General features: G+C 37.4%; 1 long non-coding RNA gene across 1 annotated transcript; it reads right to left on the bottom strand.

Annotated features, from left to right (window-relative positions):
• Positions 1-48,864: 48,864 nt before the first annotated feature.
• Positions 48,865-53,922, bottom strand: LOC119865317. Its single transcript, XR_005376747.1, has 2 exons — positions 53,106-53,922; positions 48,865-51,439 (listed from the first exon to the last, which is right to left on the bottom strand). It is a non-coding gene; the product is annotated as an uncharacterized LOC119865317 (long non-coding RNA).
• Positions 53,923-72,089: the final 18,167 nt, after the last annotated feature.

The following is a 72,089-nucleotide window of genomic DNA, read 5'->3' as shown; positions in this document are numbered from 1 at the left end:
ACTAGTTTGTACTGGGTCTAGAAGCTTCTGGTAAACTAAAGATCTAGTGAAACCCAATATTTATTCAATACCTGAATGTACCTGTTTGGGTGGAGTTTAAGGAGTAGGAAAAGAAAGTTAGGAAGAAATACAGTTGTAAAGTAGTGATTCAAATAATATTGACCTCAATGGCATGAAGTAATTCAAGAAATTTGTCTTCAAAAAAGCGCAAGCAAGCAACACACTTGATCATTCTGGGGACTGAGATCATCAGCCTTTTTGTACAGTTTCCTGCTAAGAATTAAAAAGTAGACCTATGTTTTGAATGCTGAGAAGCCTAACAGGCTTAGCACTCAATTCTAAGGGCAGAATTTTTCAATTAGATAAAGGCAGAAATTTAAGAAAGTTGTACCAACCTTCAAAGAGTAGCAAAGAAGTAAACTTAACTGAAGAAAATGATGATAAATCTGAATAAAATGTATGCATTTCTTGGTGGACTTGGGACTTGGTGGACTAGGCATTCAACAAATATTTGTTATTGAAGGATTTAAGTTTTATAGTATCAAAATCCTCAAGGTTATTGAAATTCTTGGGTATTTTTAAATATGTTAAGTAATTTTCTAATATATGCTTAATATTTTGACTTGTGTCATGAGAATATGAGTCCTATTAAAATCTTGCGAAGAATATTTGTTTGGTCTTAGCAAGCAATTAACCCATTTAGATTCAAACTGAATCTCAACCTGCCTTCTGTGGGCTGTGGTTCCAAAATCACTTTAGTTTTCAAAGTCTGCAGTGCTTCTGGGTTGGTTTCTCATGTGTATCACCCAGAGGCCAGTCTGGGTAATCTGGTTAGTGGTTTGTACTGTAAATTAGTTCACTTCAAAGCATTTGCTATACTCATTATAGTCAATTCCGTATATATGCAGCTTAGCAGTGAGCTCAGCAATTCATATCAGATTTAAAGAATTCCTTTCCACAGCTCTCTCTTATCTGTGAATTCTCTCGTTGTCTCTGGATCCCAGAATCCCTTTTCTTTTTGATGCTGTAGCCTTCCTAGACTGTCATAACTCAACTAAAAATCAGAAAAGTAAAAATGGCCTTCATGAACTGTCATAGGCAGGACTGGATAGATAATGTGCAAGACACAGTGAAAAATGAAAATGTGGAGTCCCTAGTTTAAAAAAATAATCAGGATTTAAAGATAGTGACAGCGAAGCATTAAGCCAGGGGTGGGGCCCTTCTTAGCTTCATTGATGTGTAGCTTCATTGATGCACACATGAAAATCAGAGTCTAGCTAGGGAAATGGCATAAAGATGCATATCATCATGGAGGTTTAGACATTCAGTATAAACACTCATTGTTTTGTTTTTAAAGGTATATTTATTTATTTGAGAGACAAAGACAGAGACAGAATGACAGTACATGGGGAGGAGCGGAGGGAGAGGGAGAGAAGCAAACTCCACTAAGCATGGAGCCCGATGTAAGGCTTGATCTCACAACCCTGAGATCATGACCTGAGCTGAAATCAAGTCAGGGGTTTAACCAACTGGGCCACCCAGGCGCCCCCAACACTTTTGTTTAACAACAATGTTCATGCACATCAGTAGCAGAAGGGAAACTTTCTTGTCTTACAATATGTATCCATGTTTTTATAAATAACATTATTTGTGGATTCCACCTTTAGTGAATATTCTGACTAAACTTTGTAACCACAAAATTAGTGTGCATGGATGGTGTTTTGCAGTCTTTGACAATATGTGCTGAATGGCAAAAAACTTGAATGGCCCAATGCATGTGTTTGCAGCAGAGTTCAAAAGGCTACTCTCTAACTTATTTCAGTTCTCATCCCATAAACACATGCCCCTTTTGTAATCTATTTAGTGTTACTTTTTTGCCCTTTTTACCTTTTTGTTAGTAATTTCATTGTTTAAAATGGCCCTCAAGCATACTGACGTGCTGTCTAAAGTTCCTAAGCACACAAAGACTGTAACATGCCTTACAGAGAAAATACGTATGTTATATAAGCTTTATTCAGACATAAGTTAGAGTGCTGTGGTTGTGAGTTCAATGTTAATGAACAGATAATATATATTAAGGTGTCTTGAAACAAAAATATATATGAAATAAGGTTATATTTGATCAATTGTTTAAAAACATTGTGACTAGAGGGGAGCCTGGGTAGCTCAGTGGTTGAGCATCTGGCTTTGGCTCAGGCCATGAACCCAGGGTCCTGGGATCGAGTCCCATGTCGGGCTCCCTGCATGGAGCCTGCTTCTCCCTCTGCCTCTGTCTCTGCCTCTCTCTGTGTGTCTCTCATGAATAAATAAATAAAATCTTTAAAAAAATATATTGTGACTAGAGATTTTCAGGGATCTAACCCTGCATTTATTTCCCCTAAGAACAATGGTTAGTTATTTGGATGTTTGCAAAGACTGTATAAGTCATAACTAGAGTGAATAACAAAAATCAACTATACATGAATAATTAGTTATAGCATCTTAAAAAGTATGTGCATGTGGTAATAAAGTATGTGCATGTGGTCTTTTTTTTCCTATACCAGAAGGTAAAGAATTAACAGTACTCATCATTTATTCTCTGCCAGATAATTTATGCGCATTACATGCCTTTACCTTATATTACATTTATTATGTCATAAATCTTTATAAATTCAGTAACATATAAGAATTATGATTCACATTTTACAACTGAAGAAAAGGAGCCATGGTATCACTTGTTTAAGATCATGTGGCTAGTCACTAGCTGGGGCCAAGATTTAATTCTTGTCTCTATGAATCTTGTGTCTCTGATGTATGTAGGGCACATTGGCCATTCCACTCATTCTCTTAGACATGTCCTTGACATCCCCATAGATATAAAAACTATGATAATTATCTATAGTAGGTTAATAGGAAAAAATGGTAATGAACAAAGAATCAGCGTGACCAGGATGACCAGACAATCCAAGCTAGGGATCTACCCCATCCCATGTGGAAGGGAAGCTGTGAAGTCACATTTATGACTGGTTGAAAATCACTTATACATTCAAGTGAGGCTTTCCTACCATGGGGTCTAAGTGGTTGGGAGAGGTATGGTAGGTCAGTAGTCATTTCTCAAGAAAGGCCTAAATTATGGCTTTAGGGAGCCCGGTCTGAACATGATGCTATCCAGTGAGTGACCAGAAGTTTGAGGATAGAGTTTCTCTTTGCATCCCACAATAAAGTACATGACAAAGGGGACCATAGCCCCCAGTGGAAATTTTGTTGGTATTTAGCACATATGGCAATCCAGAAATCCTAATAAAAATCTGGTCATAAAGTAAGGTTTTAGAGGGAGACAGATAGCTAGTGAATATATGCAACAGGCATTTACTTCAGGCGCTCTGGAAGCCAAGCCATGTTCAGTACAAACCTACTGATCAGAATAAATATCCGCCCACACTTACAGGCTTGATCAGGAATTGTATACAAAATGCACAGCAAGACTGAGCCTATGTGTTCAAAGTCTTTGAGACCCATAGATGGAAAGGGCATAAATGAAAATGGTGAAATACTGCTTAAATTGGATATGTATCAGCTCTGCCTCCCAAGCTAAAAAAATAGAATCATATATTTGTTTTCACAACATCTGATAATCCTTGTTCTCTTAGCGAACATATTCTAAAAAATCATTTGATCTTGTGCCAAATTATAAAACTATGCTGAGCCCCCTTGAACCACAAACTATCCTGAAATTCAAGACCCTCATTTTATGAGGTAAGTTAAAAACAGCATTACTAATTATCCATATCAAGTAAATTGGTGAGAAAAAACAAATCACATTGTGAATGACTGACCAAATAGCATATCTCATGCTAATTCTCTCCATTGTTTTACCATCCATGTGACTCATGTAACATTTATAAAGCAGACCTAGCTTTTTCTCAAAGTTTTGAAAAAATTAAAGAGTGCTTCATAAATGAAAAAAAAAAAGAAATCTAATGAAAAGAATCATTATTTTCTGCTCCACTGGGTGAAGAATGGAGCTGAGTAGATATGGTGTGCTGCTGCTGCTTTTCTCTATACTAAAGGTTGTTGGGGTCACGCTGGACCATATCCCATATTATAGACTTGCGTGCTTGTTCCTACGCATGGTCAGTTTCCCGTCACTGCAGAATGGCTTGTAACAGGGCATCGTTTCCCACGCAAAAGTAAAATTAATAGACCTGTGTTATTCTTTATTCGGGGGTGGAGGGTTAAAAACAAACACCAGAGAGAGATTACACTATGCAAATTCTCAGCTGCCAACACAGCACAGATGGGCTTAGGAACAGAGAATGATGCAGATCGGCAGGACCAGAGCAATCTGTGGGAAGTTTGGGCAGAAGATCTGATGCATGAGACAGTAAAGGACTATTGAATGCTCCATGATAGATGTGCTTGTTCCTTTGCCTGCATGCCCTTGAATGAAGACATTTTGATCTCCAAGGCTAACCTGAAAAACATAATTTAATCTGGTTTTGAAAGAAGGGCCCTCCTATACAAACAGGGGCTCCCAGTTTTAAAACATTTCAGCTAAAATTATCAAAGGGCTTTCATTTTTCACTAAATTGTTTGTCCTACGTATTTGGCATTTCCATTAATGGAATATTTTATTCCTTTGAAGCGTAGGGGTCCGCTGGGTTGTCTATTGTCGCATATGGGAATACCACCTTTGAGAAAAGAGACACACACAAAAAAAACCTGTTAACTGGTTTGGTTTTGGTTTTATCTTGCCCCACGTCTGCATTTAATCCCCGAATTGCAGTTCACACTTTCTTCTTTCCATTTATTTATCTTCTTTCTGCGGCCTTTCACTCTTATTATTGCTCATTTTCCTGTGCTCAGTTGACTTTTCTTTGTGTCTTAGGTCTTTGCTTTTTTTGAGCTAGGGAAATCACTAACTAGCCTCTGGTTCTGTGAACCTGAACATACAGCCTGACAACAGCCAGACCATCTATAAAAATAGAATTCTGACCTCTCGGTCTGCAGCCACCAGTCCAGGAAGCCAAACTACAATTCCTATAGCGTTTGAGTACGAATGATCAGGACTTGATAAATAACTGACGGCCTCCATAATGTTTATCCCTGCTTCCAATTTAGGACCAACTGGAGAAAGCCAAATATGTTCTCCTAATCAACTTCACAGGGTGCCCTCCTTGTAGTTAGCTGGCCTCCGGCTATGCCAGCAGCCTCCAATCAGGGCGTACCCAAAGCCTTCCCTTTTTCCCACTAAAAAGCTTTCCTACTTCTCTGCCTGCCTCTGCGTCTCTGCCAAAATGCAAGTGAGAGTGGCCGACTCCTTGGAGTTGCAGGACTGAAGAAATAGGCTTTGCTTTCTCATCTGGGTGGATTTATTTCTAGTTGTTTTATTCTGTGAACTCAACTACAGAATTTGGTTTAATAAATACCATGGCACTGACTTTTCTGGATGCATCAGCTCTCCATCTCCTGCCTTCAATTTCCCCTGGACCCAGAAGCAAACTATCCTTTAGGAAGCTTTACAGAGGACCTTCCCATATATATACATATAGTTTTTATTTGACTAAAAGATGATGAAATATTATTTAAGTTGGAGGTACATCAATTGTGGCTCCCAAGTGAAAAAATAGAATCATAAATTGGTTTCTATAGTATCCTAGGACATCTAATAATCTAAGTTCTACATATTGATGAATATATCCTGGAAGGTCATTTGGACTTGTGCCAAATAGAAACTATAAAAATATAATGGGTTTTTTGTCTAAAACTACTGTGTAAGGCCTTGGGGGTTTCCAGTAGTTCAGTGCTTTCCATTCTATTCACGTTTTTGTTGAAATAAAATGTAAAAAATAAATAAATAAAAGAACCTTGTATATGCATATTAGGACTTCTAACAGGTAAGGGTTTCCATGGATACTTTTATGCAGCCAGAGAGTTTGTGTGTGGAGAAAGGCATTCATTTCGAGTTCTAAGAGAATCTGTTCTGATAAAGAACTCCTGCCAATCATTTCATATGTCTTGACTTTCTAAAAGAATAAAAATAATATATATCGTGTGGTATGTTGTAAGTTATAAGATAGTTTTATCTCAATAACCTTTTCAGTCATCTGGCCTGTTCTAGAATGTCTTAGAATTTTGTGGAAGCTTGAAAGATCTGTGAAGGTTTTGGAAGCAAATTTTAAATAGAGTATTGCTCTCTAGGCATGTATAAAGCCTTTTCCTTCTTTTTTTTTTTTTTTTTTCATTTAAGCAGTTTATATTACCTAATTATCAATGCTAGAACGAAGGTTTCTCTTTCACTTAAAATAGGTTTTGGAGCAGTTTATTTTCCTGAGTCTTTGACTGAATTTTTTTGAGAAACATATCAAGAAAAAGATGCAGGATTTCAGAAAATGGGATTGCTAGTTTAAATTTTAAGTCATATAATTTTATGAGAAGCTTGATGAGGTTCTGTGACATTTTAATGAGTGAAGCTATTCTAAACAACAGGTTTTAAATATAGTGTCCTATTACATGACGTGTGCCTAAGCAATGGTAAATTGTGGCCATGGCACCTACCATTGTTTTTAAATAATCTAAAAATAATTTGATTTTTTTCTGACTTAAGAGGTGACTCTCAGGTATCTTTTTCACTAGTTAATGTGAGTGCTGGATTGCACCAAAGTATAAATCATGGCCATAATGGTAAAACAAAGAGGCAACCAAAATATCACTCAACCACCAAATTGACCAAATAATACATTTTTACAACAAAATTTTCATGATTTATGTTTTGAAGTCCACAATTGCAGAGGCTTTTCCATTGAAATCAATATTGCCATGGCACATTACACTATTATAACTTGAGATAAATGTCAAAAAAATAGAAGTTAAATAATAATGAGAGGAAATAGAAGTGCAAACTACATTTAGCACTAATGTTGGGCTTGGCCTTGGCTTAATCAAGATGACAGCTTAATGATTACCAGGGATATTTTTTTTAGTAGATGATTCCTTATAATATAATTCATCATACTGTTGTGCACTGTTAGAAAGGGACCCCCCTTCAAAACCTATTTTAAATAATTGGTGTTTCATAATGTGTCCAGTATGTGATTAAGACTACACACAGATTATTGCAGTATTTATGTTGAACATTGAATTATGTAAATTTCTGGCTTGAGGTATCATAAATTTGCTTTTTTGATCATTTTTATTAATAATATAGACTATCCTAGTTCTGCATCTTCTTTCTCTGTTGCATCATTGGAAATTGGCATTTTCTAAAGGTAATTATGATTTATCTTCTTGAATTTATGCTCTATCCTAAGAACTTATCCAGTCTAATAGCTTTAACTGCAAAATGTTCATGTCAAAAATCTACAACCCCCCTCCCAAAAACCAGACTTCAAAATCACCACTTTCTACACAGGCTTTTTTCCCTGAGTTTCTGATGAAAGAATTAACTGCTTACTTGAGAGTTCTGTCTGTATATGCATCTTGAGCCAAATAGGTTTCACATCGAATGCAGACACTTCCCTCAAAATCCATTTCTCCTCCCACAGATGGACCTGAGCACAAGGCTGGCTGATGGCTTCTGCTTCGTTGCTTACTTCTTATAGTGCTGAAGTCCTATGAGTTCTGTGGTCCAAGGTCCTCTCAAACCTGTCCTTTGCTTCCAGGCCTGTTATCACTGCTTTAATTCAAACACTCATCGTCTTTTTTCCTGAATTGTTTGGATAGCTCCTGATGGACTCCTAGACTTCAGTCCTGCCTTCCAGAATTCATTCATGGCAGCCAAAATAATCCTTTTATAGCACAAGCCTAATCAAGCCAGGTTTCCCCCCACCCCTTAAAATTGTTAACCTTTGAGAAGGATCAAATTCCCTAAAATGTTATATGGAGTTTTCATTATGATCTGACCTTAGTGATACTATCCTTTGATAGTTAATCTCCAAAAAGTTCCTTCTGCATAAGAAATGCTTCTCTGGCCTGTTATGCTCCATTATATTTCTTTCAAGCTTCAAAACCTTAGCTCTTTCTATTCCTTTTGCCTAGAATGTCCTTTCAACCTATCTTATCCTCACTGCCAATATTCATCCATTAAACTCCTCCTAATCATTAAGAGGCAATGTTAGCAACACCTCTTCTGTGAAGAACACAGAATCTACTGCCTTAAAGCCCAACAGAGACCCTATACTCTGCATCTCAGTATCTGCTATGCATTCCTCCAGTACAGCCGGTGTTCTCTTGGGTTATAGGCATTTGGAGTTATGTCTGTTTCTCCACACCAAACTCAGATAATTTTAATGAGATAACACTGGAGTCAAGGTCATGGGACTTGAGCACAAGGACACATTTTGTCAATCCTTTGGTGTATAAATTATAAGCTGCCAGTTTTAAGCTATCAAATGAGAGACTGGATCAGATGACACCTAAATCCCTCCATACCTTAATAGTCTACAATTCTGGGGTTTCCAAGAGCATCCAGGATATGTATACATAATAGCATATTTTTAACAGATATTTATACAACCCCTACTATATACCTGTAACTGTGCCAGACTTTAAAAGACAATCTACATTTGCCTTTATGGATTATAAGAAGCAGGCCTATTTAGAGATAACTTCTTAGATTTAAATTACAGAACAGTGAAATGCAGGAGAAAAATAATAAACTATAAGAAATACATGTTTTAGTAACTGAAAATGTAACAAGCTGTTTCATATGCTGTAAGTGAAAAAGTTTCAAGATATTTGCTCAGATGCTTTCATCAACTAGGAAAGTGTTTGCAGAAATCCAAGAGTTTTAATAAAGCAGGTTTGTTATTTATTTGTCATGACAAAATGCCTAAAGAAATCTAAATAACTTAAGCACTATGGAAAAACCTGTCTTTTTAGATTTTTGTGAAGGTGTGTGTGGTATAGTTAAGTCTAGCATTTCAATTGTATGTCATTCACTCATTTGATTTGTTTTGGTCAATAATACATTTCTTTAACAAGCACATTTTACCTCTACTTTTTGCACAGTATTATGTGGGCACTATGGCTAGATAGGGTCACATGAGGCTCTCAAATCCAAACGTAGCAAAAAAAGCAAGTGCAGGTCCATAAAGGATCTCTCCCATGTTTTTCTAAGAACCTGTTCCTAGTTTTTTCAAAGAAACAGGGAAACACCAACAGCAATAATAACACATTGCATTTGCAGTGTGGCAAGTACTTTAATCTAATGTCAACTCAATAATCAACTGAGGATCAATTTTATCACAGTGACTTCTTTAGGACTTCTTAGCTCCAATAGAGTTAGTGATCTTTCATCTTGCACATCCGTAGTTTGTTGAGCATATCTCTAGTAGAACACCTGTCCAATGGGTAGGTATCATTATTTTCCTTGTTTTATAGAAGAGAAAACCAGTGAGAGAAATAGTAAATAAGTTGAATAAGCTAACACAGCTGGGTGGTATCACCGGAATTTAGGCCCAGGGAATTGAACTCTGAAGTCAGTGCTTCTAAATACCATATTGTAGTTTTATCCTGGGGGAATTAGGCCAAAGAAATATAAAAGGACACATTCAGCTTTGAGAGTTAGAATCTATAAAGAGATGAAAGCTTTGTCTTGAGGATGTTGATTTATGGGCCAATTAGATGCATGCAAATGAGCTTCACGTATTTTCCCTACCAACCCATGAACCTGTTACTCTTTTCTGAGCTAATGTGCCTGGTATCCAGAGTTCCAGGCATCTGAGGTCCTGAAAATGGATCAAGTCCCTCTGCTGGGATTCATTTCAGCACAGGAATAGACCCTCTTCTTAAGGTGAACGTGAAGAACTCTTAACAAACACTGGTCAATTGCCCTGAGGTGGACACTGTCTAGTAGAGAAAACCAAGAGAACGTGAATGAAAGTTGAACCATAATGTAGATTTAAATACTAATGCAGTTAAGGACCAGTGAGTGCCGCTGTAGACAACAGGCAATCATTGTCTCCCATTTAGAGAGAGAGAAATCTCTTTGTAGTTTTGCAGTCTTGAAGGAAGTAGAGCCATGGGCTCAAACCTGAAAGTTTGTTGAATTTCACTAATTTCAGAGTAGACAGGGAACATTTTTAGTGAGAGTAACAATGAGAGTAGAGGTTGGCATGAGAAGTGTGCTTTCATTCTCACAGGAGGACCCTGAAATACCACTTTTGGAAAAGCAGGTTGGACTACAGTGGTGACAGTACAGTTGGGGAAGGTTTGAGGCTAGGTACAAGTTTTGAAATGAAAAGATAGAGCTCTCAGTGATTTCTAGCTCGTGGAGCTAATTAAAACAAGTTCTCAATTTCCAGGCTTTCAAAGAGAAGCCTATTATGGATGCAGCGTTCAACCAGGGGACACATGGTGGCCAAGTCCTCCTCCTACCATGGATCTCAGAATTAAGAGATTCCTGCTTATTTGTCCTCCTGGTGTCCAAACTATTGGATGGTGATAACTGAGTCACTTTTAGAAAGATTTCAGCCACTTTCAGCTACCTAGAGATTAATTTAGGCTTCCATATTCTGGAGAGGGCATGGTAATGAGGTGACAAATTTTTTATATGCTTTAATTGAAAAAGAAAAGAAAATCTAACATCTTTAAATATTTACTTCCATTTAAGAACCGCTACACATTTTTATTTTTCCAATTTTAAAAATACTTTTATTTCTTTTTAATTCCAGGATAATGTACAGTCTTATATTAGCTTCAAGTATATAATATGGTGATTCAACAATTCTATACATTCCTGAGTGCTCATCACAATAAGTGCACTCTTACTTCCCATCATTTCACTCACCCCCTGCCCTATACCTCTCCTCTGGTAACCACCAGTTTTTTTCTAATTTTAAGAGTCTGTTTTTTGTCTTTCTTTCCCTTTATTCATGTGTTTTCTTTCTTGCAATACACATGTGAGTGAAATGGTATTTCTTTCTCTGACGGACTTACTTCACTTAGCCTTATACCATCAAACCCATTCATGTTGTTACAAGTGTCATTCTTTTTTATGGCTGAATAATATTCCTGTTGGGTGTGTGTGTGTGTGTGTGTGTGTGTGTGTGTACCAAATCTTTATGCATTCATCTATCAATGGATGCCCAGGCTGCTTCCATAATTTGGTTATTGTAAATAATGCTGCAATAAACATAGGGGTGCATGTATCCCTTTAAATTACTGTTTTTATATTCTTTGGGTAAATACCCAGCTGCAGAATTATTGGATCATATAGCAATTCTATTTTTAATTTTTTGAGGAACCTCCATACTATTTCCACAGTAGCTGTACCAGCATGCGTTCCCACTAACCGTACATGAAAGTTCCTTTTTTTCTACATCTTTGCACAATACTTGTTTGCGTTTTTTTTTTTTTTAAGATTTTATTTATTTATTCATGAGAGACACAGGGAGAATGGCAGAGACGCAGGCAGAGGGAGTAGCAGGTTCCTCGAAAGGAACTTGATGTGGGACTCAATCCAAGAACCCTGGGATCACGACCTGAGCTGAAGGCAGATGCTCCACCACTAAGCCACCCAGATGTCCCTTGTTTGTGTTTCTTTATTTTAGCCATTCTAGGGGATATCGCATTGTAGCTTTGATTTGCATTTCCCTGAGGATTCGTGATGTTGAGTATCTTTTCATGTGTCTGTTGGCCATCTGTAGGTCTTCTGTGAAGAAATGTCTCTTCATGTTTTCTGTCCATTTTTTAATTGGACTATTTGTGAGTTTAAGGGGAGTAAATTGTACAAGTTTTTATATATTTTAGTTACTAACCCCTTATCTGATACGTAATTTGCAAATGTCTTCTCCCATTAGTAGATTGCTTTTGAGTTTTGTTGATTATTTCCTTTGCAGAAACTTTTTATTTTGATGTAGTCGCAAGTTTATTTTTGTTTTTGTTTCCCTTGCCACAGGAGACTTATCTAGAAAAATGTTGCTACAGAGGATGTCAGAGAAATTACTACGTGTGCTCTCTTCTAGGATTTTTTATGATTTCAGGTCTCACATTTAGTTCTTTAATACATTTTGAGTTTATTTTTGTGTATGGTTTAAGAAAGCGGTTAAATAAAATATTGAACTTAAATAAAATATTTTTTAAAAAGAAAATGATCCAGTTTTATTCTTCTGCATGTGACTGTCCACTTTTCCTAACACCATTTGTTGAAGGGACTATCTTTTTCCCATTGCATATTCTTGCCTCCTTTCTTGAAAATTTATTGACCATGTAATTGTGAATTTCTGGGGCTCTGTATTCTTTTCCATTGACCTAGATGTCTCTTTTTGTGCCAATCCATACTGTTTTTAGTACCATAGCTTTATAGCGTATCTTGAAATATGTGATTATGATCCCTCCAATTTTCTTCTTTTTCAAGATTGCTTTGACTATATGGGGTCTTTTGTGGTTCTATACAAATTTTAGGATTATTTATTCTCATTCTATGAAGAACACTGATGGTATTTTGATAGAGATTGTAGTAAATCTATAGATTGCTTCCAGCAGTATAGACATTTTAACAATATTTGTTCTCCTAATCCATGAGCATGGAATATCTTTCCATTTGTTTATGTCATCTTCAATTTCAGTGTTCAATCAGTATAGTTATCAATGTACAGGTCTTTCACCTACTTTGTTAAGTTTACTGCTAGGTATTTTATTATTTTCAGTACATTTGTAAATAATTGTTTTCTTAATATCTCTTTCTGCTATCTAATTGTTAATGTTTAAAAATGAAACAGATTTCTGTATATTGATATTGCATCCAGCAACTTCAGTGAATTCATTTATCATTTCTAGTAGTTTTTTGGTGGAGTCTTAAGGGTTTTCTATATATAGTATCATGTCATCTTCAAATAGTAAAAGTTTTACTTCTTCCTTACCAGTTTGGATGCCTTTTTTTTCTTTTTCTTGTCTTGATAGCTGTGGCTAGGACTTCCAGTACTATGTTGAAGAAAGGTGGTGAGAGTGGACATCTTCATCTTGTTCCAAATTTTAGTGGAAAAGCTTTCAGTCTTTCTCCATTGAGTAGGATGTTAGTTGTGGGTTCTTCACATATGACCTTTTCTACGTTGAGCTATGTTCCCTCTAAACTCATTTTGTTGAGTGTTTTTATCATGAATGGATTTTATACTTTGTCAAATGCTTTTTTTCTACATCTCTTGAAATGATCAAATGTTTTTTATCTTTTCCCTTGTTGATGTGATATATCATGTTGATTGATTTGTGAATATTGAACCACCCTTGCATCTCAGGAATAAATCCCACTTGATCATGGTGAATGATTTTTTTTTTTTTTTTTTTACTGTATTGTTGAATTTGGCCTGCTAATATTTTTTTGAGGATTTTTCATCCATGTTTATCAGAGATAATGGTGTGTAGTGGTTTTTGTTTGTTTGTTTTTTTGTAGTCTTTACCTGGTTTTGGTGTCAGTAATGCTGGCCTCTAGAATGAATTTGGAAGCTTTCCTTCATATTCTATTTTTTTGGAATAGTTTGAGAAGAATAGATATTAGATCTCCTTTAAAGGCTTGGCGGAATTTACCTCTGAAGCTCCCTGGTCCCGGACTTTTGTTTGCTGGGAGCTTTTTGATTACTAACTTAATTTCTTTTTTTTTTTTTTTTTTTTTTTTTTTTTTTTTTTTTTTTTTTTTTACTAACTTAATTTCATTGCTGATAATAGGTCTGTTCAAATTTTCTATTTCTTCTTGATTCGATTTTGGAAGGTTATGTGTTTCTAGGAATTTATCCATTTCTTCTAGGTTGTCCAGTTTGTTGGCATATAATTTTTCATAATGTTCTCTTATAATCCTTTGCATTTCTGCAGTATTAATTGTTATTTCTCCTCTTTCATTTCTGATTATGTTTATGTGAGTCTTTTCTCTTTTTTGATGAGTCTGGCTAAAGGCTTATCAATTTTGCTGATCTTTTTATTTTTATTTTTTATTTTATTTTTTTAATACAACCACTTTGGATGACAGTTTGGCAGTTTTTTTTTTTTAATTTTATTTATTTATGATAGTCACACAGAGAGAGAGAGAGAGAGAGGCAGAGACACAGGCAGAGGGAGAAGCAGGCTCCATGCACCGGGAGCCCGACGTGGGACTCGATCCCAGGTCTCCAGGATCACACCCTGGGCCAAAGGCAGGCGCTAAACCGCTGCGCCATCCAGGGATCCCTCTTTTGTTGGTCTTTTAGCTTCTATTTCATTTATTTCTCCTCTAATCGTCATTATCCAAACTGGCAGAGAAGAAGTCAAACTCTCACTCGTCACAGACAATATGATACTCTATCTAGAAAACCCCAAAGACTCCACCCAAAAATTGCTAGAACTGATACAGGAATTCAGCAAAGTCACAGAATATAAAACCAATGCACAGAAGTAGTTGGATTTCTATACACTAACAATGAGGCAGAAGAAAGAGAAATTAAGAAAGAAAAGTCATTCCCCATTTAGAATTGTACCAAAAACCATAAGATACCTAGGAAAAAACCAACCTAAGAGGTAAAGGATCTGTGCTCTGAAAACTATAGAACACTTATGAAAGAAATTGAGGAGGACACAAAGAGATGGAAAAACCTTCTGTGCTCATGGACTGGAAGAATAAATATTGTTTAAATGTCCTTGACTAATTTTTATAGATACATTTTTTTTTTTTTTTTTACTGCTTTTGTGCTTCTAACTTTTCTTACTCCTGCTTATGGCCTTTCCTTTCTACTCAGAGCTCCTTTAACATTTCTTTTGGGGCTGGTTTAGTGATGATGAATTCCTTTAAGTTCTGTTGGTCTGGGAAAGTCTTCCGATTTACTATTCTGAATGATAGCTTTGCTGGATAGAATATTCTTGACTGTGTGTTTTTCCTTTCAGCACTTTGAATCTATCATGCCACTATCTTCTGGCCTGCAAAGTTTCTGCTAAAAAATTAGGTGATAGCCTTATGGGGTTTCCTTCGTATGTAACTTTTCTTTTCACTTGCTGCTTTTCAAATTCTCTCTCTATCGCTAATTTTTTTGCCGTTTTAACTACCACGTGTCCTGGTTCGGACTTTCCTGGATTGATTTTGTTAGGGACTCTCACTGCCTGCTGGGTTTGGGTTTCTGTTTACTTTCCCCAGATTCATGAAGTTTTCATTTATCATTTCCTCAAATAAATTTTCTGCCCCCTTTTCTCTCGTTTCTCCTTCTGGTATCCTTATAATGCAAATGTTGTTATGCTTGATGGTGTCACTGGGTTCCCTTAATCTATTCTCACTTTTTATTATTTTTTTTCTTTCTCTTATTTAGCTTGATTACTTTCCATTACTCTGTCCTCAGGTCACTGCTCTGTTCTGCTTCCTCTAGTCTACTGTTTTTTCTCTCCAGTGTATTTTTAATTTCAGTTATTGAGTTCTTCATCTCTCATTGGTTCTCTTTTATGTTTTCTATCTCTTTTTTGAGGGTCTCACTGAAATCCTCCACTCTGTTCTCAAGTCAATGAGTAGCTTTATGACCATCACTTTAAGTTCTTTATCAGGCACAGTACTCATCTCCATCTTGCTTAGTCTCTTGCTGTGATTTTGTCATATTCTTTCATTTGGGACATTGGGACATAGTCCTCTGTCTCCATTTTGTCTAACTCTCTGTGTCTGTTTCTCTGCATTAGGAAAGTCAGCTACATACCCTGCTACTGAAAGTAACAGACTTATGAATAAAGTGTCCCATAGTACCCTGCAACGCAGTGTCCCCTGTCCACCAGAACCCGATGCTTCAGGGGTATCTCCTATGTGTGTTGCATGTACCCTACCATTATGGCTGAGCCAGTTTTGCCTTTAGTCCATTCATCTGCAATAGCTCTCTTTGCCTTTTGTAGGAAGGGGTTGGTATCCTCTGTTATTAATGGGTCAGTCTGGGGCTGCCTTGGGCTAGAGTTGGGTCAGATCAGGCATTTGCTAGAGCTGCCATCATATCAAACCCCAGGGACTCTCCTTGTGTTGTCCCCGAGAAACTTTTGTTGATGGTGGAGCCTGCAGTCGGGCCAGTTGTTTTCCCCCAGCCCATTTCCAGGGCCAAAGTAGGACCTTTGCCTGATTATCTTCCTCTCTCCCCAGGGCAAGAGTCACTTTGGAGCATTTCTGGCCCTTGTCAGTATGGTTTGCACACTGCCACACTTGTGGGGGGGCTACATTAGATGGATTCATGCTGAGGACATTTTGAACAGAGTGGATCTCTAGAAGGTCATGGGGGCAGAGTCTCAGTGTTAATAATATGTCCATTGGTCTGCTGTGGGAGGGGACCTGTAGTCACTTTGGAGATCTGGTGAGGATAGATTGGAGGGGGTTGGCCCATAGATGAGTGAGGGAGCAGGCATGCTGTTAGCAAACTAGGTGGAGACCGTTCACACTGAGATGGTTCCCACAGGTTGTGTATCTCTGCTGGGGGTAGGGAAGGGAAATGGTCCCTTAACCACCTCTTTTGCTCTTATGGAAGTCTCCTAAAAATCCCTAACACTGCAACACATGCTCTGGGATTAGTAAAGGAATCTCCTTTCTGTAGACCTCAGACAGTGTTCAAATGCTGCTTCTTGGCTGTGTCTCAGTGGGGCTGTTTATTATGCTGTCTCTTTAAGGGTAGAGACTCAGTTTCCTATCACCCTCTGGCTCTCCACACCCAAGCCTACTGACTTTTAAAGTTCTAGGTGTTACACTCCACTGATTGTAACTACTCACAATGTTAAGCCCCTTTGGTTTTCAAAGCCAAATGTTATAGGAATTTTCTTCCCAGTGTGGGTCTCTTGTGTCTGGGTGCTTGATATGGGGTCCTATCCCTTCTTCATGCCTGTGGTGACCCTCCCTCTTACAGACAGTCCTATGGGTCTGTTTGGCTCCTGACTCCTCTATCCTTCCTACCCTTTTCAAAATGGCCTTTTATCCCCCTACATTTTGCTGTGAAGAGTCTGTTCTTCTAGTCTTTGGGTCATTTGGGGGGATTACTTACACTGATGTGGGTGTTAGCAAGATGTATCCATGGGACAAAATGAGCATAGAATCCTTTGACTCTGCCATCTTCCTCGGAAGTCACTGCCACACATTTTTAAAGGATATTTTGCACATTGAAACAAATTCAAACCATGTAAGAAAAGATAAATTTTTAAAAATCATTCTGAATTCCACCACCAAAAAGATTGCCATTGTGTACATTTTATATATGCTATCTTTCTTTGCTTAGACTGATTGATTGATTTATCTATTTACTTATTTATAATTTGTGGCAAGCTTGTGTGGTACCATGTCATTATTTTTCTTTTCCTCATACTTGAACAGCTGTGTCCAGACATTTTATTTGTCTGATACTGTACAGCAGTAACTTAAGTAACTTCTCACTTTTCTCACTCATTCTCTGTGTATGTGTAGGTCTCTCTCAGAGGAGGAGACAGGAAAAGAGAAGGACACCTGGGTGTCTAATATCTTTGTTCTGAGATTTGGTTCATTGTCCTAGACCAGGGTTTTCTAAGTATAGTTGGGGATGTACCCTATTCCCATAGTGGGTGGGGCAGGAGGAGAGACTATCATTATACTTTAGATCATTTTGCAAATTAAGAGTGTAGCTGTGGCTATTATAGTTCTGAGAGCATCAACTTTCTTTTTCATTTTCCCCATTTTCCCTGTAATTTCTAGTAGCAATTTCTACCATGTTTCTAATATATAGAGATATAAAATTATAGTTTACTTTTCTTTTATTTACTAATCCATATTTCTGATATTTCAGAAATATCAGGATTTAATCAATGAACCAAAATGTCTTCTGGATTTAGGGGCAGTTTGAACCTCCTTGGCCGCCTTTCCTCTCCAAAACCCTCTACTTCCCTCTTGAACCTTATGTTTCTTTCCTTGATTATGTTATTGAAGCTTAAACTGTTACATTATGCTTCTGTCTTTTTTTTTTATTGTTATTAGAGAAATATACATATGTATATAAATATATACAAAATTTGCTCATTTTGTTAGGTATTGGGGAATAGAAGTTTATGTAATTTAAATCAGAAGTCTAGAAGCTGTTAATAACAGATATTCCTGGAAGTATCAAGAACCTCTGTTGCAACAACTCCATTCACCCAGCCTATTTCTTTTTATGTGCTTTTCTTCTTAACATAAAAAAAAAAAAAAAAAAAAAAAACCAGTAATTCCTCACTTGAGCCACATTTAGAATTGGGAAAAGCCTCAACTAAAGCCCCAGCTAGATTCTTAAGTCTTCTGAAATTTTACTCAATGAAAGGCTTTTCTTCCTTTTTCAAGACTATCTTATGAAAGATATTAATTTCTCCAAAGATTTTTGAACTAAATCACATTTTCTGGGTCTCACTGTAGAACAAGTTTCCCTAACAAAGGTCATGACAAAGTCTTAAGATCTAATAAATAGCTGGTTCTGTTACATAGTCTAACCACTACATTTAAGGAAATTTAATGTCACTTATTTTTAAAGTAATAATAATAATAATAGGCATGGTAATCTAGAATTATCTAAAATAATTTTATCCAGTGTTGAAGAGCAATTGGGAAAGAATATACTTTATAAGTGAAAAATTTAGATAATTAAGAGTATTTCAGAGGAGCTAAGGCAAGCCATTGATAACTGCTAGGTAATTAAGTAAAGACATAGTTATTAATACATTTAAATGTAAAAATTAGATATAATCTAAATCCAACAGTATCCAACAGTAGTGAAGTATTTAAATGCATTTTGAAATGTCCAATTAATGGAATATCATACAGTTATTAGTATTTAGGTCTTTAAAGAAGGTTGATTTATATAATGAAAAACTCAAACTTAATGTTAGGTGAAAGAAGAGATATAGCTATATATGTGAGATAACTTCAGTTATGCAAAATAATCCACATATCTGCTTGAAAAAGTAGAAGGAATCATACATTTTAGGAGAATTTATTTCTAGATTGTGGACTTTGGGGTGACTTATTTTCTTTTTTATACTTTGTTATATTTAATGAGCACACATGACTCTTAAACATATTTTCTGTGTCAATTAACAATTAAGCAGTAATAAAAGTCATATTTATCAGAATAAAGAGACTCAGAGATTAAGATGCACTTTCAGTGCAAAAACTACAAGCGTTTTGCCAGGAAACCAAGGCTATGAAAAAAAATCAAAGAATGGAGCCTTTAAGTCATAGGCATCTCTCTAGATGAAATAAAGATTTTCCTATAACTAGAATGAAAAATGAAGGTTTATCTAAAGTGTAATTGGAAATGATTGAGTACTAGTGAATGAAATTGAGAGTATCATAAAATTTTAGAGTTAAGACTTCAGAGATCAATTAATCCAACCTCTTGAGAGGTTCCCAAATCCTTTCTTCAGTACACTTGTTAAAATGGTCACCCAGTTTCACTGATTCATATACCAGGTTCGAATCCTTCTGTTGACATGTAGCTCACCACCTTTAGAGATGGTCGACTCTATCCCTCCACAATTCTAGGTGTTAGAAAGTTCTCTCTTATGTAGAATTGGAATTGAATTGATCATCCCCGTGACTACCACATGTCCATTCTTGAAGAGTACCAAGAACAGGTAGGAAGGGATTTTTAATCAGTAAAAATATTGGTATATTTTTATAGATAAGGAAGAGAAAATTGGGAGGGCATATACTTGTGAAGTCAATGTCTTCTTTAGAACAGTGTTTTAAATACTTCATGCCCCCTTTTTAATCCGTATTCACCCTAGAATGATTATCTTCAGTTTCATAAGCCAGTTCTTTCTATGGCATGGTTTCTAATCCATACCAGTCTGGGCAATACTCCTACAGAAGCATGCTGAGGTTCTATCAACCATTTGTTTAATCTGGGAAGTATATTTCCTACCACCCCCTTCCCTGTACAGTTCTGAGAGCAGTTAAAAGAGGAACTTGCATAAGATTCAGAGGACAGGGGGAAGTACTCTAAGTCATTACTTCTGAAAGTCTTAGCAGGAAAATGCAGTGATAAACTGATGCAGAAGCACTTAGAGGGTTTCACTTTGCCCTCAATCTCCTCTACTCCTTGTCTAGGACTTTTTCCCGACTGCTGACCTTGCTGCCAGAGAGCAGCCCCCGCCTCACCCCTAGTCACTCAAGGGAAAACACACGCAGGTACCAACAACATAGAGGCAACAAGCAATGCTGCCCCATAAAAGTATAATGTGAACCACATACACAATTTTAAATATTCTAGTAACTATATTTTTTAAAAAAAGTAAAATGAAACAGGTCAAATCAAGTTTAATCACATATTTTGTATGACCCAATATTATTAAAATGTGTCATTTTAAAACATAAACAATATGACAAATGATTAATGAAACAGCAAGGAAACCAGTGTGACTAAAACACAGTGAGAGAAGTGGAAGGTAGAGTGGGATGAGGTAAAAATGTAACCAGGAACCAGATCATACAGGACATTATAGCCCACAATAATGGTCTGGTATTTTGCAAAGTGTAATGAGACTTTTGAGCAGAAGAATAATAGCATGGGCTAATTTGTGTTGTTGAAAAATAGCACTGGCTGCTCAGTGGAGGATAGACTGGAGGGGTAGAAATATGGGTATGGAGAGCAGCTGGGAGGCTTTTGCAGTGACCTAGATGAGAGGTGCAATGAGAGATGATCAGTCTGTGATATATTTTCAAGTTTGAACTGACCACAGTTGCCATGGTTGAATGTGTGATGTGAAAAAAAAGATTTGGGCAGCCTGGGGGGCTCAGCAGTTTAGCACTGCCTTCAGCCCAGAGCATGATCTTGGAGACCAGGGATCGAGTCCCACATCAGGTTCCCTGCATGGAGCCTGCTTCTCCCTCTGTCTGGGTGTCTCTCTCTCTCTCTCTCTTTCATGAATAAATAAGTAAAATCTTAAAAAAAGAAGATTTAGGGATGGTACCTATTATTTTGGATTAAGCACTTAGGAAAGAGTGCCACTCACTATTAAAGGAAGCCTAAGAAAGAACCAATTTATTTTATTTGGCTCTTTCACAAAACATAATTTAAATATTGAGTCTTTGTTCTTTTGATAAGCACATCTTTATCTAAATCACAGGCATAAATCTTGAGCTAAGGAGAGCTAATTTTAGTTCCTGGTGCCATTCAGCTTAATACCTAGGTGCTAACATTACATCCAGAATATAGTTAATTCATCTTATTCCAGTATTTGTTGTCAAAAATACAGTTATACATATTATCCATAAGTATAACGTTTTTTCAGCTTGTATTTCTTTTATGGCATTACTCTCAAATTAGTAGCCTCATTTCTTCCTTCCCTGCTTATCCTGGAGCACTAATTCAATGAATTCTTGTCTCTATCCTCCAGTCCCTCACCCCTTGTCCTTCCAGCCCATCTGAATTACCAGTCCCTAACATGGGATTAATCCAACCATCTGTTTGCTCAACAGGTACTTCAATGCTGCCAAACACTGCTGGAGAATATTGCATAACTAGGTTGCCTGGATTTATTACCTATTTACCATTTCCAACCCCAAATTTGTTCCTCAGGGCTGCTGGGCGATTATGTCATTTGTCTCTATTCAGATATCTTTCCCATTTATTAAGGTGACATTTTATGTTTTTACACTCCTCAAACTTGTACTTTGTCCCCCACTTATGTCCAGGAGAAAAGAAAATACTACTTTTTAGAAAACAAAATGTATACTCTAAGTAATTATTCAAATTTCCTCCTCAAGCTACAAGATGATGTATAGTAACAATCATGCTCACCTTCCAGATCATCTCTCCTCCTTTGCTGATTGCTTTTTTCTTCAACAGGTAAGCTTAATTCTTCTCTCACCCTAAGTTACACCTTCTTCTGTCCTTCATCCCTTGATCGTAAGCTAGTATATCTGTCTTTGTCCTTCCTTCATTGCAGGTTTTATTAGGGTTTCATAATTGCTATAATCACATCCTTCCACTGAACCTATTCTGTCCATGGTCATCTGTGGCCCACAAGTCTTAAATTCAGTTATTTATTTCACATCTTTATCCTGTTTATTATATCTATACCACTTATTACCGTTGCCTATAGTCTCTCTTGAATCTCTCAAATCTTCAATGCTGGTCCTAATTCCTCTGATAAGTTCTAGGTTTTCTTGATTGACTTAGCTTCCTTCACAATCACTTACATATGGTAGCTCAAGAGTCCTTCCCACCTTCTTCTTTTCTTCTTCTCATACTCATTCCTCTATGTGAGTGATATTATTCAGTCATAAATTCAACTTTCATTTATCGTAGCAGCCATGAAAATGTGCTACGATCTCCTGCTACCGGGAACAGAGTTGACTAATAGCTCCACTGCTGCCCTTATAGATCAACTTCCATGTCTACACTATGGCCATGCTTTGTCTGGGCTAATCCCAGCTAATGATGGAGGGAGGTAGGGTTCTAGTACAGGGCCATCCCTGTAGCACACAGGACTTCTCTAATAAGTGACTTTGGCTTGAAGACTGCCTTTGGCTTGGAGGAAACTTTTTTAGAATTGCTGCCGTTTGATTCTTCCCACCCAAACCTTCTCCCTTCTCCCTCTCCTCATCACAAGTATCAGAGCTGCTTTGTGGTCTGAAGGCTCTCCCTGCCTTTCTCTTCTTTCTCCTTCATGAGTATTTCCCAAACAATTCTCTTGCATACTTGATCCCATCTTGGCAGCTACTTCTCAGAGAATCCGATTTAACACATCTACACACCAAGAGCCAAGTATCTCTAAGTTTTAGCACCATCACTCCTCTCATTTACCCATCACTACAAGCTTTCTTTCACTTACTAAATATCCTTTAATGGCTATGAGTCTTTGCAGTTGCCAGTTTACCATCTCCTACCATCTCTGTTGCTTCGACGTCTATACATTTTTTAAGAAGCAATTCAAATCTTATTTACTAAGTGAGGCCCCATCCTTTAAGCCAGCTACCACCACAAAAATAGCAAATCTTTCTTCTTCATTATCTTAGTTTACTATATAACCTCCATTTAGAGCATTCTTTATATTTTGCTACAATTATATGTATAATCTGTCTCTACCACTATATTCTGAGACTTTTAATGAATGGACTATATATTATTAGTTTATAACTGCCCAATTCTTTGATTGGTGCCTCCATCAAAGTAGGTAATCAATAGATATGGAATTAACTGAAACAGCAAAGAAATTAAAGTTATATTGCTTAAACTTTTCTTAAGAAGTGCATACTAACTCCTAACTCAGGGCTAAATCTATCATCTTCTTAAGTAAGGAAGAATGATGCTAGATACAATCTCATTTGACAAAGTAAATCACTGATGTTATGCAAGTTTGAGGGGAAAAATTTGTTTTGAGATATGTTTGCTACAAAGACAAGACTATGGTGATGCCAGTCTTAGAAATATTTTTGGGGATCCCTGGGTGGCGCAGCGGTTTGGCGCCTGCCTTTGGCCCAGGGCGCGATCCTGGAGACCCGGGATCGAATCCCATGTCGGGCTCCCGGTGCATGGAGCCTGCTTCTCCCTCTGCCTATGTCTCTGCCTCTCTCTCTCTCTCTGTGACTATCATAAATAAATAAAAATAAAAATAAAAAGATTTTATTTATAAAAAAAAAAAAAGAAATATTTTTGTATTGGATATAAAAGTGCATTTTGTGTTGGTTACAAAAGTAGAATGGGTTGATGGCAGCCTTAGAAATGTGTCCAATGGAATGAGTCTGCCACCAATTGGCTGACTTTCAAAGCATGAGGTTATTACTGACCGGTTGACTTTCATAAGTATATTCACTGAAGCAGCTGTCATTGATTGATTAAGAAAATTTAAAATCAGTTTTGGTGATTTCTTAGAACCATGGATATGGAACAGTCAGTGATTGATTAGATAGAAATAAAACCATTTCAGGTAGATGTTTTTGTGATGGCTGCAAAACAACCAGTTTTTTACTAGGAGTATGAGGGCTTTTTGTTACCCCCAAGTATTTTCTCTTACACTCTGATCTCTTATCTCCATCTGTGAACTTTGGATTCTCTAATATACCTTAGTCTCACCCAGTCATAGATACATGCATGCCTTTTTCCTATAATCAATTGATGAGATATAGGAAATGGAAAGTCATATAGGGATATCATAATAAGTGCTACTAAATAAAAAAAAAAAAAATTAATGCAAGGAACCCTAAATTGGGGGCTGTCCATAAGGCTGCTTTTTAACTTCAGACTTCAGACTTAACCCTAAATTGGGGACTGTCCATAAGGCTGCTTTTTAACTTCAGACTTGACATTAAGTAATGTCACATGATCCTTGAGAGATATAGCACAGGAACTCATTTTTGCTGAGTCAGCATTTTTGAAAGTTACTCTAAATGAAGCACAGAGAGCAGAAAAGTGAGTTGACATATTTTAACCTGTGTGAATCATGTTTCATATATTATGAATTAATTTCCAAATCAGGTGAAGTAGGTCTTCTTATGCTTTTTCTATTAAAAAAAAAGAGAGAGCTTCAAGGGGTTAAGTAAATTTTTCATTGTCATGAAGCATGGAAATGACATGAAATTTAGAATTCCAATTCAAATGTCTAATTTTTTAAAAAGACTTTATTTATTTGAGAGAGAGAACATGAGCAGGGCAGGGGCAGAGTGACAGACAGTATGTGGGGCTCCATGTGGGGCTTAAACCCTGGATCCTGAGATTGTGACCTGAGCTAAAGTCGGGTGCTTAACCAACTGAGCCACCCAGGTACCCCTCAAATATCTACATAAATAGCCAAAATAATTCCCCCCCTTTTATTTTCTTTCCTGCCCCAAGGGAAAATGGAGAACCTCCATTTTGAAGAAATCAGACTGGAGAGGGCATGCAACGAAAATTGAAGGACAAAAGGGAAATCTCAAAGTTTTTCTGACATGGAAAACTAGTTATGCTGAAGTTTATATTTCTGAACCCTGTCCTCATTGGCATTTTTTTAATGGTGGCTCACAAAGCAAAAACTGAAATATTTTTATATTTTAGGAAGTTACTCAATCTTCCCATTCTTGCTGTTCTCACACAAATATTTGCTGCTGTGCAGAAAGCTGTACAAGAAAGTGTGGTATAATTAGGTTCTAGTTGGCAATATAAATGGCTACTCCAACATATTTACATTATAAAAAAAAGGAGGCTGTATGACTCTACAATCCCATCTCTCTACATCATGATTTTTCAAAAATGACTGAAATAAACATATAGAGCTCTATAAAATATATCAAATTATGAAAAACAAATACAGCTAGCTTACACTTACTGAGGTTTTCTGGAAGTCGTATATGCTACTAAGCATTAACTTAAAATAAGGATAGGGATGTAGAAATAGAAGAATAGACTTTATAATTTATTTGTTAAAGGCATGCCATAAAATCATTAACTTTGGACAGATCACAGATTTGACTCTAGTTATTTTAAATTCTGTTTAAGAACAAAGATTTGATATTATTCTCAATAATATAGTTCAGATTGATTTTTTATATACAGTTTTAAATTTTTTATAATTAAAGTATAACATACAGTGTTACAGTAATTTCAGGTGTACAATATAATTATTCAATTCTATACATTTTTTGGTGCTCATCAAGACAAGTGTATTCTTAATCCCATTTATCTGTTTTACCCATCCCTCCATGCACCTCCCCTCTGGCAACCACTGGTTTGTTCTCTGTATCTAAGAGTCTGGTTTTTTTCTGTTTCTTTTTTTTTCTTTTTTCACTTGTTTCTTAAATTCCACACGTGAGTGTAGTCATATGGTATTCATCTTTCTTTGACTTATTTTGCGTAGCATTGTACCTGCTGGGTACCTGCATGTTCTTGCAAATGGCAAGATTTCATTCTTTTTTATGGCTGAGTAATAATCCTTTATATACATCTATATCTGTCTATATATATATTCCATTATAATATAATATCCATTTTAATATAATCATTATATATATATATATATACACGTATATATATTTCACAACTTTTTTATTCATTTATCTTGGGCTGCTTTCTTACCTTGGTTATGTAAATAATGCTGCAATAAACATAGGGGTGCATATATCCCTTTGAATTCATGTTTTCATATTCTTTGGGTAAATACCCAGTAATAGAAATTACTGAATCATATGATAATTCTATTTTTTATTTTTTGAGTAATTAAAAAGTTTACATTTTTAATTGTAACTTATATTACAATTTTTAATTCCAAAGAGAGGACTAAAATATAAGGATGACATAGTTTAGTATATACAAGTTGAAAATCCAAATCAGATTTTCAGAAGGAACACTTTTTCTTGCTTCTAAGCTAATAAGCTAATTTATTTTATGAATATTCAAAAATATAGCATTGAGTAGTAGCTTTAAAAGTGACCTAATAGAAGACATGATATCTACTTTCATTAAATTGTTTTGTACGGCATCTGCCCAGTATCCAGATACCTTTAGTATTTCATCCTATTTCTATTGATAATGAGTGATGAGTAATGCATAGCATAATCAACATATTAAATGAATGTTCTGGGTTTTTAAACTATTTTACTTACTTTTGCGTAGGTACTATGTAGCATAGAACACACAGAGTAAAAGTTTTTCCTAACCCTGTCCTCTAGCACCCCAGTTCTCAACAAATGGGAAGTAGTATTTAATATTATGATTCAAGAAAAATCCCCTGAAATAAAGAAAGACTTGGATTGTTATATTGAATGTATACTTATCTTTTATCTCAAAAAATCAACCCAGAATAGTAATCTGTGAGACATATTCTAGTAAAATCATTGAACTATAGAAATAAAAGATCTCTCTGGGTTTCCAGGGAAAATCAAAAAGTCACTTTGAAAGGAAAGAAAATTGGGTTGGCCTCAGACTTCTTGTCAGTAACAATCAAAACAAGGAGTGTAGCAACCCTCTCTATAAACTTAGAGAAAAAAAGGGGTAAATAATGGATTTTTATATCCAGCCAAGCTATTCTTCGAATATTAAGTCTACCCATGAGTCCTTCCTGGGGAATCTACTAAAGGATGAACTTCACTGAAGAAAGAGATGACTAAGGAAACCAGCAAAAGAACTGGTAAGGAAGGTTAAATATACTTAATTGTAGATCTAAGACTATAATATAGGTGAGAATGAGAGAGAAAAATTAGTATGTAAATATTCATTGTTCCATCACAAGTAAAACATCAAAATAAAATGGGGGAAAAAAGAAAATAGAAGATATTCATTAACAGATACAAGGTTAAGAGGTAGAAGTCAAAGGAAATTATTTCAAGTTGACAAAATAGTTGACATGTAACTAAGGAGGAAAAGGACGAAGGACAGTAAAGTATTAAAATAAGGTAATTTTTAAAAATATACATCTTAAACACAAACTATTACATAATAAAAGAAAAAGTTTAAAAAACAAATAGATTACTTAATGAAAAACACATAGTAAATATAATTCTGCGTTATAAAAAAAAAACAAAATTATCCATTATATTGATAAATGTAAATAGGCTCAGTTCATTCATTTATTTATTTAGATTGGCTTACAAATCAAAACCAGAATACGGAATATTCTACAAGACAACTGACTTAATTTCTTCCAAAAATCATTGTCATTCCCTGCATTCTCCTACCGTGAGCATTTGCCAGAATCAGCTTTGTTCCTGTTTATACTACATACTTGCAAAATAAGTTTTTAATCCCTCAAATCATACTGTTCCACATTCAGGCCTTATGAAGTAATTTAGCCTTGGATGTTTATTAAAGTTGAGAAAAATGAGCAAATGTTGGGTTTTGAGGAGGAAAAAAAAGATCCATCGTATAATCCATTTTATTCTTAAGTGGTTCCAGGCTTTCTTTTTCTCCTTCTTACTGAATTGTGTCAGCTTTTAAGACCAAATACAAAAGAAAAGAAAAAATAAACATGTCAGGAAAAGGTATTTATTTTAATGAAAATTATTTCAGAATCTCTCCATTTCCTTGCTATATAATCACAGGTAAGTCACTAATCCTAACCTCTTCTAAAATTCTGCAGCCTTCCTACATTGCAGATAATAAGATCCAAGCTATTTTTAAAAGCCATTTTTAACCAGTATATAGTACTGCTCACAACCATATCTTACAGAATTTTCACTGGCTTTTATATTAAAAAATATTGCCATATGGAAAAAATTAGAATATATAGATGGGAAAGAGAAACAATTATTAAACCAGCTAAAAATCTACCACAACACTGTTGCCATGTTTCTATATATAGTCCTCTGTAGGTTACTTCTATTGCAGGGAAAAGAAAGCTGCACAGAGCCAGCAACCTTGCAGGCAGCCTGCTGCCCCTTCTCTACCTCTTTGATTTGTAAATGGAGATGAAAGAAGGGTTTGGGAAGGACTTGAATCTGGGTGGGAAAAACTAGAGTGAAGGCTCTTGATAGCATCACAGGCACTGGTGCTTGGATAGTACTCCTAGTCCAGCTCTCACCAGGCCAGAGAGTTGGAAAATGGTTAAATTCAAAACAAACAAACAAACAAACAAACAAAAAAAAGGAATCCTTAGATAAAGTGTAATCTGCCTTAGACTTGTAAAAGGAAGTCATTTGTAACCTCCTAGTTTTCTGTTTATATCAGAGGATCAGAAACAGAAAATATATTCCTCTAAAATATTAATGCATATGATTCTTCAAATTACAAATAGGATATATTCAATGCAAAATAAATATTAGAGGATACAGAAAAGTACAAACAACAATTTAAAAACTCACAATCATCAAACACTGCCACCATATTTTACATCAACAAATCATTTTGTCATGTTTCTAACGACCAACAGAACTGACCTTTAACTTCAAACATCAGGACTTTGCCTAGAAAGAAGAAATGGAACAACATTACCTACTACTGTGTCCCCTCCCCCTCTTCTCATGAGTTAGGCTCAGCTTGGATTGGTTCTTAAGCACGTTTGAGTCACTGTTATATTGGATGATGGCTAAGTATTAATTATTAAGTACTAGATATTAAGTATTAATGCCTAAGTATTAATTGCTCCAGCTAAAAAATTTTTGCCAGTGATATAAAAATTAATTAGGTTGCTAAATATTCATCTTTCACAATTATAAAATCTTTCTTAACTCCATGGATTTCTGTTTGAATTGGGCTGGATGATCCTTGAGTTTCCGTCTAGCACCAAAATGGGATTCTCTGAAAAGTAATAAAGAAGGAAAAGAAAACATGTACTGCAAATAAGTTAGCCTTTTGTGAGATTTTTCTTAGTTATCAAAAACTCTATTCAGACCATCTCTTCTGAAGCATTTTGACATTCACTCTTTCAGTATGAAGTTAGCTGCCATGCAAAAAGCAGATTCTTAATAATTGATGCTGTTTACTTTGAGTGTGATTACTCATAGAAGGCTGGAGAAATGAATCAATAGTTCCTTAGCTTTTCCTAAATAAATCAAGAGATCATTGTTAAAATAATGCACACTAATTTAGGCTGTCAAACTAATTTCCCAACACTTCCTTATGCTACAAGAGTCTTAATTAAGAAATAACTGAGGTTGCCTTTTCTTATTACAGGTATTGCTGAGCCACTGGCTCTGAACAAAGTCATTTAAGTCCTTTGATGTATGCAATTTAAAGAACACAAAAGCAAATCTACAAAGTATTAGTTATACTGTGTTTCTGTAAAAGGACTCTACAGTTTGCAGAGTGCTTCCATGTTCTTTCTGCAAGCTGTGTTCTGTTCTACAAGACGTAACCCAGGTCTCCTCTGAAGCTATTTCAGTACAGTGTGAGGCTTTACAAAGTGTCCAGTCCCAGGTTCCATACTTTAAGAGGATCACTGACTAATAGAGTACTTCAAAGAGAGAAAAGTGTGTGATGAAGTCTGTGGAAACTTATATATAAGTTTGAAAGAACTGCAAATGCTTACCATAAAGGAAGAAGGGATATCATAATAATTGAGGGGATCTTCTCTTGTTTGAATGTATGTTACACAGTAGAGGGCTTAATTTTATATCTTGTTCCGGATGGTGGAATCAGGACAGTAATTACAGGGAGGGAGATAAAGGCCCAAAAGATTCAAAAGAATCTTTTGACAATACAAAGGGCTGCGATAAAGAAGATGTGGTCTATGAATACAATGGAATATTCCTCAGCCATTAGAAAAGACAAATACCCACCATTTGCTTCAATGTGGATGGAACTGGAGGGGATTATGCTGAGTGAAGTAAGTCAATCGGAGAAGGACAAGCATTATATGTTCTCATTCATTGGGGAATATAAATAATAGTGAAAGGGAATATAAGGGAAGGGAGAAGAAATGTGTGGGAAATATCAGAAAGGGAGACAAAACATAAAGACTCCTAACTCTGGGAAGCGAACTAGGGGTGATGGAAGGGGAGGTGGGCAGGGGGTGGGGGTGAATGGGTGACGGGCACTGAGGGGGCCACTTGACGGGATGACCACTGGGTTTTATTCTGTATGTTGGTAAATTAAACACCAATAAAAAATAAATTTATTAAACAAACAAACAAACAAACAAAAACAAAGGGCTGCCTTACCAAGGAGTGAGCTTCTTGGTACTTAGCAATCCCCGAAGGCCACTTAGGGAGGGGTTTGGTTAATTTTGAGAGATAGTTTGAGAGGCCCATTGTCTCCGGCTTTCAAGCCTGTCAAACATGGGGAAACCTCTCCTTCCTGGTCCAGCCCACTCCTTGACTCTTGTTATCAACATCAGATAGAAATGTCAAAACCCTAAAAGACAGGGACTTGTCAAAAGGCCTCCTAGTCTCCTCTTACGTACCCAGCCATGCTTCTGAATTAACCACTGCTATCCAAAGAGCTGGGCATTGCTAGGCTGTTGGAGAGCAAGTGTGAGATCAAGGGTGTCATTCCCCCTTCCCGAAGTTTAGAGAGCACTGCAGTTCATGTATAACCTGCCACTCTCTGCCATCAATCTCATCTATCACTTGCTCTATAGTATTTAGTTGTTTTTTTTTTATTAACACTTTGGTATGGTGAGTTTTTTAAGAGCCGAAAATATTCTAGTTATCTTTATAACTCCATAGCTTATCCAAGTGTTGGCATTTATTACTCAATATATACTTAATGGAGGAATACATGTATTCCATTCCAAATAAGCATTGCCTCTGTGCAGGTACTATATCAATGGCAAGATCTACAGAATTAAAATAAGGCACAGTCCTTGCCCATAAGAAGTGCCCCCCAAAAATCAGAATATATATGTGAGTGAGGACACCTGAATCAGGTATTTTGCCTTACAAGATTGCTTGCTAAGAGTCTATATACTCCTTTCCTCAATTAAAATAGCTCAAATGCAAGAGCAGGAAAAGTAGCCATAATGTATTAGGATTTTCCTAGGATTTTAATTTGCTGTGGGCAATACAGCCTAGCTTCCTGCAAATCAAGTAATTTGAAGAAGTCAATATATAATGAAAACACGGGGTTTTATTAAGTTAAAGAGCTGGGGAATAAAAGGTCCTGGTAGAAATTAGAAAACCACACAAAATGCACTTTTCTCATATTAAGAAAAAAAAAAGACTTTTTGGCTCTGGAATTTAAATTGCATGGTAACTTTTCTATATAATAATTGAAGAATTCAGAATATTACATCTGTATTAGAAATAATAACATAGTGTCATCATGTTTACTCTCCACTGTAACAGACATTCACAGATTAAATCTGTTCATTTATATGGAATGCAATTGTTTTTATTATTCCTGTTTTACAGAGGATGAAACAGGACCTAGAGGTGAAGTCATTTGCCCCTAGATGATAAAATAGAAAGTCGTAGACCTAGAGAGTTGAGCAACGGATTCCATGTTCATAACCACGTTGCTGTGTTGCCTCTTGTATTATAAAAAATATTTGCCTAGATTAGGGTGAGACTTTTATTTTTTACCTTGGGGAAGGATTATTTTTGCCAGCTGTTCCATAATATAGAACCAGTGATCCATGATGAGTCTTAACTTCTGATGCAGTAGTGAACAAAGTCATTGAAAGGCCTTGAGAAGAACTATACGACACAATCAAGTGAAGTTCTTTAGCAAGAAAACAGTGGCTGGTGTTCCAGCCTCTTAGTTTCTCTGGCATGATTTAGGCAAACCCAGAGACTCCCCACCCTCTCTGCCCCTTTATATGTACTCCTATGTCCAAAAGGACACAGGAGTTGTATTAAATGATATTATTTGAGGAGATAACGCTGTATTACTCTACACGTTCACACACGTCCAAGCCAAGCCAACTGTTTTTTAATCCATTTTGATTTACTGGCAGCGAGGATGCTTGCTCTGAGAAGCAAGGTGCATTCCATTTTGGAATTGAATGATCTTTCTTTTCACTTAATTTCGCATGTATTCCGGTTTTTTCCCTCCACTTTGTGCTCTAAATAGTTACTTAATTGGGACTATTTAACAGATTGTATATGTGGCTGCTGAGAGCAATTGCATTTTAACAACAACTGAAACAACTGAAGGAGTTTTTACGTAATTTGCTAGTTGGTTCCTGGTTTGTGAGAGAATGACCTTGCCCCCCTACAGCTGGATTCAAAGAGTTAAGCAGAAGCTGAAGTGCTCCTGACTGTAGGAGGTGAAACTCATTCATATTCTTTTGTAAACAAATTAACACTGAGTTGCCAGAGTGTTTTCATCCTACAAAATCACCTTAGCAACATGGATATAAAAACAGCACAAACTCTCCCTCAAGCTTCCTGGCGTGAGGAATCCACAACAAAGGGGCCTGGAGAAATGCTCCACTGATTTTAATCCTTCAAAAAGTGTCAGAATTTCGTGAGATGGTATATAGATTCCAGAGGTGAAATACAAAGCACTAAACCTCCCTTACATATAGAATGATTAGTGATTTCTCAAGAGGCTTTTATGAGGCTTTTGGATTTTTCCTGAAATGGCAGGAAACACAGGCACCCTTTGCTTGACCAAGTTTAAATTAATGTTAGCATAAAAAGAAAAGGAAGATCTATTTCCAGGTATTTTGGCGAGGGCAATTTGAACAGTGGGTTCTGTGGTCATTGACAATAGTTAGGAACCTTTTATTCTTCTGTGTTTGAGGAATAGGAGTTCTGGAAAACAGAGAACCCAAAAGCCATGCTGCAGTAAGAGTCCCCCATTCAAGGGAAGTTAAGACCGGGGGGCAGGACAAATCCTGCCAGACAGTTGAAATCAGAAATCTGTAGGAAATGAGCCACAGAGCTTTGTTTTTGTGCGCTTTTTAATTAATTAATTAATATTATTATTATTTTTTTAAGTATGCACAAGTACAAGGGGTGGGGAGGGGCAGCGGGAGAGAGAGAGAGAGAGAATCTTAAACTTAATCTTAAACCCATTCCTGGGTTTGATCTCACAACCTGGAAATCATGACCTGAGCTGAAATAGAGTTGGATGCTTAACTGATTGAGCCACCCAGTCACCCCTGTTTTGTGTGCTTTTTTTATCTGCTCACAGGGCAAGGCCAAAACCTCTGTGTTTATTTATGGATTTCTTACAGTTTTGGTTGGTGCTTATCCTTACTCTAAGAGGAGGAGAGCCAGTGAAACTGTGGTGTGTGTGTATTTTGGAGCTCCACCTCTTGGCTCCTGCCATCTGTCTCTACCTTCACTCTTTAGTATCTTGTCTACCTCTTTGGGTCCCTGGAAAGATTTGTTCCACATCATTAAAAAAAAAAAAAAAAAGTAGTAACAATGCTATGTTTAGATAGTTAGTGGAGGGTTTACCCTGTTATCTAAAGATGGGGGGAGGGGGAAGTAGGCTATCATAAGAAAAAGCATTTTTTACATGGTCTTCATCATTGTTGCTCTTAAATCTGCAAGTACTTGTATTTACTTTGCTGCATTTGAGCTAATCTCTAATTCTTAGTTTCTAATTTCTATTTTAAAGGACATTTTTAATGTTTTTAATGAACCAAGGTATCATGAGCTATACATACCCATTTTTTCTGCCTTGCATTAGTGTGAGGAAAATCCATGCTGGCCTCACTGGAGAGAGAATCTCACAGCATGTGGCCCTGATCCACCCACTCCCATCCCTAAGCACAAAAACTATCTTTAATATTGAAAGCCTGGGCTATTAAAGGCTGTCAGGAAATGTAAATAATAAAAACCTTTGGATGCCACAGGTGCCCTTATAAACTGGAAAACAGCTGGTAATAACAGACTAAGAGCCTTAAACGAATTCTTAAAACAAGTTTGTAACATGCATCCCATATCTTAGTTAGGTTTCCCAAGAAACAGGTTGAAACAGATTGTCGTCCAGGAATTATATGAGAACATACTCTTGGGATTAGCATGTGCGGCAGAATGATGGATGCGGGGCTAGGTAAATGGAAAAGTTGAACATGGTTACCTGAGGGCCTCAACAAATCTTGTATGGCTCTTCCGAGATGACCTACATAGATTTTCTACCACCAAACACCACCAGCCATAGAGAGTCACTGGATGAGGGCAGCGGTGGGGAGAGGACCTAACACTGGGCAAGGCAGCTGTCTTCTATTGAGAGAATTCGAGGGAGGGACTTAGTTGTATACCAATATCAACCACACTCATAGCAGCTAGGGAGATGAGGGCCTTGGTCCTGACATGGCCATTCTGGGTGGGGCCCTACAGCATCCATGAGAGTCCAGCTTTTATGAAATTCGGATCCACTTGTTTTATATAACTTCATTACCTAGAGTCATCTTTTGCAGGATTCTGGGGTTATGCGTAAGAAGGAAATTAATGGAACCAATGACAGCCATCGTCTCTGAAGCTGGTCTTGGGATCACAATGGATGGTCATCATCTCCTTTCTCTACTATTCCTTCTAAATTCCTTACAGTCTCAAACAGTACATCCACTGCTCTAGCTGGTACCTAGTGAAGTCATCCAAGCCTCCCTTCCTAAAAGTTTTGATCCTCTTGTAACCATGCACTGTCAAACTGGCGTGACTATGCTGGACTATCAGAACTGGCTAAGGAGCATCAAGAAACACCTCAGTAGATCACGTGGCTGCCACAGGTATTCTTGCCTGCCCCCACTGTGTAATGACAGTGCTACATACTCATAATCATGTCCATTATCTCAGCAGGATGGTGGCTCCTTTCCTGGTCTTTTGGCACATGTGTTGTTGACATGTACTCATTGACAAAGTGCTCATTGACAATGAAGCAAACAGAGCTTAAAGTCTTGCTAGTTAAAGCATTCATCTTCTGGGAACATAACATCTAGACCTGCAGAGCTTATTGTTGCAGAGTCAGAGGCACAAATTCTCTAAGTGATTCTCTAGAAATAATAAGGAGCCACTCCTATTTTCATGTCTTCTTCCTACAGTAGACCCAGCTATATATAATTATCACTGATTTAGGGTATATCCTGTATCCTAGAGGATGGCACCCCATCTCTACGGGGTATTATCTCCAAACTTGTGCTTCAGCCATGCTTACAAAAGATAGTTCCTTTTCTCTCTAAGTCTGGCAGCTCCAGTGGTATGGTCTGCTATAGAAATAATGTATTCAGTTGTCACATGCCCCCTGACATACCTCTTTTGCTTTCAAGTGGTCCTTGGTCTGTAGCATTGTCAGGTAGGATACTGTGTCTGTGGACCAGACATTCTGTAAACATTGGAGATGGCCGAGGTCCTGCAAGTGGGAAACTCAAACCCATACCTAGACTATATGGTGATTCTAGTGAAGATAGATTGCTGCCTCTTCTAGGATGTAACTGACTTGCTACCAAGTGACTGGTCGGTCTCCTTGGGAGAGGGCAACCTACTGGGTCTAAGGATTGTTTGATGCTGGCCAGTTGGATATCTGACAGCAGTAAGAAGACAGATCTGCCATAGTGACTGTGAACCCATGCTGTCGATCGGATCCACGCATAGTTTTCATCCCTAACACTACAGATACTCTGTTCATGCTTTTATTGTGCCCATCACCACAGTGGCAAATGACAGAGGCTGGCTGTCATGTCTATCAGCAGCAGACAGAGTCATTCTATCTAGCTGTTTGGTTCCTCTTTCATGATAAATGCTGTCTGGCAGGCATTAACATACATAGACCTTAATAATTTGTGCTCACCCCCATAGGTCCATCACATGCCTCTTCCTCTGACCTCCTGTCCCCAAAGTTTTGGTTCTTTTCCCCAATCTCTGATCATGCAGCCAGACCAATTTCCACTGATTAGAAGTCTGTGCATAGTCTGAACTTGGGCCATTTCTCTTTCCACATAAAATAGATATTGTAGTAAAAGTGCCTGAAGCTCTTCCCAGGGGAGAATTTTCCTTCGTCACTATCTTTCAGGGCCACGACTGAATGAGATTGTAATAAAGCAGTGATCAACTTTCAGCTTGGACTCACATATGGAAATTACACTCACAAACCAAACAGCCTTTTTCCCTTCTCTGTCAGCTGATCAAAAGTTGTGAGTGGAGAGAGAGGTACAAATTTAACCGTGGGGGAGGTGAGTGAATCCGGGCCACCTGTTAATGCATTTATTTGTGCTGCCCAGCCCTACTCATGCCAGTCTTGGATGTTGCTCATGAAATAATGCTGTCAGGCTCTCTTAATCTTAGGACTATTATGAGTTCAAGAAAACCCACCTGATGATGGAAAGCTCTCATATGATATCATGGATTGTGTGCTCATTTGGTATCTCATGGTCAGCTACTCCATGTCTACCAGGACACAAATAGCAAGCCAGTTGTTTTGAAAAGATGTATAATTCTCTCCTTCAAATGGGATAGCCTTGTTCCAAAACCCTAGGGGACACCATTGTGATTTTTCTAGTGGGCTTGTCAGAAACTCCACATGGCATTTTTTTTCCCCACCACAGATACCTTTATGTCTTCCGGGTGACACTAACGTCTACCTTTCGTAGACTGCTGCTGTTGTTTTAACTTACAGTATTGGGGATGTGGGCAGTTTCACCAGCTTCCACTTGGCCTTTCCAACTAAATAGCTGTAATTCCATGGGGCTAGAACTCAATATTGGGGTACCTATAATCACCTCTGGTATCTATCCTGCATTGCACACTTGAGGGACTGGGGAATTACCAATAGACATGGACCAAGGGACCTACTTATGAACCAGACCTGTGCTAGCACTCTATTTATTACTTGGCTCCTGTAAACTCTTACTCTAACACAGAGGCCATAATGATCATTAGGAGAATCCTCAGACTCCCTGCAGGGTGGTAAAGCCCTCCTCAAGCTTGATCCCAGGACTCTGAGATCATGATCTACGCTGAAATCAAGAGTTGGATGCTTAACTGGCTGAGCCACCCAGGAACCCCTACACTTACATTGTTCTGACTGTTAAATGCCATTACCTGCCTTTTTAATGTTGGAATCCTATCATCTGCATTATTACTTGGGGGCCTACTGTCTTCTGCTCAGTTATTCACTGTTGAGTTATTCAGTGATGCTGGGGATTCTCTCACCAGCACATTTCTTTATCATATTGGTAAATAGTGTGTTCTCTGGGCTCCGCCACAGAACGTAGTCAACTGGCAGGTATTTGGACATTATATAATATCCTCTCTAGCATGCCAGCTTCTCTAAGCTTTTTGATCTCTCGTTCTATCATTTGTGTGGCAGTTCTGGAATTTCCAGCTCACTTAGTAAGAGCCATCTCTTTTTTCAGGCTTGTAAAAGCCAGTGAGCAGCAGTATTTCCTAATTCCTAATTCTTCTGATTCCTAGAGTTCTTGCCAGCATATTATGTCCTGTATCATTCCCATATCAATAATTCTCCTTTGCCCAACTTTGTATTCTTTCCCCTTTGACTCAGAATTCTTAGGATCCAGTCCCCCATGTTTTCTAAGTCCCTTTCCTTCCTTAACAGGCCTTTCCCAGACCAGATTAGGTGGCCAAGAGACAAGGTGTAGGTAAATCTGAAGGGAATGAAGGTGCATACTGTTTTGTGAGAAAAAGGCTTTTAAATTTTTTTTTTTCAAGAAAAGAAAGAATAAAAGTTTTCAGTGAGGAGAATTGGGCCACTTATACAGAACCAAATTGTCCAGAAAAACCTGGAGTTGCAAAGTTCTTTATATGTCAACTCAGATATCCCCATCCCAAGCCTCTGGTTCTCACTCCTTCCTAACCAAGCTCTGATATTAGCATAATAGATTTGCCTTTCAGGAGTGGAGAATTCAACTTTTTCTAGAGATTCACTACTCTTATAATTAACTCTAAGTTTTTCTGCATTTTCACAACAAAAGGGGAAGATTTTTTATGTGTAGCCATAGAGACCATCTCATTTTCATATTTTGACCTAAACTGATGATTAATCACCTTCAGCCATTCATTATCTTTCTCCAATGAGTAGTTGAGGAAAAATACTTTCCCCTCTATCCTTTTGAGTTCTTAGCTGAAACCCCTGGGCTAAAAGACAGATTAATAGGAGGAAAACGAACAGAAGTTTAACATGTATGCATGGGAAATAGTAAAAACTGAGTAACTCTCCAAGGTGGTTTAGAAATTAGACTTAAATACCATCTTAACAGGGAAGGGAGATGGAGATGTGGGATTCCTAGGGAAGAGTAAATGATTTTTAGGAAAGATGAATGGGTCCTTAGAAGAAGAGATGGAGGTATGATAGTTTGTGAAAGTTAGTCTGGATCTGGTACCAACTTCTATTCTCCTCTTTTGTGGCAGAGTTGTTAGAAACCCCCATGAAGACGATCTATGACAATTGAATCCCTTTTGGAGGCTCTATCTTTAGGCAAATACAGAAAGTTCAGAGAAAGCCTCTCCTTGCATTTGCTATGTTTTAAAGTGCCTACAGCTCAAAATAATATACCAAAATGGTATATTTTAGGGTGCCAGGTCCTGCCTAGATATATTTTGGAGTCGCATGTTTCGCTACTCTTTATATGCAATAATGGAGTGAGTCGTCTGATTTTCTTTTTCTTATAATTATTAGTCTTGTCCTGCCTTCACAATGCCTGAGATATTTCACTGGCTTATTCCGGTACCAGTTTACTATTTATGAGAGTTCAATAATTGCACCACTATAGTGGCCAGGGCTATCTACAGTCTAATTACAACCAGTGACAGGGTCTTTATTTCCATCTAGCTGGTAGATGACCCACCTTCAAAATCATCAGTCCCCTTACAAGGACTACTCCTAACATTAACTTTCTCAAGAAACAGTCCCTGAGCTGGAGAATTGTATCCAGGTTTTTTTTTTTTTTTTTTTTTTTGCTACTCTTAGGGAAAAAACCTGTAAGGGAATAAAAAAACAAAAAACAGAAGGTTGGGCAGATGAAATTAAACTGAAAATAGTTGCAACAGAAGTCTCAAGTGGTCACTTAGGGTGCTCTGAAACTGGAATGACCTACCCATATTGAGGAGGAGGAGATGAGAAGTGGCTTTTGTAGTTGGTTGTGAGCTGCTGTGTGAGAGGACTTATCACACCAAGCAAAGTACCTTCTTTTACTCCAGGGCAATTCCTCTGGGAGACTCTGCTCTGAGCTCTGTAGCCATAGTCTTTGAAGTCAGGAGGATAAATGCCTCCATCCTGAAGGGGAACCTGGGCTGACTCTGAACATTTTACTTTTGGCTTTGACAATATCATATGATTTGAGGACAACCTAATTATATTGCACTAGGTTATTATTTTTAAAGCTTGTAAAACCACACACAATATATAAAGGGACATGATCTAGAATTATGCAGAGCAAAAGGGAAAAGTCAACCTACAGTTACAAACAACAGAAAACTCAGAAGTGTATAACCTATACACCTGAATAATCAAGGATTGACTATGTTGAGGAGTCATCAAGTGCCCTTGTGCCAACATCATAGTTTCTTATTTCATCAGTAGCCAGAAACTCAGATTTTTTACAAGAGGAAAGGGGAGCTCCATTTTCTCCTGACATTCTTTAGAGGCCTGTGATAAAGTAGGAATTTAGGCTGAGATTCTTTTATAGTAAAACAAAATAAGATTCTTAAAGAGCATTTATTGAGTGGTCTGGAGACCTTTGTTAAGCAAATGTAGTGTCTAGAGGTTTCACTGTGGCTTATTTAAATATGGAAAGAGCCTGGAAAGTTTATATTCAAGGCAGTTGTAAGTGTTCTAGAATCTTGATTTTGTTATTTGTATCCTACTTACGTGTATATGATGCATGTGTGTGTATGTGTTGCAATGATTGGACAATGCTTAGCAATAAATAGACTGAAATAATGGGTTAGGGAGGTCGGAGTTATAACTCTGATGATTTCCATTATAACAAGAAAAAAAAAAAAAGAAACCCACATCAAGCAGGGTATACTAAAGGAAATTAGATAAGCAACTAGACTAAATGACCAAAGAGAAAAAGATAAGTAGATTTCAGAATGAAAACTTACATCTGTGCGTAATTGGTTATCTTCAATTCTATCAGGTAGCATCAAAGGGAACCTGAGCAAAAAAAAAAAAAAAAGAAAAAAGGCTCTCAGATCATCCATTCTCTAGGCTGAAAATTAATTACCCAATTAGTTTTTTTAATGAATTGGTATGAATTTGAGCTGATAATTATCTAAATTCATTTGGTAGCAAATTAACTTAGAACTCATTGAGCTGCCATAACTATACACTTGGACTTGTCATGTTACTAATTTTCTCGCTTAGATATCCATTTATCAACACAGCTAATAATATCTAAATGCATAAAAATGACTATGATGCTAAGGTGTTCATTTCCTCTCACCTTTTTTATTCCTGCTGTGTTGTAGACATTGCCAGATATGGGATTAAAGATGACTAAGAAGCAATTGCAGTTCTTAAGGAACTCACAATTTAATAGGGTAGACAGAGATATAAAAACTATGATGCAAGCTCTAGAAAAATATAGAAAAGAGACTGAATCATTCGATGGAACCTTTACTGACTACCTACCATGCCCAGGGTTCTAATATCCACAAGGTAGAAATAAAACATGTTGTCAGTGAATTTGTGAAAAGGAGTTATCTTGTGTGGGCTGGTTTGTCTTTGAAGAGAAAGAAGGACATCTCATTATCAGACTGTGATGATGAGTGAGCATATGTTTTAGGTAAGTCACACCTAATGATTGCAGTTGCCCAAGTGAAAAAGAAAATTTCTATCTGCACATATTGGTAAGGTGAGTTTTGACTTCCTCAAACAGGACCCAATCACCTGGTATAGAGGCTTAAAAGAGAAAGTATGGATATGTAGGCTGGAATAGCACCACAGAAATAGATTGAAATGGAATAAGAAGCTGAGGTTATTGGCAAAAGAACAGTTCGGCTCCGAGATTATTATGGTCTTTATCGTTGAAAACCGTCCACATAGTTCATGGAGTCTAAGCAAGCCAAGGAAGCAGGTAAAGGGGATAAGTAGTTGAGGAATAGGAAAGAAGTGAATCAATCAAGTAAATAAAAGTTTTTATGAGGCTAATGTATATACTAGGGTGATAGAGTAAGAGCTGAAATGATGAGGTTGTGGTTTGAGTACGAGGTATTGAAATCTGATGTATCAAAGGAAGAGCCTTCCAAATCACGACCAAAGTAAGTAAATGTGAAAGTCAGTGGAGCTACAGCGCTCGAAGAACTGTCAGGGGGTGATGGGGGTCATCCATTCGGAGTTGAAAGTAAGTAGGATGATGGTGGAAGTCGGGGTGTGGAAGAAGGTCGTGGGCTGGCTGCCAACCTTGGTGGAAGGATGGCCACCACACAGCCGCTCATTTGTCAGGGTTCCCCCAGAATTGTACAGATGGGTATATTCCCCTACCTGGTGGAGAATGTCCGGATGCCAGTGAGAATTACCTCTGGGAGGCCTGGTTTTATCTTGGCCCTTGTTCTTCATGTCAGAAAGATCTAAAGTCTCTAAATGAGTACCAAGGAGAGCTAATTGACCTCTGGGTACAAGGACAGGAAGTTAACAGTGTAACCTCAAAGATCTTTTTACTTTATTATGTTAATTTCCTCCTTAAAAAGTATTTTCTGCAGGGCTCCTTCCCAATTAGAAGATGTGGGCAACAGAAAGCTCACTGTTCTGGGTCTCAGAAGTTCTTTCTGACCCAGTTCTATCTCCTGGATTAATTATCACAGAGTCATGTAATACCTCTTACCCTTATTCCAGAAAGAAGTAAGAGTATTCAGAAACTAAGCTGAGATAGAAAAAAATATACTGTGGTCAAGAAACTACGAGAAAACCACTGGGATTGGAGGGAGACAGTGAGGGGAAGCTGCAGCTCAATGAGTGGTTAAAGCAATCAAATGGGTATGAAATTGCTTTTGTAGGAGGATTCACTGCCAGGTGTTGTCATTGCAGTTTTTTCCTGGCAAGTGAGGTTCTGAGAGTCACTTTAGATTTCTCTATCATTCAGGATATACCCGGGAAAACAAACTATTCTAAGACTTTTCAGAAAGAGAGCTTTGGTTTCACAGGCTTCCTCAGTTTGGGTCGCCTGGAAATGACAGCCTGAGACAAGGATTTGGGTGCATGTGATTTTCTGGGGGGTATGCTCTTTAGGAAAAGCTTGTAAGGAAGAGAGCAGAGCAGGATTGAGAAGAGGGAAGGACCAAGCAAGGATGAGATGCAGGTCATGCATAGCCATGTCCGGATTCACAGTGGGGAGCAGTGTGTGTGTGTGTGGGGGGGGACTCTGGAGCATAAATAGCATCACAGAATTGCCCCTTCCTTGACACAACCTGTACCCATCATCGTTGGTTATGGCTATGGCTGCTCTGTTGGCTCCTGTCCAGCAAGTCTCAGAGAAGGTGGCTGCTTTGGGGCTCTCCATGGTCATAGTAGCAGGGTGATGGGTACCCCAGGTCAGTAAAGAGGACCTAGACAGGAGCTAGAGTATCTCCTGCAATAGCTGATGGCGGAACAGAGAAGCCTAGGAGGGGATGGTGACACCACTCAGAATTTGGCAAGAACAGGAGAACTTTGTCATTCCTAAGTTTGGAGAGAGAACCGGAGGAGGTATTGTCAGGGCCCATAAGCCAGGCCATCCTGTGGGATCTAGACATGGCGGGCGCCAAGCAGAGGAAGGTGGAACCCTGGGAAGAGGGCTCCCTGCCAGAAATTAGAAGTATGGAAGAAATGCTGGTGGAAATGCCATGAAATTCAGAATTTTTTTCTTTTTTCTTTTGCCTTCAGTGACTCTGGATTTGAGTAAGGAAAAATGGTTAAGACAATGAGTCTCTAAGTGGCAATTCCCCAAACCAGTCACCACCAGGGGTCCAGAGCCGATTTACAACCCCAAAGGTTGCTTTGCGTCAGGCAGTAGACCTCATTTAGAGTCAAAATATTTAAAGTATAATTCTTATTACTGTCTGGTGAATTTTCTGAAGATATATACATATGGCTCCTAACTCCTTACTTTTGCTACTTTCTAAAGAAGTAAAATTCTATTTTACCATATATTGAGGGGGGGGGTTGGAGGGGGAGGGAAGTGACTTGCAATATTCAGTTGTTTTGAGGGGAAAAAAAAAAAGAGAGCTACTCTTGATCTTGAAAACTGATGTCAGCAACACAACTTTTACAACAAGTTAGATGGTCCTGGGGAAACGGAAACCAAAAGAACAGCTGAGTAAAAGAGATATAATAGTAAAATAGACCGGGACACCTGGGTGGCTCAGGGATTGAGCATCTGCCTCAATTGAGCACTGCCCCAGGGCGTGACCCCGGGGTCCTGGGATCGAATCCCACATCGGGCTCCCCGCATGGAGCCTGCTTCTCCCTCTGCCTGGGTCTCTGCCTCTGTGTGTGTGTGTCTCATGAATAAATAAATTAAATCTTTTAAAAAATAAATAAAAAGTAAAATAGACCAAGAGAGCACAGGTCTTAGAAACAAAATAACTTACTTTGTGGCCTTCCATTCCCCCATTTAAAATTGATTTCTGCATTTTAAATCTCCTCTCTTATATTTGTATTGATCTTATTGTCTCTTGTCATTAAAAAAAAAAAAAAAAACAGAAAAAACCTAGCAAGATATAACATTTCTTTCCAGTGTGACTATGACAACGTGCACTTTGTGGTAACTTGCAAGGCATTCATCTACATCTAAAAGAAATGATCTATTTTGATAAAATGCATTATCCCGATCCCATGCTTGGCTGGTGGTATTTTACAGGTTTTTACATTTGCAAGTAAGTCGGGTTTTTTTTGTTGTTTTTTTTTTTTTAACTTTTTTCTTGAGGGTGGTGATGAAAATTTGGCCATTTATAACTTGATAATATCAAACATGGGTACTTCATTGTCTTGGGATTCACATATCTTGATTGAATTTAGAACATCACCATTTGAGTCTCAGAAAATGTTCGCAAGGAGGTATTTCTCTTCCTATTAATGAGGATTAAAGGATTCTGGAGGCAGAAAGTTCTGATCCATTCAGGAGGTACCGCTTGTTCCCATGAGGAGCCTGTACAAACCAAATCCATGTTTTCATTAAAGAACTTTTTCAAAGTGCCTGAACCAACTGTTAAAGCATCCGAGTTGTGTGGTGGTTTAAACTGTCTTTCTGGAAAATATTAAACGTTAACTTTATAAAAATAATGATTAGAGAAGGAATGAAATACATTCATGGACTGGAGTGGCCTGGGGTTAGCAGATAAGTTACACAGAGGGAGAAGCATGATTTGCTTTTTGTTTTTCCACTTTAGAAACTCTCCTTTCACATCCCTAACAGCATCGTTCCGCATTCCGTTTTAGTATCGCATGATGGTGGGAAATGACCAGAAAGAGCGTCCTGGGAAAGGAGAGGAATGCTGGGAGTGGAGAGGATGATGAGGACTTACCTCTCCACTGCTCTCAGTTGGCCTTATGTGATGTGGACAGTATACAGTCCTGAGCAGAAAGTAGTGTTTTCAAGTCTCTCTTCTATCCTTTGTGCAAAATTGTACCCGATGTAGATAAAACACGGGAAACATGAGAAAAATCCCTGAAGGTATTACTGAAATACAGTTAAATGTCCTCTCTACTGCCATTCCCATTCCCATCATCACAAAAATTTCAAATAAATGGTTTGATTTCTACAAGTTACGGGTGTCAGTTAACCTGCGAATTTCCTTTCACTATCCTAGTGAAATAGAAACATGAGAAGACCACCCTCTTGGTCCTGTGGCTTTGACCATTTTTCTAACAGTTCTGCTTTTCTCCATCTAGCGTGTAAGGTCCATCAGACGCGTCTGTCTACTGGGTTTCTGCCCTGTGGGACACACGGTGTATTGCACGGTGGGGATACAAATGGGCTTTCACATCCAGAAACTACCAGCCTCATGCTTTAGTCTGATGGGCCTGCAAGTCACCTCTTCCATCTGTTGACGGTGCCACCATCCTTGAAACATTGAGCACAAATACCCCTCCCCCCGAGTTTTCCAATCATTGTTTCCTTGCTGAATCTCTCTTTCTGAAACGAGGAACTACAAAAATAGAGAAAAGGAGTTACCATAGGCTGGAGTGGCTAAGAGATACTTGTGAAGTAAAAGGACACAGAAAACTCAACCAAGGGGCACCTGGGTGGCTCAGTGGTTGAGCATCTGCCTTTGGCTCAGGGTATGATCCTGGGGTCCCGGGATCGAGTTCTGCATCAGGCTCCTCGTGGGGAGCCTGCTTCTCCCTCTGCCTGTGTCTCTGCCTCTCCCTCTCTGTGTCTTTCATGAATAAATAAAGAAAATCTTAAAAAAAAAAAAAAAAGAAGACTCAGTCAGTGAGATAAGGATGAGGAGTGGGTAGGAAGCATCTTGTAGTGATGGGGATGTTATATGAAAGGCACAGAGGTTGGAATCAAAAATCCAGTCTGTGTCCTGATTAAACCATGTGAAAAAAATTATTTGTAGGAAAATAGTGATGGCGTAGATCAGTGGTTCTCAACTTTTATTTTATTTTTTTTTTTTTAATTTATTTTTTATTGGTGTTCAATTTACTAACATACAGAATAACACCCAGTGCCCGTCACCCATTCACTCCCACCCCCCGCCCTCCTCCCCTTCTACCACCCCTAGTTCGTTTCCCAGAGTTAGCAGTCTTTACGTTCTGTCTCCCTTTCTGATATTTCCCACACATTTCTTCTCCCTTCCCTTATATTCCCTTTCACTATTATTTATATTCCCCAAATGAATGAGAACATATAATGTTTGTCCTTCTCTGACTGACTTACTTCACTCAGCATAATACCCTCCAGTTCCATCCACGTTGAAGCAAATGGTGGGTATTTGTCATTTCTAATAGCTGAGTAATATTCCATTGTATACATAAACCACATCTTCTTTATCCGTTCATCTTTCGTTGGACACCGAGGCTCCTTCCACAGTTTGGCTATCGTGGCCATTGCTGCTATAAACATCGGGGTGCAGGTGTCCCGGCGTTTCATTGCATTTGTATCTTTGGGGTAAATCCCCAACAGTGCAATTGCTGGGTCGTAGGGCAGGTCTATTTTTAACTGTTTGAGGAACCTCCACACAGTTTTCCAGAGTGGCTGCACCAGTTCACATTCCCACCAACAGTGTAAGAGGGTTCCCTTTTCTCCGCATCCTCTCCAACATTTGTTGTTTCCTGCCTTGTTAATTTGCCCCATTCTCACTGGTGTGAGGTGGTATCTCATTGTAGTTTTGATTGTATTTCCCTGATGGCAAGTGATGCAGAGCATTTTCTCATGTGCATGTTGGCCATGTCTATGTCTTCCTCTGTGAGATTTCTGTTCATGTCTTTTGCCCATTTCATGATTGGATTGTTTGTTTCTTTGCTGTTGAGTTTAATAAGTTCTTTATAGATCTTGGAAACTAGCCCTTTATCTGATATGTCATTTGCAAATATCTTCTCCCATTCTGTAGGTTGTCTTTCAGTTTTGTTGACTGTATCCTTTGCTGTGCAAAAGCTTCTTATCTTGATGAAGTCCCAATAGTTCATTTTTGCTTTTGTTTCTTTTGCCTTCGTGGATGTATCTTGCAAGAAGTTACTATGGCCGAGTTCAAAAAGGGTGTTGCCTGTGTTCTTCTCTAGGATTTTGATGGAATCTTGTTTCACATTTAGATCTCTCATCCATTTTGAGTTTATCTTTGTGTCTGGTGAAAGGGAGTGGTCTAGTTTCATTCTTCTGCATGTGGATGTCCAATTTTCCCAGCACCATTTATTGAAGAGACTGTCTTTCTTCCAATGGATAGTCTTTCCTCCTTTATCGAATATTAGTTGCCCATAAAGTTCAGGGTCCACTTCTGGATTCTCTATTCTGTTCCACTGATCTATGTGTCTGTTTTTGTGCCAGTACCACACTGTCTTGATGACCACAGCTTTGTAGTACAACCTGAAATCTGGCATTGTGATGCCCCCAGATATGGTTTTCTTTTTTAAAATTCCCCTGGCTATTCGGGGTCTTTTCTGATTCCACACAAATCTTAAAATAATTTGTTCTAACTCTCTGAAGAAAGTCCATGGTATTTTGATAGGGATTGCATTAAACGTGTATATTGCCCTGGGTAACATTGACATTTTCACAATATTAATTCTGCCAATCCATGAGCATGGAATATTTTTCCATCTCTTTGTGTCTTCCTCAATTTCTTTCAGAAGTGTTCTATAGTTTTGAGGGTATAGATCCTTTACATCTTTGGTTAGGTTTATTCCTAGGTATCTTATGCTTTTGGGTTCTCAACTTTTAGATCAATGTTGTCCAATAGAAATGTAACACAAGTCATATATTTAATTTCAAATTGCCTGGAAGGCACTTTTAAGAACTAGGTGAAATTTATTTTAATAATTTTATTTAATCCAACCTACTCAAAATATTATCATTATAACATGTAATTAGTTTAAAATATAATTTGTGACTTTTACGTTCTGTTTTTGTACTAGGCGTTCAAAATCTTTGTGTACTGGATATTAAAGCCAATCTTAATTTGGACCAGCCATATCTCAGGTGCTCAAAAGCCACAGGTAGCTAGTGGACAGCACAGGTTTTAAGTATGACAAAATCACCCGGAAGGCTTATTAAAACACAGGTTGCTGGTTTTTACCATCAGAGTCTCTGATTCTGGGATTCTGAGATGAGCTATAATAATTTGCCTTTTCTAACAGGTTCCCAGGTGTTGCAGATGCCACTGGTCTACAACCACACCTTGAGAACCACTAGTTTAGAAAAGCAGTTCTCAAGTCTGGCTCCAAGTTAGAAGTACCTAAGAGTTTAAAAAGCAAGGAGGGGAGAAAAGAAAAAAAAAAAAAAAACATAAAACACAAAAGTCTTATCCTCCAGGCCACACCCAAGACCACCTATCCAAAAATCTATACATCAGGGCAGCCCGGGTGGCTCAGCGGTTAAGCCCCTGCCTTTGGCCCAGGTCATGATCCTGGAGATCTGGGATCGAGTCCCACATCAGGCTCCCCGCATGAAGCCTGCTTTTCCCTCTGCCTGTGTCTCTGCCTCTCTCTCTCTCTCTCTCTGTCTCTCATGAATAAATAAAATCTTTAAAAAATGAAAAATAAAATAAAAAAATAAAAAATAAATAAATAAATAAATAAATAAATAAATAAATAAATAAATAAAAAATTAAAAAAATAAAAATCTAGACATCAGACCCAGGCATGACTTTTTTTTAAAAAAAAAAGTTTCCCTGGGGGATTTTAAGTATCTACCAAGTGAGAGAACCATAGGAGTGGAAGGAGAAAAGACTAGGAAGAGGTTTTAGTAGACAGAAGGCTAAATTAAAACAACCACCGGAAAAAAAAAAAAAAAAAAAAAAAAAAAAACTAAATCTTATAAGTAACAGAAGCCCCAGTAGATTTTTTAGACGGAGCAACAATATATAATGAAAGCATTATTTTGTGGTGTTGCTTGCCCTGGTAGCAACCTGTAGCAAGCCAGGGTCAGAGGAGGCTTTAAAATGATTCAGGAGCTTGATGAAGTAGGGGCAATGGAAGGTGGGGTAGTGGGGGTGGACACGAGGGAATGAGTTATACACACTTGATTCCACCACATAATTATTTTGCAGTTTGATGGAATGAAGGGTATGAGCTCTGCATGGATGGGAAACTGTGAATGTCTTTATTCAGCACAGAGCAATCAAACAGCACACTGAAATGCCTCCAAAGGCCACGTCAGAAAGGTAACCCAAAAAGGAGGGGTGGGGTGAGGTGGAAAACCACCAGGAATAAGTTCACATCCACGCGTTGTGTGAGTGATGGAAGCTACGCTTTACTACATTTGTTAGGCCTGATCCCTAGGGGGCGGTCCCCTCCAGATGTCACCTCTTATTTGGCTATTTGTTCCCCTATTCTTATTGCTTCCTCCGGGGCCCCTACACTCTATTTCGTCCCTCAGGCCAGACTCAGCACTCTTTTCAGGACTCCAGGTCTCCACAAACCAGAGTCTTCCCTTGTCTAAGCCTCTGGCTTCAGGTTGGAACATCATGAAAATGAATGATCAAAGGCACCCGAAGTCAGCTGAAACTGTGAACAAAAGTCAGCCAAAGTCAGCGTTTCCTAGAGAAACGGTCCGCAGTTGGGGATAACTGAAGATAAGGTTGTGTGTGTGTGTGTGTGTGTGTGGGGGGGGTGGTGGATGAGCATAAATTCATGATAAAAATAAGATTTCACAACCTTAAGCCACGTTATCTATCAAATACCACAGGCACATATTCTGTGAGAGCAGAGATGGACCGTTGCCAACAAGCCACAGAATTTAGATCACGTAAAAGCAATCAAGGGAAGGTTCAGTGAGAAATGAAGCTTCTGGTCTCAGGTCCCTCGAAAATCACCTAATATCTGCAAATTTAACTCATCGTAGTTGAATACCTGCTTAAACCCAATAAATAGCCAACACAATATCCCAAGTAGTAGTTACAGGTAGCAGCCAGTTAGATGTACAAATCAGTTGGTTCATGTTGATGGCCTTTGTACGCACCCTTCCTCCTCATTTCAAGCCGGTTCCTTTCCATGTAAGAGTTTGGGCAGAGTCTCCAAAACCTGTTAATAGGAACCTTGAAAAGATTCTTAACGAGTTTTTAGGACTAAGCTGCTATTACCGATATGAGTCCTGGGTTCCTTGTTCTCCATCTGGTATTTTCTCTCTGTTCCCTTGGCATTTCCTTTTTCTCATCCATATTCTTAGAACATTCCTACTGAGCTCATTAACAGATTGCCAAGCCAGATTGGTGATTAAATTGTATCCTTGAGCCTAAATTTTAATTTTGAAGAGCCTCTTGTCTTTTCATGACATGCCCCTAAAGTTGCTGGCTCACTCTGGGCCAGAGATCCTACTATTTTGCTGAAAGGAATTTGCCATACCCCCAGGCCCATGGTCAGCATGGTTCAGACGACAGCCATGTTCATCTAGGAAATCTTCATACAATCTTCTTTTGTAGTATCTGAACTCTTCTTGGTATTTACCCATAAGTATAAAATCACCTTCGACTTCTGGGGGAAGGAATTATTTTGAAACCAGTGAACCTCAGTTAACATTCTGGAACCTGCCAATCTCCATAGTCCCCATTTGCTCTTATTTAAGAGTTTATTTCCTCCATCTCTTTCTACATGCCTTACTAGTGATAGTGATTGAGAAGAGTCAATCACTATAACAATTAAATTCTTATCACTCTTTGTTTTTAAACCTCAGACCAGAACAAGAGACCATGAGATATTAATTTTCATTCCCACCTCAACTTTTCAAAGATTACTTGCATGCAAAGATTAAAATTATGCAGGTGCTAAACAAGTTCACTATTTTAAATGACACTAATAACATATTTCATCAAACCCTCGCCAAGATAGAAGTGAATCAGAACACGTACATCGTACAATTAATGAGATTAAAAGAATAATAATAAGAAGAATAAAAGAATAATTTAAAAAATAATAAAATAATAATAAAAATAATAAAAAAAGAAGAATAATAATAAAAAACCCTCATTTCTTAGAACTGCAAATAGAAGTCAGATCTACTCTAAGGACTTCTTCAGACATTCAAGCCTTGTTGTAACTCAAATAAGTCTTATGGTACCAATGCAATGCAACTCAGCCAATATTTCCCCAAAAAAAGTGGGCTTCGCTGGATTTATCCAAGGTGCTGTGCTTTGGAACCTTGGAAGACGCTTTCATCGGAGCTCAGGTTTCTAGAAGAGAACTGCTCTTGCTAGTGTGCTGAGTAGGCGTTGGACCATTCACCCTGGTAAACTTCTTTATGGTGTAATCTGTCAGAATATAGTTATAGCAGATAGAATAACCCTCCTCCTGTAATTAGTATTTTTTGGAGCCTCGTAAGAGAACTGCTGCATGGATCAGCACTCGTGACTAAGAAACATGAAGGATAAAACTTGTACACGTAATTGTTGCTCTATAAGCACTTCACTTGGTTAAGCAAACCTTTTGTTTTCATCCGCTAATTCTCCACTGGATCTTAATTCTTTTCAAATGAACTAGCTCCCTACTTGGATCTCATGCAGATCACAGCTTGGTTGTGAACCTACGCAGCAAAATGAAGCTATACAAATACCAGTCCACAATATGCTGCGATCAGAAAGACCTTAACTCGTACTGCACTGTGGAATGGAGCCCAGAAGGCTTCGGTGGAACCACGCTGGTGAATTCAGATTTGGGCTGATCTGTTAAAAAAATAAATAAAAAGGAAACTGTTAAATTTTGATTCAAAGTCTAGAGAACTGTTACTAGCAGGGGAAAACTCTACAGGCAAAGCCTCACTATAGTACATACTATTTAGGGCTCCAAACACAAAAGGAAAATTATAAAGCATCCCTTGTTCATTTTCATGTATTTTTAACCTATCCTGTAATGAAGAATCTATATAATATTACTAAGGAAGAAAAATAAGCCAGGCCACAGACAATTTCTACCTTAACTAGAATTTATGTTGTCTTTCTTCAGTGTTTTGTTGTTGTTGTTGTTGATTGATTGACTTGATTGATTTTGCATCTGTCTATACCAGAGCCACTCAACGTATTAACCTTCAGTCATCTGAGTAATTGATTTTTATCACTGGGCTTGAAGGCAGGATCTATATTTATCTTTGCTAGATATTATTGGTATCTAGCAAAATGTTTGGCATATAGTAGATGCTCAGTAAACATTAGTTGTAAAGAATTTAACTTCAATAAATGGATAAGTGATATGATATGATCTGTACAGAGTTCATGGAGTAATACAAAAGAATATCCCTAATGCTATGACTTCTAAGTTGTTTTGTGGGCCCTAAATGCTTAAATAATACATTTATGCAGAAACTAAATCTGAGTATGGAGAACAAAATAAGTCTCAAACTGGGGCTGTGAATTGACTATTAAGAAATCAGAAATTATTCATAAAACAAAAAAATAAGCTGTATGCAGCATGTTAATATGGATTAATAATTTATATAAACCTCTAATAGATTTTTTTACTCTCCAAACATTACCAACTGGCCTAAAATTTAAACCTCTTCCTTAAAGTCTTTTTTTTTCCCCATTTGTGTCCTTGAAAACTGGTATGACTTACTGAAATTGACAATTTAAAAAAAATTTAAAATATAATACGTTGTTAATGTAGAACATTTGAAATATACAGGAATCTTCGAGAAAAAATTCTAAATTATCTTCATTCTTCTACACTCAAGGAAAATATTAGCATTTTAACTATAAGCTTTCAACTTTTGTTTCAATATATTGAAACTGCAACCCTCAAGATTAAGGCTTGCTCAAGTCAGAAATCCTGTAGGGAAGCCTTCTCAAACAGATATCTTCTAAGGCCTCACCCTTTAGTTTGACAGACAAAAGTACATAGGAAAAAAAAAAGCAAGGCCATATATCATCTGTTAGAGTATTTCTGACAGAAGGAAATAGAATCCTTGTCTCGTTGTATATATTTTGTACAGCTTGAGTCATTTAAATGAGACGGGTTTGTGTGTGGTTTGTAAGAGAAAACAAAAAGCGTTCAACAATAACTTAAAATGAGGGTACTATCACCTGAAAACATAAAAGTGTTAAACCTACCATACTTGTTTGTCCTTTTGACTACTAGAAGGTTCAAAACTTATTTTTACACCCAATTGTAGCATTTAAAGTACACTGAAACTTTGTAGTTCTTAAAAATACATATATTCTTTTTTTATTTCCTGCTCCACTGTCACTCTTACCTTAGTTTTTGACACTTCTTATATTTATTCTTTTGTTGTATTTTATTCTAATAATTTCATGGGTTTTTTTTTCCAAATTTTTGTTTGCTCTAAGAAATAGATGGAACATAAAGTATAAACCAGGAAAAAGAAATCCAACTCACTGTAGGTGTCAAAAATCCAACCAACCTCGATGATATTTGAGGCTTTATGAAAGCTGCATACAGTCCTATGGCCTTGTTTCTCCAGAGGACTCCAACTCAGAAATTAAAATTACATTTCACACACACACAAAAAAAATAAATAAAAATAAATAAAATAAAATTACATTTCACAATATCAATAAGCCACATTCATAGACACTTGTCCCACCTGCTCTTTGAGAATTTCTTCTACAAAATTTCTCCTTCCATCCACCCCACTTCATCCGGACGTCCCCAGGGAATGTCTCACATGAGCTGAGAAGCCAGGACCCATACAGCAATTTCCCTTCCTGCTCTGCTTCCCTTTGGCAGTGTTCTTCCCTCTACCTAGAACTAACTAGAAGCCCCTCAACACTTCCCAGGACCTGCAGCTGAGTCGTGTTCCTCCATTCACGACTTCCAGAGATGAGCACACGACAGCACCACTTCCATTTCCACCAGGTGCTCATTCCTCTGTTATTGCACTTCTCTCAAAATTCCACTCTTCCCCCCCGAGGCACTCCAGCTTCCTTTGGTGGGCAAACCACTTTCCCAGGCAATGTCCCTGTCCCTCGCACTGCAAGGCTCAGCCGCCACCTCCACTGGGCTGACCAGCCACTTCCTGTGCCCAGTGGTTCAAGTCTTGCTCAGCTGCTACGTCTTCTGTGTTCAGTGTCGGACTGCGTTCTGTGGTGATGACTAGAGAGGACCCTCCACCCCACTCGCTTGGGATTGTAATCGATTAGATGAGTACCAGGGAAATATGCTTGTGACCTGATGACCTGAGCAGTTTGTAAGAACATAGTGTTTTCTCCTTTGGATCTCCGTTTCTCCCCTAAAAAAATTGAAATATGAATAAAAAATGCAGAGGAGGGAACATGACTGTAACAGGAGATAAATCTTGTGCTCTGTTCAGACCTCTCAGGGTTGCCTGTTCTCCATCTGTGTCCAAGGGTTTGTTATTGATTTAACTTGTTGCCTGACACTCTTCCCTGAGAAGCCATTCTATTCCAGTAGATGCCTCATTCTCTCGTGCAAGTCAAGCCTCAGGGAGACTAACCCATCATTTTCTCAGATGCTCCCAGACCTGTCAGGATTCCAAAGGTGTGCCTGGCTTAGGCTCCAGCCAAAACCTCCACGAGAGCCAAACAACTTGAATAAATAAGGGGTAATGCCATATCCTTGAGTGGAAAACTAAATATTATTTACAAGATCATTTTCTTTTCTAAATTAAGCAATGGCTTTAACCAATCGGTCAAGTGTCACCAGCTTAGGGACCACAAAACAAAGTCACAGCACTTTTAATATTTAAGTTGATATGCTTCTAATCCCTGTTCTGCTAATCACGAAATATCACAGTGGAGACCAAGCTTATTAGCGTGAGTGTACGCCAGGTATACCTCTGGAATTCTGAGAGGCCTGGCGTGTGCTCTGATTACCTCCCCAAAAAAGGCCTGCAATCATAGTTAAGCCAGATTAAAGGAGAGAGAAATTCTGTTTATTCATGAACTTACTTTTCATCTGCTTTGGCTCACAAATTTATTTCTGATTAAATAAATGAATATTATATCATAATTTTATAATTATCGGCCACTAAGAACTCTGTCATTATCAATAAGGGTAAATAATTCCATTATTTTCATTAAGGTGCTGCTTTTAGTTTACACACATGACATTGACCACATATATTTTAACAAACGACCCTTTGGGAAGCTTCCTGAGATTAATAAATTACTTAATGATATAATTGATGCGTAACAGTGTATTGGCTTTAGCGGTACAACATGATAATTTGATATATGTATCGTGGATTTTATTTAATTTACTTGCTTCCTTCTGGTTTTCTGTGGTGCTTCTTGGCTGATCAGTTCAAAGATAGCCCACAACAAATGAAGATTAAAAGCCATTTAATGTCTAGAAAGGAAAATGAATGGATAATATTCTGAGTCTGGAAAGGATTTTTAATGATCATCGTATTCAAAAGTCAAAGAAGAAATAACATTTCAGGGAAATGAAACTTGCTTTAGCTTAATTGGAAGCCTCAGGGTAAACCTTTATTTATGTATTTTTGGAAATACCCTAAACTGAGTAGATCTCAAAAACATTACTAAGCTAATTAAAATGTTTTAAAATGCCAAAGAGGGGATATAGTGGTCTTATGAGTTTTTATGGATGGGTGGTTGGTCCTTTCTAATAATTCATTAGAAAAATAACCTCAATTTTTCCTGGTAAGAAAATGCCATTACAAAGAGAAGTATCAGCTGCTCAGTTTTATGTTAAAAATGAAGGAGTCTAATTGACTGCAGAATAAAGGATAGCATGCATAACCTTTTAAAAAATTATCAAAAGCATTGTCCTTGATGTTAGCCTGACATTTTTCCCTTTGATTAGTCAAAAATAACGTCATGATCTTATATAGCACTTTCCTTCAAAGGGACTGAAGAACTTGCCCTTAAAAAAAAAAAAAAAAAAGGAATTATCAATCTCCCATTATCTTTATAGGGATGAAGGTAGAAAAACTTCATTCTTGCTAATGAATAGAGTGGCTGTTTGAAAAAAATTAACACGTCCACCTGTGCCCCCCCCCCCCGCCCACTCAGCTATCTACATTCTCTTTCCTCTCCATGCCCACATCATGGTGAGCGATGGTCCTCCCTACCCAGTTCAGTGTCTCTTAACAGACTGTAGTAAAATATTGAATCCAGCCACGAGTGGCCATTATCAGTAAAGCATTTTGGCCCGAAAATTTTCTGGCCATGGAATCCAAACAAACTATTCTTAGGAACAAGGAATCTCAAAGCACATCAGCTCTTTCTTCCATCGTTTCTTTATTCAGTTGATCCCCTACTATGTGTAAGGCTCTGTGATTAACTGCCACAGATCAGTACTGAGCAAGATGCACTCGGGTCCTGCCCTCATGAAGCTGACATTCTAAGCTAGGAAGATAGGTATTAACTAAATAATTACATAATTTAAAAAAAGGAAGTTTATTGAAGTTTCATTGACATAAAATATTGTATTAGTTTCAGCTACACAACAAAATGATTCAAAATTATATATATTGCAAAATGCTCAGCATGGTAAGTGTAGCTACCATCTGTCACTAAACAAAGTTATGACAGTATTGTTGACTATATTCCTTATGCTGCACTTTTTATCTCCATGACTGATTTGTTTTATAACCGGAAGTTTATATATCTCTATCCCTTTCACCTATGTCACGCACCCCCCCACTCTCCTCCCTCTGGCAACCACCACTTTGTTCTCTGTGAGTCTATTTCTGTTTGTTTGTTTTTCATTTGTTTGCTTTGTTTTTTAGATTTCACACGTAGATGAAATCATATGGTATTTCTTTCTCTGACTTATTTCACTTAGCCCTCTCGGTCCATCCATGTTGTTGCAATGCCAAGATCTCTTTTTTTTTTTTTTTTTTTTCTGAGAAATATCCACGTCTTCTTTATCCATTCGTCTGTTGATGGACACTTAGGTTGTTCTCTTATCTTGGCTATTATAAAGAATACTGCAATTAATTCCATACTTTTAAAAATAAAATTTTGAAAATTAATGTGAAGTGTAAATAGTGAGTGCTATGAAAGCACAGAATAGGTAAATCTGACTAGAGGGTCAGAGATGGCTTCTCTGAGGCAAAGGCATTTGATTTGGACTCCGAAATAGCACCGAGAATTAACCAAGCTAAAATAAGAGGAGAAACATTCTGGGAAAAGGCAATAGATTGCTCCAAAGTCCTTAAGTGGAAAGAAAAACAATATTGATTATTGTTATACTAGGGAAGATCAAGAAAATAATGTCTACATGTTGCACCATGTGAAAATGCTTCATAAAAGGTAAAACCTTGAACTAAGGTTAGTGATTAGTTTTACCGGTTATTATGATTATTATTATCTGATCTTGGTGGAAAATCAGAGCTATATTTTACTATACTGCTTTTAAGCAATAAATTAGATCACGCTTTTCTACTTTTTGGCAACATAGTGAGCAGATATGGTAGTTGTTTTGGAGAATTAGTTTTAAGACTAGTTGCACTTCCAAAAATCCAGACTAAATTAAAACTTTAATAAGCATAACTAGTTCAGTACCTACCCCCACAACACCATTCCTTCTCTCTTCTGCTCCCACTCCCATCAGCTTGGGCCAGGTCCGTGGCTCAAGAAAGGTTGTGGATCTTGATCCTGCCTCTCCTGTTTGACATAGTCCAGGCACCACCAGGGTCATGAGGGTGGATGATGATAGATGGTGGCAAGGGAGTTGAGGAAGATCGAAGTCTTACTTGTCGGGTGCTGTTATAATCTGTGATATCCTCGCATTAGGGCAGTTTCTAAATTCTGGCTCTTTCCTAGAGAACCTTTGAGAGTTGTCTGGAGACTACTTCTAGGACACATGTGGGGCACCATTCCCGGACACAGGTGATGACCCTCCCTGCTGATCTCTCAGCTCTGTACCCTCCACTCTCATCCTAACAGTGACCTACAGACTCTTTCAGCTAAGATCTTCACAGTCCCTAAACAACCTTCATCAGGGCTGTCAGGATATTTCTCAACAGACTCATTTAGACCTGTGGAAATTTATATCCATGCTGCTGATACCCAGACTGCCTTCTTTGCTCCTCCTCCTGTGATGGACAACCAAATCCCGCCTCAAACTTTGAAATTCCCCAGGCCAGATGCAGGACTTAGTCTGTATGTTCATATACCTTTGCAAATGCTCTAAAGTTTGCCAAGGCTACTATACCGCAGGACAGTGCATTTCTGCAGTTTAATAGGTATCCAGCTGGGGAATAGCATTGCAGTCTCTTCTCTTGAAGAAACAAACCCAAGCACAAACAGACAAAACCACATCAATAATAAAATAGGAATCTCTTTAGGCAATGTCTCCTTTTGTCTTAGGGAGGGAAGAGTATGACATAGAAAACGTCTTCTCTTTAAATTTTTTGTGTTCCTTTACATAGGCTCTTTGAAATAATGGACACAGAGCCACATATCTTTTAGGGGGTCCTGCATGGAAATATCACTCTTTAAAATATGTGATTGGCCATCTGTCAGGCTCAATTGGGGGCTTCAGCTGAAATTCCGAGACCACAGGAAAAGCACCATTTTACATTCTGTTACAGAAATGAGAGTTATCCTTATTTGTTGTTTTCTTTTCTTACCATCATAATTTCTTACCAGCATAATTGTCATGCTTATTGCTTACAGAACACGAAGGCACAAATATTGTAAAATTAAAATATTTGCCCATGAAAGCTGGCTCAGTGGGTGCTGTCCAGATGGCCCTTCAGAACCAAAGGACTTATCCCCCCAGCGTCTGAGAGTACCTCAGCACAGAGTCCTTGTTTGTTCACTCTCTAGGAACACTTCTCCCCTCTTTGATGTTGGACTTGGCCATGCGACTGGCTTTGGATAATGAGACATTTATAGATGTAAGAGGCTTGTAATGGCTTGCACAATTGAGTTCGACATGCATATTTTTTCTCCCCACTACATGAGAAAAAAGTAACATGGGTACATGGGTAGCCACTGGTCTTTCACTAGTAATGCAAGATGCACAAAGCAGACCAGGATCAACCCTCTTCTCAGAGCCAGCTTGAATCCTCAGCCAGATCAAACACCAATCCATAGATCCATAAGAGAGGAATAGAGGATTATTGACATATGACACTGACTTTTGGGATGGCTTGTATAGAGCTATAGCTTTCACTTTTTTTTTTTTTTTTGCATTGATGAGGACCTTCAGCAGAATGTTTAATAGAAGTGGAAATAGTGAGTATTCTTTATTTATTCATGATCTGCCACTGGCTGACTGCCCTTGGAAGTAGATCTTGAGATGAAGATTAGCATGCAGGAAATCTGTTAGGAGAGGTGTTCTCCCATGAAGGTGGTAGAGGAAAAGGAGAGAATGAGTGACTATTTTCTAAGCAATAATTTTATTTACCACATTTATCAAGTTGAATACCTTTGGTACTTTTTTCTGTTCATATATTATAACATAAAAATGAAAAACTACAAAAATGTATAAATTCTGATGATATTGAGTAAGTCTAAAAGTTGCAAAGTTTAAGCAAATAGGTTCTTAAAATTTTCATTTGATAAACTTTTATTGAATTCTTACTTTGTACTAGACCTTGAGCTAGTAAGCATGCTGGGTGACACTGCATTATGGAATAGGATACTTTTTCTCAAGAACTGAGTAATTTGGTTGTGAAAAACAAAAACGTTCAGAATAACTAGTTTGAGGAGAGGATTGCTTCCATCTTAATAAGGGAATATTTCTTAAGAGTATTTCATTTCATTTATCCATGGAAAACATCCACATATACGAAACGTCATGACCTCTTTGCACATGTCTTTTAAAAAATCATTTCTAAAGGTGAATATGGCTATCTCTGGAAATTTTTATCACCAGAGTAAACATGATTTTCTGTGTTTTCCTTCTTAAAATTTCATTAATGATTTTCCGTATGTCAAGACATCACACCTTTTAAAATGCTTAGTGACAATGTAATATCCACTGTAATTTATGGACCACTCAGTTTATGTAACCAGTTTGTAATTCTTTAGATTGGAGTGATTTTTCAAATTTTCACTGTTAAACTTTTCTACCTTTAAAAATGTGTGTGTTGTGTGTGTGTGTGTGTGTGTTGCATATTCTCAATTTGGCTTATATTCTTATAGATATTTTTTTTAAGAATAAGCCTTTGTTTTAGAATAGATTTAGATTTATGTAAAAATTGTGAGGATAGCATGGAAAACCTGATTCATCTCCCAGGTACACAGACCTTTTCTCTCACTGTACAAGGGGCCCAACAGGGAGAGCACACACTCGGTATGATGGGCCCCGCATTTATGGAATCTGTTGCCCCTGGAGATCCATGAAATTGCCAGAATCCTGACTTACCATCTCAAGCTTTGATATATGCCTATACTTGAGGCTTAAATCTTCAAACTCATCCAAATGAGTTTTTCTTTTCTGCATATATTTTAAGTGACCATATTGGAGTAATTTAACTATTCAGTGATAAAATAATACAAAAATGAAACGATATTAGCCCTTACCGAGAATTTACCATGTCAAGCACTGTACTAGACACGGTGCCTATACTATACTGTTTAATCCCAACAGTAACCCTAAAATAGAGGTATTGTAACACTTTATTTATAAGGAAGAGGCCTCAAAGCATATGGCTTGAAAATAAAGAAGTCAGGGAATTACTTGAGCTTGTTTAGCAGCAAAGCATACCACCATTCCACTCCAAACTCAATACAGTTTGAAACCAAGGAAGAGTCAATAATCATATTTCATAATTTGTTAAACATACACACAATAACCTTGAACCCAGTGATCTATGGAAATAGAGCAAACAAAAATATTGGACTTTACCACGGATCAGGTTTGTGGGGAACCTACATTTATTTGTAGCTTAGATTCTCTAATAAATTTAAAAGTACACACACACAATTTTTAACCACATGATAACTAATTTGCACACTTCACATGTCTTGTTATTCTCAACAAAGACTGAGCTGGTCATAAATATTTTATGAAATCTTCATGTGTTGTATCAGAGCTTAATTTTCATACAAATTAGAATTCAACTGGAACAAAGCACTGTGATATTTGGGCTTTATATTTACAAAAGCCATATGATGACTTATCGACGTAAAAATGAGCTTTAATATTTCCTGAGACTGCACATGCAATCTATGGGATAACTAAGGATCTTTGTCAGCAGGAAGGGAGTATTTTGTTCCTTTTATGTCTTTACATTCATCCTTAGTTTTCCTAAGTTTCATATATTCTTCTGAGACTTTATTTTTAAACTCTACCATTTTACTTAGCATTTATTTCAGTGAAGGCATATCTTGGCCACTAAAAACTGTAATTAAATAACTGCAGACAAATTTTTGGTACAAGTTAAGGAAGAAAAAAAAAAAACATGTTCTACAATTGGTTGTGAAGGCCTAGTTCTGTCTTCTTAGGGGACTGATTAGGAGGAGACATATTCTTGTCCCTCTTAATATAAATAGGATTGAAAGAAGTGAACAAGGCATAAAAACTAGAATTGGTCTAATGGGACTATGTGTAAGAATTTCCTTGATATGTATGTAATGCTTATTAAGCTATAACCCTGAAATCAAATCCAGGAGCAGTGTCCCTCCCACAGACTCTGAACCCAGAAGTGAATATAATCGTCATTCATGTCTCTCTCTACTTTTAAGGAGATACTAAATACCAGGACCACAGCAACTGTTATTAACATCTGGCATTCCAAATTCTCTGTAGTAGTAATCTTTTCTATTAAGCAGAATTTTCTCACTCACGCCACCTGTTCTTACACCTTCCAACCTCATCTGAAAAATACATGGTTTCTCACAATATACTCAGAACACTTCCCGACTCCCTGATGTTCAGTCCCTAAGGGAAGTTCCTTAGGTTTTGAATGCCTTTCTCCTTGGAATCCATTCGGGAAGTTTGTTCTTTCTTCAGAGGGTGAGAGAGAGGAAAGAAAAAAAACCTATTTAGGGCAAAAGGAAAGGCAGAAGTCTGTGAATCCCCCCCCCCCCATTAACTATTTTTATCCAATTTAACATAGAATGTGTTGTTTAAGAGGAATATATAATAGTTATAAACTCTGAATTGTCTCTTCCCATTCTCTTGAAGAGGGTGGTATGACAGCCAAATTTAAACTCTAAACTTAGATATGCCAAAAATAAATATTTTTTCTTTATAATTGAAATAAACTTCAAATTTCAAATTGCCTCTAAAAGTCATGCCACTTTTTTCCAGTTTTAGAGTTTATTTTTAGTGAAATCCATCTCTGTTCGGGGTAGACTCAGTCTGTTCTGTATCTGAGCTTCCTACCAGGGCTTCCTATCCCTGCACTAGAGATCTCCCTTAATCCACTTCCTTTTCAATCACAGGATCATGATTAAGAAAGGAAAACTGCATATAGCTGAATTTCTTTTATCTAGATTCACAAATTATTAACATATACACTTTATCTTCTAAATTTTTTGCTAAGCCATTAAAAGTAGACAGATTAGTCATAACGATTTTTTATTTTTATTTATTTTTTTATCAAGATTTTATTTATTTATTCATGAGAGACACAGAGAGAGAGAGAGAGAGAGAGAGAGAGGCAGAGACACAGGCAGAGGGAGAAGCAGGCTCCATGCAGGGAGCCCAACATGGGACTCGATCCCGGGTCTCCAGGATCACGCCCTGGGTGGAAGGCAGGTGCTAAATTGCTGAGCCACCTGGGCTGCCCTCATAACAATTTTTTAAACAATTTTTTTAAAGATTTTTTTTAAGTAACCTCTATACCCAACGTGGGGCTCAAACTCACAGCCCCAAGATCAAGATTCATGCTCTGCTGAATGAGCCACCCAGATCCCCCTAACACTTAATTCTGTAATACCTAGACACACATCTCCTAGGAATATTGGCATTCTTCTACATGACAAAATACCTGTATAAAACTTATTAAATTCAACCTTTAAATTAGAGTATTATTTAATATTCCATTCACATTCAAATCAATTCCAGTTGTCCAAATAATATCGTTTATAGAGGAAATTCTTTCAGTCACTTTCTCCTCTCCTCTGCCCAGCCAGAATCTGGAGTATAGAAGTCTCTTTTGACAAATGAGATAATTTAATATGCTCCTTAGATCCCAAACGTGGCCCCAACGATTGCTGTCTTCCTGTATGCACACCACTTCACTCCTCTCCCCTTGATTCAAAGCTGGTCTTATGACAGATTTTGACAAATAAATAGCAGAAGTGACTTTCTGGGACTTTTGAATCCAGGTCTTGAGAGTATTGGTAGCCTCTACTTTTTTGGCTCTTGGGATGTTTCTTCTTGAAGTTGCCATGCTAAAAGGAAGCCCAAGTGTCCATGTGGAGCGTTCCATATATAGAACTGCTACTGGCAGACAGCAGCATCTCAGCTCACATCTCGTGGGCAGCACCAACAGCCATTCACATAATATGTACATTTTAGATTTTCCAACCATCCCAGCTCCCCATCAACGATATACCAAGCAGAATTTCACAGAATCCTGAAAAATTATAAATTGTTATTTTTCAGCTACATTTATTTATGTAGCAATAGATTGCTAAAACATATGCTTTACAATTTATGAATCATAATCTATAATAGAATCTTATATGACATGATAATCCAAAAATGTTCTGGCAAGAAGAGTAGGAAATATATAAGTTTAAGCCAGGAACAAAACCTAAAACATTATTCAGTGAATTGCAAGAGTTTTCATTCCTATATACCAGCAAATGAATAAAAATGTATTGTTACCAAAATGGGATCATTCTTTAAATACCACTTTGTAGCCTGATTTTGTAATGTAAAAACATTACACCATTAATCATAAATCTTTATTATCATTTATATATGTTGCAAGGTATTCTATTGTGTGAATGAACCGTATTTAACATTCCTCTCTTTCTGACTCTATAGGCTCTTTCCGTATTTTCATTATTGTAAACACAGTGACAACATAATAAATAAATTATATAATCCTGAATATCTATCTTCCTCTTTCCTTGAAAAATTGATGAGTCAAAGATCATGAATATTATTAAGCTTTAGGATATAAATTCTAAATTGTCCTCCATGGAAGTTTATAACAATTGATACCCTCAATGGCAGTGTATGAAGGTCCTATTTTCTTACTTGGCATACTTTTGTGACATAAATTAATGTGTAAATATGTGATTATCCATGATTTTTATCTAAAATGAAAGTGAAACAACACCATTCTTCCAACCTCCCATTCAAGCTGACACCCAGGACATATAAATTGCTTGGATTTGCTCAAATATGAATAGATTGTCTTAAATATATGCCACTCAAATTACTTCTCAAGATGTACACTATTCCCAAAGCTCCATTGTTTGCAGAGTCTATTTGAATCCTCTTGTCAATATCCAGACAGTATTCAAAAGAGCACGCGGCTCTGAACTTCCCTTGCAAGATGTCTTAGAAGGGTCTGGTCTCAGCTGCAGCATACCTTCCTTCTTTGATCTCCAGAATTTCTAAACCAGTTTTGGCATGGAATGTGTCCTCACGTGGCACGGATACCTGAATATTGTCATGGGAATTTTTGAAAAGAAACTTTAAAGGGGCAAAGGCATAGAATAGTTTGCTAGTATGTATTTCATGTGGAAGCTGGGCTTTGAAACATCCATTATATCAGTTGATATTCTGATAATTATGCCTGCATTTTCCTATTTTAATCATCTCATGTCTCAGAATTTTCTATAGATCACCTTCCTGGCAAACAAGGGTATTCCTGAGCATGCTTATTTTGGTAAGATTTTCTCTTTTTTTTGAGAAGTTTCTTATTTTCAACTCTGGGACTTCCCCAGTTTGGATTTTCTGGTGGATTTCTGCCATCTGGGTGATGGGTGAGACCTTTCCACAGCACTGGAAAAACAAAATAGAAACTGCAAATGAACTTTGCCAAAAGGTCAGCCAGCAATAATAAAGAAACTAGGACAAGCAGACAAGTTAAGAAACCAGTAAAGATAAAATATATCCTTAATCTTACGTTAGTTCTGTGCATTTTCTTTCTTAACAAAATAAGAAAAATCCCTAAAATAAGACCACATAGAACAAAGAGCAGTATCATGACCTTTTATAAATTAAGAAGTGAAACAGCACAGAACAGCCTGGTCACAAAGAAGGAAAAAGAAGGAACCAGAGTTGCCCTTTCTGGTCTTTATTATTCCTTCTACCATGTGAGAGAACATGGTGGGCAAAGTGAGGTGGGAAAAGACAAACCCTCAGCTAGAGTCTGGAATCTTTCTGTTAGAAATTCAAGATGATGTACAGCTAATTTTATCTGTCTTAAAACCTTTCCACAGAAGAACAACAGAGCTCTCTGGGCAATTTCATGCTCGCTATCGAGATGGGGAAGCTAAAACACTATGAAAAAACACAATCAATCAGAGGCAGAATTGGCTGCAGAGCGTTGCTCTAATTTTCTGCTCCACAGTTTTCTGATAACTTGGAGTTGGGTTTCTCTTCTTTACTGGGAAGAAGAAGGAAAGAAAGGGGACCTGTTAAGAATATTTGCACCTACCTGAGTCTTCAATTTAGATGAAACCAGAACCCCAGAGGATGTGATTCAGTATATTTTCTTTTCTTTGTTTGTCAACGAAGTAGAACTGATATATAATATGTTAATTTATATTTTCTTAATTGGAAATTTCTTTTATAGTTTTCTCTTTCCTTTGTTTGTGTAAATCTACCTCGTCCCTCTGACTCTAACTTATTGTTTTAATAAATTTAACTTGAGTGTAGAAACAAGCACATATGCAGTGAGATTTCATAGAAAATATTTTTAAATATGATTTGAAGTCATTATTCATAATCTACAAAGGCCTGTGTAACCTTCCCTTGACTAGTTCTTTGTTTTTGTTTTTTTTTTTTCATTTTTATTTATTTATTTATTTTGACTAGTTCTTTGGACTGATCTCCTCCTACTTTTTTGCTCTTCTGCTCCTTAAGATCTTTGATGCTTAGACAATCAAAGCTCACTCCTGCTTCAGGATTTTAAAGGTCCTTTTCTATCTGTCTGGAGGATGCTGTCTCCAGCTTACATGACTGTCTCTGTCTTGTCATTTAGATTTGAACCCAAATGTTCCCTTTTCAGAAGAGTTTTCCCTTTCATCCTCTGGTCAAATTACAATTTTCAAAAAGTGAAAATAAAGATTCTCGTATTAATGCTGAATGAATATCAAATTTTAACTCATTAATAAAAGAAAAATAAAGATGATAAATCTTTTTCCAAGGAGAATTTGAGGGATAAATGTTTATATATCATATAGGAAAGAAGTACTGAAACAAATTTGCTATGTTAGAGAAAGACTGGTTATATCCTGCAGGGCAATACAACCATGAAATGTAGGGTTATCTTCTCTGCCAGATGAAATCCGTGGGTATCTCAATTATATAGTAGTCTTCATGTCAACATGTGACTTCACAGAGTCTGAACCCTAATCACTACCAAATACTAAGTCAAACAAAGCTGTCTCATAGAGAATGAACTTAACTCTTTGGTAGCTCTAAAAGGCAGCAGTCTACATCTAAACACATGTAATATAATTTCTATATTTTTTCCTTAAGAAAGGTAAGGAAAGCTCTTACTTTCTGTCCATTCTTCTTTACATCACTCCTCTATTTATTTTCCATTGCACTCATTACTATATAAAACCATCACCTTTCTTTTTTGTTGGATTTATTACCTGTCTCTCCACTATAACATGCGACCTAAGAGTATAGTATCTGTCTTTCTATCCTGTACCTTGAGCCTTCCAAATAATGTGTGACATATAGTAGGTGCTCAATAAATATTTGTTTTATAATATGGTGCTCAATAACATCTTAGTGAAAGTGGCAAATGCATAGAAATAAGAAAGCAACGAAACTGGGTATCTGGTTAAAAAATAAAACATATACAAACGAACAGAAAAATAAAAGGCAACATATAATAGTGCTGAGAAAACATACTAAGTGTGTCAGAAGGACTGCCAAGATGGTCACATCCACAGGAAAATATTATAACTTTCAAATGTTGAAAATATGACAAATATGTCAGAAATATTTATGGCTAAATTTGATGCTAAAGAAGTTCTGTAATGATAAGCCCCTTTTCAATGGCAGTTAGGGAGAAGTATAAAATTTGTTTCAATGTTTATGTTACTGAATTGTATTATGATGTATATGTGTATTTTAAGAGGCAATTGTTAAGTGTAAATCTGAATGGGAATTTGAAATTTACTTAAAGCAAAAATGATTAAGGACCTACTTTGTTCAAGGCAGACTATATTTCATGGTAGGTGATGACATCTGGCCTCTGTTTTTCATGAAAACTTCTTTCTCCTAGCTTGATAGGTGACAGATAGACCTTAGTCATTTATATATTTGATAAGGCATGGCACATTCCTAGAGTGGAACTATAAGGGTGTTAGCACTTTTTTTCTTCTTTCTTTTATTTTGTCTGAGTCTTATTAACTCAATAGTGTATGGAAATTATGATAGAAATTCCTCAGAAGGTTGAGAATTTATACTCTCTCTCTCTCTCTCTCTCTCAGGAAATATGACATTTTCCCCCACTTGTATCTCCCTTTCTATTGTGTTCTCTACATTTAGCTCTTATCATCCCAGAAATTGACTCATAGATACCTGAAAACAGAAGGGGAAGAAGGGGAGAATTTTGAGATGTATAATTCCTTTGGAATTTTTTTCAGACTTCTCCCAAAAGCAGAAATAAACAAAGAAGGAAGGAAATGTTTGGGTGACAAGACTATTTGAAATTGAATGGATAAATAAAAAGTAAAAGTATTTCATCATATTCAAAATTTTTCATTTAAAATTTCGTGTGTGTATGTGTATAGATATAGCAGGAAGCTTGATAGTGTTATTCATTACTTCAATCCCTGCTTAGTTTTACAATCTTTAAAAACTAATTTAAACACCATTTAACTCAAGAGTGGTTGTCACTGGGTTTGTAGGAAGAAAAATAACAGCATAAAACCACTGCCATAACAGAAAATGTGGCATTTCTTTTCATGATAATGTAGAATATGTAATCATGATACATTCTTTTTTTCTAATTTTGGGGACAGTGAGTAATATTAAGCTTTTCAACTAAACTTTTATTTTCAATAAAAGTAAAACACAGAAGTTCCCAAGCCCTCTAGTACTTATTTGTTTAGGGTGCTTATTCATTGACACCACAATTCTGTGAATAATGGTTAGTTTATTTTTGAGGAATGAAGAAAATTTTATAGAATCTCACAATCTTCAACAAGTTAAAAAAAAAAGCAGGTTGCAGATAAATTGCATCAGTATGGTTTTCATATAAAGTTTGAAGACATGCAAAAGTAAACATTATTTTAAAAGGGACATTTGCATAAGTAGTAAAATTATTGAGAAAGGCAAGGAAATGCATCACAAAATTCAAGATAAATTACATCTCTATTAGGGAGGAGGGCTATGTAATCATGGAAGACAAACAGGAAGCTTCAAATATTTGAAAATATTCTAGAATGTTCTTAAGCTGGTTGGTGGGAGCAGGGATATTATATACATTAGGCTTCACATTATGTATGTATTAAAAGATCATTCATAGTTTCAGAACTGCTTTGTATTTCTGTTTTTCATTGTTACGGTATGCTGACAGTCCTAACATTCCCCCTGTATAAATAGTTAAAAATGATATGCAGAATATTTTTAAATTAATGGAGTAGTAGTTAAAACAATTTGGGCTCTTCACAGCCAGGAGCAAAATAGAAGCAGAAAATCCCAGCAGGTATGAGAAATTGAATGTGCAGCATACCCAGAGGCATTTGTGGGATTCATGCAGGTAGCCTGGAGCCTGAGACACCTGTGCAGAGCAATAGAGATCGCACTCATCCCACATAACATTGGGATTCTGGTAGTAATCATAGAAGCATATAGAAGCAGGATGATCCAAAGAAAATCCTTTTAGTAATGCTAGACTAAAAAGAAAACTGTCTAATCTGTTTTAGTAGTCAATATGGAAAAAAAACAACAATAGATTTATGGTATTTAGCCAGGATAAACTGGGCCACACAAACCTGGAATCACAATCATTGTGGTCCCAGAGTACTCCATGAAGAACCTTATTAAAAAAGAGCGGATGATATAGTGCCCTCAGTACTCTAGCAGAAGTAACGATTCTCCCTTAGTCCTCATGGAATTCCTGCCCAGAATTTGAAAAATTAGGAACTTATAATTATTAATATGTGCATGCCCACCCCCCCACACACACACACATACAAAGAAATAGGTGCCACCAGTAACAACAAACAACAAAACCAAAGACTTCTGATGCAGGAATTATTAGATACTGAATATAAAGTAAAATATATTTACTGTGTTTAAAAATATAAAAGATGGAATGAAAAAATGAGGTAGGAGAGACCATCAAAATGACCAAACGTGTTTGAAAAAAAAAAAAATAGAGCTCCTAGAAATAAATATATAATTGAAATAAATAAATAAGATGGCGTAAACAGCAGATTAGGTCAAACTAAAAAGAGAATTAATGAAGTGGAAAATAGACCTGATGACATAATGTGGTATGTGCTATAAAAAAACAAACCAACAATACAGGACCAGGGGGATCAGCAGTGCAGGTGGACAGACAGTAGTTGGGTGCAGTTTAAAGAGAGCAGTCAGAGTAGGTGTCACAGAGAGAGAGGCGAGAGAGGTAACCAGATGGCCATTGGAGGTATCGGTGTTCCAGATGCAAGGAACAGCAATGAGTTGAAAGTAGAGCCAAATCAAGGTGAAATTAGTGAATTTGAGGGATAACATAAAGATCCCATAAGCTTCCAAAGAGAGAAAAAAATATTGTCACAGACAAAAATCCCTAGAATCGTAATGACTTCAGACTTCTCGATAGTGGCACTGAACGTGAGAAAACTCTAAGGAAGCTTTTCAAAATTCACAAGGGAAATTCTATGGAATTCTACACAACCAAACTATCCCCATCAGTTTAAAACATTTTCAGACACACCAGTCTCAAAAATTTACCTTCCTTGCTCCCTTTCCTTAAAAACCTTTGAAAAATGTAATCCAGCAGAATGAGGAAATAAACCAAGAGTTAAAAAATATATATATAAAAAATTCTGGGATAGAAAGTGTTAATTCAACAGAGAAGCACAATAAGGGGAATTCCAAGGATGATGCAGAAAAGGGATTCCAGGTGATGGCTGTGCACCTGATAGAAAACCCAGTGTGGTTTGGGGTGGCTTTGATGGCTCTCAAAGGGACTTCTGCATAAAGATGAAATTGAAAGAATACCAGATATATCTGACTCTTTAAGAGATCTAGGAATCTGGCAAATGGTTTGAGGCTGTATTAATTATAAATGCACAGAAAATGCAGCAAATGAGAAGGGGGAAGGCGCCTATTGGGGAAACAAAATACTGTACAGAAGAGGTGGTCAGTCATGGTCCTCCACCTGTCTCAGCTGCTATTGGGAAGGGAAGTAAACCTTGGGGACTTGCGGGAGGACAGGCAGGGGACAGACTGTGGCTGAAAATCAAAGAGTAGCAACAAAATGTGTTATTGAGAGATGAAATGATCATCACCAAATCACCTAAATCAGTCACCTGATTGATTGAAAGAGGTGAAAATGCAGGCAGGCAGTGGAGGGGTGGAGACAACAGAGAAGAGGGGGGCGTACTGCTATTTTTTTCTTAAGACTCAGTATGATAGTGTTTTTTATGAAATATGTGTCTTCTAAGAGCCACATTTAAGCAGAAGTAAAAAGAAACAAGTGAAATTAATTCTAGTAACATATTTTGTTTAAAGCAATATATCCCAAATATTTCTACTGGTAATCATTATAAAAAATTATTAAAGAGAGATTTTTCTCTCTTTTTTTTTTTTCCCCATACCAAGTATGAAACTCAGGGTGTGCTTTATGCTTGCGGTACATCTCAAGTAGGCCGGGCCACGTTACAAGTGCTCAGGACTACCTCATTTGACAGTGAGCCTGGAAACTAAATGCATGTGTAACTTCGATAAATTATTTTAAAAAATTGTAAAGGAGCACTGGCACAGACAATTTGCCCGCTTTGTGAATGTAGGAGTGCACTAATACCATCAAAACAGGGCACGGAATAATGGAAAAGACCAGGAAAAATGGAACTTCCTTAGAAAACTTCTTGAAAAAAGTGAAATTGTGGGTTCTTTATTCACCATCAGACTCCATCTGAATGTGTGGGTAGAGTTTGTTGAAGATGATCAATGTCTAAAGTATTCCACTCCTCACGATCTTAGTATAATGCCTACCCACATGGTGGTGAAAAGAGCGTCAAGATGGTTCTACATCTTTTTGATGGAGTGATGCAGAATAAGTATCCCCCATTTTACCTTTTTGAAGTAATCTGTGCCTCTGAGTGAAGTCATTTGGTTTTAGACTATATCGCCACTGAACTAAGCTTGAAATAGAAGGATTGCATTTCTCAACAACCCATCAATATCTCTCAGGGGTTATGCAGTTAGATGGAGTCTCTATAACCAGTGAATTCAATTCAACAAATTAATTAAATTGTATTGACTTTCTATTGCTGTCTAACAAATTACCCCCAAATGTAATGGCTTAAAACGACAAACATTATCTCGTAATTTTCTTGTGAGTCAGGAATTAAAATGCAGCTTAATAGGGTATCTCTGACCCACAGTCTCTCATGATGCTACAGTCAAGGTGTTGGCCAGAGCTGCAGTCACCTGTAGGCTGAGCTGGGGAGGGTCTGCTTCCCAGGTCACTAATGTGGCTGTTGGGTGGTGAAGAGCATCACCTCGTAGCTGCACGGGCCTCTCCGTTGGGCTACTCGTGACACGGCAATTTGCCTCCCCCAGAAGGAGGGTTCTGAGGGCAAACAAGACACAAGCCACAGTCTTTTTGTAAGCTAATCTCAGAAGTAATATTCCATCCCCTTTCTTATATTCTACTCACTGAAAGCAAGTCACTAGATCCAGCCCACACTCAAATAGGAAAGATTACAAAAGGCATGAATGCAAGGAGGCAGAGGCCATTGGGGCCAGGCTAGAGACTGCCTACCGCAATGTCACTCACTCAACATTTTACTCTTGAAAAAGCACAGTCTCTTTTTTCATTCACTCACCCATCAGTATTCACTGAGTATCTGTTTTGTGCCAAGCCTTGGAAATCTGGGGAGCAAAACAGATATCCTCACGGTCTTTTTTAAAACCTACCATCCAGCATCCTCAAAATTAAATACCTACGTTTTGATCAAGAAGAGTAAAATGTTTTAAACAGCAAAGAGCCTCTGGCGCACTGCTTGTTCTTAACTGTTGTGCTTATAAATCAAATACTGATGACCTTTGGGTGAAATATGAAGAATCATCCTGGTCTTCCTAGGTCAT

Source organism: Canis lupus, chromosome 23 (genome assembly GCF_011100685.1).
Source record: "Canis lupus familiaris isolate Mischka breed German Shepherd chromosome 23, alternate assembly UU_Cfam_GSD_1.0, whole genome shotgun sequence".
Classification (NCBI taxonomy): Eukaryota; Metazoa; Chordata; class Mammalia; order Carnivora; family Canidae; genus Canis; species Canis lupus.
This window is presented reverse-complemented; position numbering and strand designations above follow the sequence as displayed.